This window comes from Mauremys reevesii, linkage group 4, assembly GCF_016161935.1.
Source record: "Mauremys reevesii isolate NIE-2019 linkage group 4, ASM1616193v1, whole genome shotgun sequence".
NCBI classification, from domain to species: domain Eukaryota; kingdom Metazoa; phylum Chordata; order Testudines; family Geoemydidae; genus Mauremys; species Mauremys reevesii.
This window is the reverse complement of record NC_052626.1, coordinates 5,941,813-6,013,901: the sequence shown is the minus strand read 5'-3', so window position 1 is coordinate 6,013,901 and position 72,089 is coordinate 5,941,813. Positions and strand designations below refer to the sequence as shown.

General features: G+C 46.0%; 1 long non-coding RNA gene across 1 annotated transcript; it reads left to right on the top strand.

Annotated features, from left to right (window-relative positions):
- The first annotated feature begins 26,085 nt into the window (after positions 1 to 26,085).
- Positions 26,086 to 60,719, top strand: LOC120405327. The gene is made up of 2 exons (XR_005598503.1): positions 26,086 to 26,777; positions 56,602 to 60,719. It is a non-coding gene; the product is annotated as an uncharacterized LOC120405327 (long non-coding RNA).
- The last annotated feature ends 11,370 nt before the right edge of the window (positions 60,720 to 72,089 follow it).

The window sequence follows — 72,089 nt, the reverse complement described above, 5'->3', positions numbered from 1 at the left end:
ACCCTGTTACTGCAAAGTCCTTCTCGCTGGTCACACTCTCCCAGGGGTTAATCGCCCCTTCGTTTTACTGCTCCCCAGTCACTTACTGCAGGAAGCGCCGTCCACGGGGTGCAGTCGATCCCACCGCTGCCACCAGTTGTCACGGAGTGTGGGGGAGTCCAGCCCTGCACCCCTTTTCCTGAACTCACAGTGACTCTCAGCCAGCCAGTAAAACAGAAGGTTTATTGAACAACAGGAACACAGGATACAGCCCAGCTTGTGTTCAGAGCCAGGACCCCTCAATCTGGCCTATCTGGGGGGTTCAGGGTGCTTGGATCCCAGCCTAGGATCCCCTGAAAACCCACCACCCAGCTCCCAAACCGCAGACTGACTTCACTCCACCCCTCCCTTTGTCTAGCCCCAGCCAGAGGTGACGACCTCCCCTCCCCCAGGCCAGGCTCATGTTACAGCTGCATACCTGGCTCTCACCTACCAACCACACAGACAGTCCCTACTCCATCACAGTTAAATCTTCAGCTGGTGTAAACTGAGATCAGTGGGGCAATGCTGATTGGTATCAGCTCAGCTAGGGATCTGGCCTGCAGTTCCAGCGAAGAAGTGAACAATGAAGAAGCCCTTATGGATGAATTTAGTTACTGCCAGGTGAAAGGTCACTCAGCACAATGTCCCTGGCGATTTGCAAAAAGATTCTTGGTTTGACACAGACCTCAGCTCATGAAGGTCAAACAAAAAACAAACGAAACAGCTTCTTGAGTTACTTCTTGCCTTTATGCAACACCCAATCCAGGCTGCGAGCTTCAAAAAGAAAAAAAAAACACTTGATGGCAACATAATTAGGGATCATGCTCCCTGAATATATTAGTGCCTAATCAATTGTATTGATGATATGTAATCATCAACAATTTTTAATCCATTTAGTAGCCAGGCTAACCTGTCTGGGATAGACAGGAACCCTGAACTACATTTCAGACAGCAGAGAGAGCACATTGATAAAAAAGCAGCCGATAAATTATAGCAGTGCACTGCCACTAGTGGTCGTGCACTATTAAGCTGCTAATTCTCATCGGAGTTGATAGCAATATAGTGATGCTGATTGCTGAGTTCCTTGATTTCAAACCAATGTACTTTCCATTAACTAGGATGAGGATATATTGACTTGGACTGAAGGCATAAGTGTCTCTTACACATTTAATTGGCCCTGTAAGATCACCCTATAGTGTGCTACTTTGCTACTGGGAGAGGATTGTTTCTGCTCAGTTCCTTATGCCATTTTACTTGCTAATAAATGCACTGTCACACTAATTGTTATATATATATCTTTATGGACTAGATCCTGTATGCTCCATGCAATACGGCTGGAGTGTGACAGTATTTTGCACTTAGCCTTGTGGCAAGAATCTCTAATTATTGCCATCTGCAGCTGTACAAATGGGTGTTTCGCTTTGTTCCATTGGCGAAAGAACGTAATTACAGAGCCACAAATGTTGTGCTCACTGGTGTCAACACTTGCGACATGACAATAGGAGATCATTAGGAAAGCAATTTTGCCATGTCTCCAATGCAAACCACTTCCCCTTTTCTCTGTCCGTGCATTACGCCATTGAGCAATATAAACGTTAACCTAGTATAAAAATCAGAACTTGGGAATAGACTTCAATTTCATACACATCTAAGGAGGACTAAAAACTCAGAAAAACCAGCTCGGTCTTGGCAGATCTATAATATGATCTGCACTTTTGTCAATTCATTTAACATGGAATTGTGATTATTGGCTCTAATAATAACGACCAAGCATGCAATCAACAAAACAGAGCTGGGCGTGGACTGAGAGCGAAATGCCATACAAATGATCTGAGTCTTGAAAATGGACAACTTGTTTTGCCTCAGCTCATTACTCTTCAGGAGCTGGTACAGCAGTTCCCCTGCAATTCTGAAAAGTGTGTTTCAATGAGACATTAAGCAACTGGAATGGTACCGGTGCCTCCAAGACTTCTGAAATCCGTAAGCATTCACTGGAACTGAGAACTGGGGGAAACTGGCAACAGGTTGACAAGAACCTCTTTAAGGGCCAGATCGTCCACTGATGCAAATTGCTGTAGCTCTGTGGACATCTATAGACCGATGCTGATTTACATCAGATGGGGATCTGGCCCTCAGTGCTTTGGTGTGGAGCTTTTAGCTCTGACTCTGTTTTATCTGTGCTGTGCCTTTAAATATAGGAGGCATGATTCTCATTGCCAATAAGGGCCCATTACATGCCTCCAGCAATGTAGCGGGCCCTTAAAGTGGGAGTACCGTTACACTCACCCTTTGTCCCATTTCCACTGCCAGAGTGGGGTAAATGGAATGTAGCCCCAAAGGGGGAGGGCTTGAGGAGATTCAAGAGAGAGGATTTCTTCCTGTTCCCCGGAGATATGGTTTGTGTTCTTTCATTGTTTTCCTTTTCTAGAAAAGTCATTTTATGTCTGGCAAACATAAGCTCATTACAGTTTGGTACAGCCTGCCCGTCACAGACGGACGGTGGTGTAGCACAGTGTGATTCCTGTCCACACTGGATCATTCCATCAGTCAGGACAGCTGCTCTGTACTGAGCCTGAGATCACATCATGCTGGCCTTTTATCCCTGAAAGACTGCTCCAGCGTGTGCAGTCTGACAGCGGCTAGTGAGGTGTGACTCTCAGATTAGGGGGTCAGTCGAGATAAACGTGCAAAAGTGTGGCTGATTAGTGAAGACTCTCGAGCCTGGAAGGTAGGCATTTAGCTCTTGCAAGAAGAGACTTTCCAACGCTTGTTGCTTCAGCTTAGGCCAAAAATCTGACAAAATCCATCCAGGCTCTTTCCTGTTTCAGCCTTTCCAGTTTCAGTCCTAGCCAGCGACTGGCAGTGCAGATGTAACATGCTGGCAGAATGTGTGTTGCCTTCTTTTCTACTGGCTGGTGTATTAGAGGCTGCTGCTGCCACCTAAGGCAGTCGACTCCTTTCGTGGTCTGTGTCACTGACCTGCCATGTAGCACTAGGGGAGGGAAGGCATAAACAGGCAAATAAACATAAGCAATAACGCAAAGACGTTAACCGAGCTGAGCGGTTCATTGCTGGCTCAGTCCTTGAAACAAGCGAAGGGTGGGGAGTGAAATGGCATTCGGATTTTTTTGGACCAAGGCTCCAGCAGCAAGGCCAGGCTGTATAACAACAGCAGTGGATCAATTTGTTGTAGAATCATGTCAGCTTTGCATTATGCCAATATTGGAACATGTCAGCATTTAACACAGAGAAAAATGCAGTTGGGACCATCAGGCCTATCAGCGTCTGCAGCCATCCTTTGCTGTTATTACCTCCCACCTTATTATGATTTTTTAAAGAAGATCTTTTAAAATAATATTTGTAATACCTAGGATGTGTTCCTGCCACACCAGCCCCTGCTGGGGAGTAATACATCCCTCCGACAATGGTGTTCTGATGATATACTCCACTAATCCATCATCCCGAAATGACACTCCCTTGATATATTACATGAATACATCATCCGAAAAGCAGCTTGCTGGTCGCTGGAGCTCTGATGATGTATTTGTGTAAACTGTAATCAAAAGGGCATCCCTCTGCTGATGTATTACTTAATAATGTACCCAGCCCTGCTTGGCAAGAGTTCATGTGGCTGAGCAAAGATGCGGGATTGCTGGAAACGGTTTTAAGGCAGGAGCAGCAGTCTGGGTTAATGTACTTACGTACAGTGGTTGAAGCAGGCGGCCTGAGACAGCAAAGACTCCAAAGCACATAAGACTATTTCTTCCCCTGTATTTTATTTTGTTTACTGGTGATGGATAAAGGAGATGGGAATAAAACTTTTTTAGAGGCATAAAGGACTGAAAACCAGCCAGGAGAACCTAGTTAATCCTTTATTTATGTGCTGAATGCACCTCTAGCCAGGTGTTCAGTGCAAAAATTCACTGTCAACTGATTGTTTTAAAAGTGTTTCTCCTCCGTGTAAAATCTACTGATATTTCCTGATTTTAAGCCACTGAGGTTACAGCAAATGTTTCATTTGTTTCTACAGCTCCCAGCAAAATGGGGACATGGTCCCAATGGAAGACATTGGTGCAACCAGAATATTAATGTTAAATAATAGTAACGATTCCCCAAAGATCTTCCAGCATGCGTCATTCTCTGACATGAATTGGTTGAACAAAATTGTTGGTTTCAGTGATGTCACCGAATGATGCATTTTGGGACACCTTTAGCGAAGCTTTAAGGTCCCTCTGTCAGCTCACAGCCATTCCGTGACTGAATAGGAATGTCAGTCAAAGGAACGCCGACACCAGAAATGGATTACTCGTGGGACAGTGGCTGCATCTAGAAATGTTCTGTTCTTGGTGGTTTCTAGGAGTCTTAGTCTTGATAAAATAGCAGATGGATTTCCCCTCAAATAGCATTTCAGAGATGCTAAGCTCCTGTCATATGTCCAGGGCATTACATGCATTGCTGAGGATCCAGGAAACCTCTCTGAGTCACCAGTGGATGATATAAAGGATAGTGCAGTGTCTTGAGAGGAAGTGTGTCAGAACTGGATCATTCTGCCCTATTCTGGTCAGGTTCTTGAATGGTGCCTCTCACCATCGTATTCAAAACCAAACCTGGGCTTCTGGGCATTTCACCTCAGTCTTTGGTAGATAGGATGAACCAGCGTTGGCTCTTATGATGTACGGGTCGTGCTGGGTGACCTGCTCAGATGTTACAGACTACACAAGGTGATAATTCTTTTAGGATTTAACACCTACCTGTAGGCGGTAATAGCTCCATCCCAATAGGATGAGGAATGTGGTACCTGGGTATAATGGAGTGCAGTTTTACTATGGCTGGTTGGAGCTGCACTATTTAAAGGAGCAGAGGGATTGACAGTGTCTGATCATCTGACACGGACACTGAAAATATTTGCATGTTCAGACCATTGAACACTGATACCTCGAGCCAGTCTGGGTTCTTTTTTTTGAAACTGGAGTGAGTTTTCTCCATATTCAGCCATCTTGCATCCCAGAATTTCCATTTGAAAAGTAGCTCTGAGGGGAAAAAGACCTCTCATAAACAGGGGTTTCCCCCAACCACTTTAAATCTGCAGGGAAGCTTTTCCTTTTAGGGTTCATTAGCTTAACTATACACTACAGGGGAGCTAACCAGCGGGGGGCGGGGATGGGATATGAAGGCAGCAGGCCAGGTAGTAAAGCCACTGTAAAACAGCAGCAGCAGCAGAAGCAGCAGCGTGAAATCTTTCTTCTTTGATTCTGACTGAGTGCTCTGTTGGTGAGGCACCACACTGCCTGGAGTCAGATCTATATTTCAAAATTTCTGGGGAGTTCATGCCCTGCCTCACATCGCATGCTGTAAATAACCTAGTTTGGGAGCCATCACATTTCTCATTTGTCATTCCTCACATCTCCCAGCATCGGCAGTGGATAGCTGTGCATGATTGTCTCCACCGAGCTCTCTAGTCTGTGATGAGCTGGAAGAACATGGAGGGGGGTGGAAAGTTTGTGCCGGCAAATGGACTATTTGTTCCATGGCAAATGACACAGAACAGTCATATATAGTGATCACGAAGGCCAATTACATTGGTAACTTGAAACTAGAGTGGGCAAAGGTTGGGGGAATGGCTGTAAACCGGCCAGTCGGATGGCTTCTTTGAGCCATACTTGTGCTGATCTTGATGAGTTGTATAAGAAATGACAGGTTGGTTGCTAACTTAGGTGTGCCCATTCCAAAGCAGTTCCTACTTGACAGCAGAGCTGTAGCATTACAGTCATGTTTTCAGTGGGAGAAGGCAGGTTGATCCTTAAAGGCAGATTGAGGACTCCTAAAAGTAAAATGAAAACAGGCTGTAGTGACTTCAGGCTGCAGTGTGGGTGGTCTGATGAGCGCTGTTGGCAAGGAGCTTCTGCCACTCACAGGAGCATTGAATACGCTGGAATTGAGCCTGGCAAAATGTGGGAAAGTTGGGAAAAAAGAAGGAAGCACCACAATACTCAGGAGTTGGGAGTAGCCTCCAGCAATGTGACTCAGCAACATGCTTGCCAAACAGGTGGAGACTTCTGTGTGGCTATACTTCTCACAGGAGCAGCAGAACATTCCATCCGGAGATAATGTCACAGCATCAGCTGATCCTCATGTGAATTTGGGAAGTACTTTTTGGGTAATACTGCAGAGAACGACATCATCAAGGATTGTGATAGCCATTATTCAGTAGTAGGCTGAATCAACAAAATACCCATAAATGAGGACCCCCGCCCCCCCAAAAAGAGATGCAAAGGGGCCAGCTGGCTTCAAGAGTGAACAGAGAAGGGTTTCAGGCTACCACATCATGCACAGGACCTCTAAAGGGAAGCTTGTGGTGATGGTGGTCTGGAGGCGTAGGGTAGGTGAATGTGGTAGGTGATATTGGGTTGGTGTTTCCTTCAAAGGGATTGTTTGTCATTCATCTCCCATGAATTCAGTTTGTTGAGCCCCATGTCAACTGGATTCTGTCTCATTTGGAACACGATTGAAAACCAGGCAAGATTTGAAGCTGAATGAAGTTGTAAGTGAATTTCCGGCATATGCTTCTTCACTGCTGAGTGGGAGCTAGAGAAGTGATTGATCTAGTCCCTCTTGATTGCTTCTTAAATGTTTCCCCAGAATGCACTGCATCTGTTGAGAGAGCATTAGGGGGAATACACCTTGAGTCATTTGTGTTGTTGATGATGATTAAATATTTCTATTACTGTAGCTCCCACAAGGTCTTTTCAGAATTGCGACCCCATTGTGCCACCAAGTGAACTTGGTAATCAGGGGCGGCTCCAGGCCCCAGCATGCTAAGCATGTGCTTGGGGCGGCATGCCGCGGGGGGTGCTCTGCTGGTCGCTGGGAAGGTGGACGCATGCCTGCGGAGGGTCCGCTGGTCCCGCAGCTTCGGTGGAGCCGCGGGACCAGCGGACCCTCAGCAGGCACGCCTGCGGGAGGTCCACCAGAGCCACGGGACTGGTGACTGGCAGAGCGCCCCCCCGCGGCATGCCGCCGTGCTTGGGGCGGCGAAATGTCTAGAGCGGCCCCTGTTGGTAATGATGAAGAATTTTGCTTCTATTCCCTGTTGTCTGAGGAGAATAACAATCTTCATGTGAAATTTACCTTACATGCAAAGGCCTCTGCACCACTTAGGTCCTATTTAAATGCTCTAAATAGAGTTTAAGCAGGATTTAAGTATGTAGGCCTTGGGCTGGCCATCTGCACAAGGGTGAATTTCACCTATAAAGATCAAATCTCAGATTTCATTATTAACAGCAAAATGATCTTTAAATCATGTGTAGAAATTTGCCCTGTGTTACAATTGTTATGACATCCCAAGCAGACACAAGCAGATTTTCCATAGTATAATAGTAGTAATTAACAATTGAAAAGAACACTTGGTCATAAAGAAAATATTTAATAGCTCAGACACTAATATTTGCTTGTGTTTTTGATGTGCGTACTTGTGATATGCATTCTCACTATAAGGAAGTATAAGTTAGAAAAGTAGCTGTCACACATAATATGTCTTCATCACTGTGGACTTGATGGACAAGAAAATTACGCATCTGAATTGTGAATAGGGAAAACCTCCTGGGAATAAACAAATTTGACACAACTACAGCATTTGAAAAGGAAGCTGCATAAATATTATGTCAATGTTTCTAGGTTTTGTGTCATTGGTAGTGATTGGGAATGGAGCTCAGGACAGCACTGAACCTGCTTCAGTAACCCTGCTGCTTCTTATCAGACTCAATGTCACCTAAATGTCATGAAGATTTAAAGTCTCAGCGAAAAGGGCCGATTGAAAATGCATTTCTGTTATGCATTTATAGCAATGAAATACTACCTGTTAACCAAACAGAACTTAAAACACTTGAGCCATTCTGAGCTGGAATTTTCATGGTCTAATGCTAATTTTCACTGACTGCTTTTATGACACACTCATCTTTTTTGGAAGATTCAGCTTTCACTGCACATTTGATGCCATCATAAGTTGAGGAAATAATACCCCACAAATTATTAATGAGACTTCTTAAAAGAATTCAGATGGGCGATCTTTCCAAAATTCCTTGGAGATGCGCTGTTTATCCAGGATTCTTAGATATACGGAATAGTTGTTGCAATTGGAGTTGGAGCACAAAATATTTCTGGAATCAATGGCTATTAGGTAAGATGTTCAGGGATGCAACCCTATGCTTTGAGTGTCCTTAGCCTCTGAGTGCCAGAAGCTGGGAGTGGACGACAGGGGCTGGATCACTCGAATTGCCCTGTTCTGTTCATTCCCTCCGGGGCACCTGGCATTGATCACTGTCGGAAGACAGGACTCTGGGCTAGATGGACCTTTGGTCTGATCCTGTAAGGCCGTTCTTATAAATCTATGGCGAGGTGAATTGCTTTTCTTGAGCAGTCACAGAGCCAGGGGCAGGCTTCTGAAATGTAAATGGAAGGTGATGTGAACATAGCTTGTATTTGGAAGTGCACTGTATTGCCTCCCTTTAATCTGAATAATAAACAATTGTATCTCAGCTGCTCAAGTCAAAATGGAGGAAAGATCTAAATCCACAAGAGCGGATACACAGGAGTTTTACTGAGACACACACAGGCCAGATGCTCAGCTGGTGTACACTGGTTTAGCTCCATTGGAGTCAGTATCAGTTTATAAGAAAGCAATGTGAGTTCACACCAGGTGACAATCTGGCTCTATCTGTGATTGTTTGTTTTTAAAAACAGAATTCCATGTATCTTAATGGCAGCACCTTTTAATCACTCTTATTTTGAAAGTGTTTTTAAATAAGATTATAGTTGCAGTGATATGAAAATCGAGCTCATTACTGACGATAATATTTTCTTGTAACAAGCTTCAATATTAATACTGAGTGTGTCGCAACCGTTAGTTGTGCTCTTGGTGACAGCTGTAAGGAGATTTGAAAATGCACACATTGAAACCTTTAGCTTGTCACCCTTCAAGGCATAAATGTGTGACGTGAACTTTTACCAGCTGGAATGGATATTCTGGTGATTCGTTATACTTCCTTCCTCTTGTGAATATAGAACAAGATCTCTCTTCTGTCCCCAAGAATAAGTCCCATCCCCTCCCAAATGGTTGTCTGTGGAAAGGTAGCAGGTCAGAGCCTCAGCTGGTGTAAATCAGAGTTACTCCAGTTTGCAGCAGCTGAGGATCCGACCCAAGGTTTTTAGCATCAACATATAAACATAGAGAGAGTTAAGAGGTGAATAATTTTCAAGAAGGCGGCAGAAAAGGAAGCATACAATACATTCATAACAGGGCTTTCTTTTATTAATGCTCCCAGTTGTGCCAGACGGTATAAAATGTAACTCATTCCTGAAGATTAATGAGCACCTACCACCACATTTTCGTCAGTACAAATATACTGCCAAATGAAAACACTACTGAAAGGGACATAGCTTCAAAACAAGTGATACTTACCAAAACCCCACCATTGGTGACATCCAGCTGGGAGGTGGCTGTATTACAATGGCTGTTTTTTAATTAATTGTATATACCTATGTTCTAAACCCTGACACATCTTCACTCATTTGCTGTGCCCATGACGAATTATGCGACTGAGTCTCACACAGCTTTTCATGATAAAGACGTGCAAGACTAAGAAAATGCTCACAGAAGAGATCTTCAGCCACAGGATGGCTACACTCGAGCCTTACAGCTGCATCCGTGCCGCTGTTGGAAGCTGTCTAGTGTAGCTGCTCTAAGCCGATGGGAGAGAGATCTCCTGTCTACTTAATTATGCAGCCTGATAAGCAGCGGTAGCTTTGTCGGTGGGAGAAGCTCTTCTCCCAACGTAGCACTGTCCACTACGGCGCTTAGGTCGGGGGGTGCCAACACTCAGGGGTGTGTGGGGTGGCTAATTCACACCCCCGAGCAACATAACTTCTGTCGACTTAGGCTACGGCTACACGACAGCTTAACTCCTGAAGCTAAGCAAGGGCTCACACAGTTCGGATCTAGAAAAATAACCCCCAGCGATGGTTGCTCTTGCAAGTAGTTATAAGGTCAGGATCCTGCAGCTGGATTTGCCTAGGTGATCCCTTGCATCTGTATAGAATCTCTTTGACTTCAGTGGGCCTCCCCATGGGACCATCAGCAGGATTGGGGGATAGGTGGGTATGCAGGTGTGTCTAATAGAATCCCTGTTACTTATGGTAGTTCTAAGTTTAGATGGTTATTAGTTCCCTTCATCCTCTCTTCCCCACTTCTCTCCTTTTGATTGTCACCCTCACTTTTTGGGTCTTGTGTATTTAGGATCTGAATCTGGAAACACTTACTCCCCTGCTTAACTTTAAGCCCAGGAATAGCCCCATTGACTTCAGTGGGACTACACCTGTGCTTAAAGTTAAACAAATGCGTAAGTGTTTGCAGGCTTGGAGCCTAAATAAACAGTATGTAACTGTTTTCAAGATTAGGAACTTAAGCACACAACTAAGTCCAGCCCTACTCAGGAAAGCACTTAAGCATCCCCCTGAATAGGGATGCTTTCCTGAATTTAAGCTTTAGATCAGGGGTCGGCAACCTTTCAGAAGTGGTGTGCCGAGCCTTCATTTATTCGCTGTAATTTAAGGTTTCGCATGCCGGTAATACATTTTGCATTTACAGTGGCCAGTGGATGGAACCCCAAACTGGCAGTGGGCTGAGGGGGGCCGGTAGCCAGGACCCCAGGCTGGCAGCGGACTGAGCTGCTCAGCCCACTGCCAGTCTGGGGTTCCATCCACCAGCCCCTGCCAGCCGGGGTCCCATCTGCCGACCCAGGGTTCTGTCTATACAGGCCGGCAGCCAGTACCCCAGGCCTGCAGCAGCGTGCCACAGTAAATCAGCTCGCGTGTGCCACCCCTGCTTTAGACTGTAAGTTCTTTGGGACGCTTCCTGTGTCTACCGGTGTGTTTGTAAAGCACAACATTTCATATAAGGATCCATGGCTGGTGTAAACCAGTGTAGCTGAAAAGACCTGCTGATTTATACCATCTGAGGATTTGGCTCTGTGTATGGCATTTCATATAAGGTCTTCCATATGAACAGGACAGGACGATGAGCCTTTGCATTGTCAATTTCTCATTGCAATGGACCCTTTTGGATCCTCGCAGGCTGCAGGATTGGGGCTCATGTTCATGAGTCCAGGTAGTGTATCGTGTTCCAAGAATCAACAGCAGATTCTGAGAGTCAGAAGATTTTTTTTGCGATAGGTGTTCTTGAAAGGATCCTTGTTGCATTTCAATAAGATCGATATATGCAGATTTATTCCTTTAAGGATTCCAGACAGCTAAGAACTGACCCTCCAGCTCCTCTGTGGTCAAAGATCTTTAGAATAATGATGTGAACTAAGGCAGTGCAGGATTTCTATAAAATACAGCCATGGAGGGTATCACCTTTTATGAAAAATCCCAGAAATTAGGATAACCACATTGTTCCAGTGGGGGAAAAAGTAGAATAAGTCTCTAATTAAAATTACTGTGCTCTTAATTTAGAGTGAAGAGCACTGGCTAAGCTTGACTAAATATGCAACAGCAGAAGCATGAAGATGGTGCTTAATGCTTGGAAATATCTTCACTCATGCTTCACTAAGCTGAGCCTATAGAGGAAAAGTGGGGCCTCCTTGAACTGCTCAAAAGAAACAGCTGGCAGCTGTCAAGGACAAGGCCAAAGAAACAGGATCATTAGGAATCAAAGCAAAGTTGCTATTCATATAAACAATACTAATTTCTGTTTAAAGTCAAACATTTAAATATGTTAGGATCCTATTAAATGATGTATTATTTGCTGCACATGAAGAGAGAATGTTGACAGCCTCTCTGGAATCTTCGTTTTCATTCTCCTATATTTTGCAGAGTCGAAATTCAGCCGTTGAAATGTGAATTTCTCTGCCTGTTATCACATTTACTCTGTTAAGATGTCTTTCTCTTGATAGGTTTGTACTCTAATGAGTTTGGGGGAAATGGCGGGAGATGGTGCAAGTCAATTCTATGTTGCAGATAGGGCGCGTGTCAGGTGTGACTTCAACATTGTGTAAAAATTGGGCTATTATTGTTTTATCTTTAACTAGGAGTTTTGGCTGTGTTGTGAACATGGGATAATCCTGGGAGTTCATGTATACTAGGAATTTAGCAGATGAGACAGGGAAATGATTCCTACTCTGTCACACCTGTGCTTTGCACCAATTACAGGGCCAGAGCCAAGCCCATTGATATCTGTGGCAAGATTCCCTTTGATCTCAGTGAGCTGTGGGTCGGGCCCACAGTGAATCAGAGTCAAAACCTCTCTTGTGCGTTGTCAGTTTATGGAATCTAGCCATTGTTAGGCAATCAAACCCCACAGGCCTGATGCCCAAATCAGAAAAGATCATCCTCTCAGTGTGCACAAGCGGCTGGTGAGGGCAGGGCAAGGTATTCTGCAGTGTCGAAGGTGAGCTGCTGTGCAATTGGCAAAGGTGCAGAAAGAGATAACGAGGATGATCAGTAGCCTCCGTGTCCCTGGGAAATAAGGGGTTTAGCCATTAGAAAAAAGGAGATTAAAAAGGGACATGGTACGTGACTGTGAGAGGCACAGGCAAACCAGGTGAAGAGAGTTAAAGGCTCAAAATCCAGAGACTTCAAATTATAGCTCAAATAAAACTAGGCACCGGGGCCTGATTCAAAGCCCATTGGAGTCAATGTGAAGATTCCCATTGACTTCAAGGGGCAATGCATTGGACCCTAAGTTCCCAATTCAGCAAAGCCCTGCAGTTTATAGGACTTAAACACATGCTTACAGGCAAGCACTGGTTTAAGTGCTTTGCTGAATTGGGGCTATAAGAGTGTGATGGTGCCACCCATAAGGCTTTACGGAAATATGCTTATGAATGTATAGATATAGATAATAGATATAACATAACTAGAATGTGTTTTATGCTACATATGCCATGTAACATATCTCTGTAAAGCTCATGATCTACTGAATCTATTAATCCTATTTGTAGGCATGGATTATTTTTGTATTTGAAGTTATGAATATTGGCTGTGGACTTGTTTGATTCTAAGTAGGCTGTAGTGAAGGAGTTGGTCGGGTTCCTGAGAAAAGACTATTCGCAGTAAGTGCCCCATCAAGATACACTTAAGCCAACAATGAACTTGGAGACACCAGTCCACGTTGGAGCTTTCTCAGGAATGTGGCTTGGCTGGTAAGGGACTCAGTCATGCCTGGACATGGGACTTGACCAGGTGACTCCAAAACTCCATTTTATAGCTGGACTTTGCATAGGAGAGAGAAGGGGGTCTCCCCCACAAGAGAGAGTCTATTTAAGCCTGTGGGAGACATCCCTCCATTTGGTTTTCAGCTGGCTAAAGGGAGGGCCACCTGAAAGAAACTGGAACAAAGGACAGTGACTGCAAGGGGCGTGAGTGATTGCTGGACCCAGGCTAAAAGGAGATTAGTCTGTAACAGGAAGCATTCTGGAACTGGTGAGGATCTTATCTGTATTCAGTTTCTTACCATATTAGACATAGACTTGCATGTTCTATTTTATTTTACTTGGTAATTCACTTTGTTCTGTCTGTTACTACTTGGAACCACTTAAATCCTATTTTCTGTATTTCATATAATCACTTTTTAATTATTAATTAACCCAGAGTGTGTATTAATACCTGTGTGTGGGGGCGGGGGGAGGAGGCTGTCTATCAGTGTTATAGAGGGCAAATAATTTATGAGTTTACCCTGTATAAGTTTTATCCAGAGTAAAATGGATTTATTTGGGTTTAGTCCCCATTGGGAGTTGGGCATCTGAGTGTTATAGATAAGAACACGTCTGTGAGCTGCTTTCAGTTAAGTCTGCAGCTTTGGGGCAAGTAATTCAGACCCTGGGTCTGTGTTGGAGCAGACGGGCGTGTCTAGCTCAAAAAGACAGGCTGCTGGGGTCCCAGGCTGGCAGGGAAAACAGGGGCAGAAGTAGTCTTGGCACATCAGGTGGCAGCTCCCAGGGGGTTTCTTTGATCCAACCTGTTACAAAGAGGTTTGCAGGAAGTTCTTTATGCAGAGAGTAATCTTTGGAATGGAGTACAAGAGGCAGCAAGAGCAGCTGTTTTTCGGAATAATTGGATGCCTGCATGCAGAACAGCATGACTGGGAAATCTCCCCTGGACTTCAGTGGAAATTCTGCTATATCAGAGAGAGGAAAGACTCACAGGGGACTAGGTGACTGGGTGGATCCAGATGGGCCATAACAGTTTCCCTCTATCCTAAAAGGCTGCACAGTGAATGCGAAGCTTGGTGGGAGGTATCAGATTGATAGCACAGAAGCCAGAGCAGATACACTGTAACCAAGGCAGGCCATTCTCTGCACTGCCCCAACTCAGGGGCGGCTCCAGGCGCCAGTGCACCAAGCACGTGCCTGGGGCAGCAAGCCGTGGGAGGCGGGCTGCGGTCGCCATGAGGGCAGCAGTCAGGCTGCCTTTGGTGGATGCCTGCGGGAGGTCCGCCGGTCCCGCAGTTTCGGCGGCAGGTACGCCGAAGGCGCGGGAACGGCAGACCTCCCACAGGCGCGCCACTGAATCCGTGTTACCAGCGGACCTCCCACAGGCGCTCCGCCGAAAGCCGCCTGCCTGTTGTGCTTGGGGCGGCAAAATACGTAGAAGCAGCAAGGAGTCCTGTGGCACCTTATAGACTAACCCACGAAAGCTCATGCTCCAAAACGTCTGTTAGTCTATAAGGTGCCACAGGACTCCTTGCTGCTCTTACAGATCCAGACTAATACGGCTACCCCTCTGATGTAAAATACGTAGAGCCACCCCTGCCCCAAATGCGTCCCTTTCCTCTAACCTGGGAGTCTACCTCCAGAAGGGATGCCCCTCTCTGCTGAGAATGGCGATCAGTGTTAATTACAATGGGAGATTTTATGAAGTTACTATGAAGCTGTGTCATTTGTACCATCAGACTTCTCATTCCATCACTTCCCGAGTGCGCAAAACAGTCTCAGGAAGAATAATGTCGCCGAGCATTTTCATACATCATAACGTTACATTATCATTCAAAGACACCCGATGCAAATAAAATACAGTGAATCTCCAGGAGCTGACAGCTTTATTCATTGACTCGTGTTAAATACACATTTTCTATACTGAGCTGTTATTTGTGTAGTACTGTGGGTGACACACTGAACATACCAACACAATCTGGCTTTTGAATGCCCTTACAGGTGGCATTAAAGCTCACAGAGAAATATGTTACATTCATCTGGGTATAATTTCCACAAGAGGGCATTAATTTCCAGCCTGGCTTTTAAATATTGCCCTATTATATCACGCTTGCATGCCCTTTGGAGACTTAACTTTTATATGAAACGATGGCAAATGACATGGTGTATTAAGAATATCAATGCACAAAAGAGACCTGAATGATAGTGTAGCGGGGTGGTCACCCGCTCCCAGCCTGAAAGGGTTAAAGCTAGCCCTTGGAGAGGGTTGTGGCAGGGGAAAAGCTGGGCTGATTGGGGGACGCAGCCTCAACTGTGGGAGCCCTGCTCCTTTTCTCACTCTTCTTGGGGTGATTTTATCCGCTCACCTGGTTTAACTATCACCTTTATGCTGATGGCATGCAGAGCTGACTTTTTACTTTCACTACAATTGAAATTGTCTAGTGTCCTCAGACAAATTTACGCTAACACATCAGCCTGCATCTTAATGACCAAAACTGTAGTGAGGTAGATGAAGCAGATTCTTAAGGAATTTAATTTGGCATCCTTCATTTCGCTTTACAAAAAACAGGGAGCCATGGTTTTTGACTTTTAACAAGGTGTTTGGCGTTACAAAGGTATAAAGGACAAACTCTTAATGGACAATAGATTATCTGCAGAGAGATTCTGTCATGAAATCAAACTTTAAACAGCTTTAAATGCACATGAAGATTAATGGCTCTGTGCTGCCACGAGAAACACGAGCCCAAACATCATCTTTAGGAGGTTGCAAAGACTCATTATGAAATGCAGTGCCGTAGGCCAAAACCACTGAAATTCCTCCAGGAACCAGTTCAGGAAATAGAAGAGAGCCTAATGACTGACCAAACCTCTGTCCAAACTTTAACCAAACCTTTGCTTTAGGTTAAAACAAAATTCAGATAAGAACAACACTCCCTCGTCCCCAGCCCCAGCGGGGACTTGGAAACATGAGTCCACAAGCCTGGGTCCTTAGTGTGCAAAGTAGACATACCCTAAGGCCTGGTCTACACTGTGGGGGGGGTCGAACTAAGGTACGTGACTTCAGCTACGTGAATAGCGTAGCTGAAGTCGAACTACCTTAGTTCAACTGACTTACCCGTCCTGACGCCGCGGGATCGAAGTCCGCGGCTCCCCCGTCGACTCCGCCACCGCCACTCGCTCCGGTGGAGTTCCGGAGTCGACGGGAGCGCGTCCGGAGTTCGAACTATCGCGTCTAGATTAGACGCGATAGTTCGAACTCCGAGAAGTCGAACTCTCCGCGTCGACCCGACGGGTAAGTATGGACCTACCCTAAGAGGCCTCCTGTCTTGTCTGGGGTAGATTGTAGGGTCTCAGCAGATCTGCCACAGGATGCATATTGAACAGGAAGAGGGAGCTGGGGTGAGGAAAACTGTCTTTATTTGGTACAGTAGAATCCAGAGGTCCCAGCTGCAATTGTGGCCTCACTGTACAGAGTAAGAGACAGTCTAAGTAGAGAAGACAAAGTGGGGGAGGGGAAATAGAGGTACAGAAACTTGCCCAAGGTCAATGGCACAGCTAAGAATAGAAGATGGGTCTCCTGGCGCCCAGTTCAGTGTTGACTCCGCTAGCAAACACCACTTCTCCGAAATGAAGCGGCAATGGCAGGGCCTGAGTGTCTTTGCGGCTCGAAAAGGGCAGGCTGGTGACAGACGGGTGGGGTGGATTGGAAGTGATATGCCTGGCTGTGCTGGGAGGAAGGGAGCCCTTGAGACAATTGGGGTGAAAGCTGGATACTTCTCCAGAACAGAAGAGCTATCCATGTGCACCTTGTGCGACGCATCACTGGCTGTTGCTAAGGTCTCAGGACTGTGCCTGCGTGTCTGAAGCACTCAGCGGGGCAGGCAGTGTGAGCTTCAGAATGGCTGAGCGTGAGCCACTTATATTTTATGAGTGGTCAAACAGCACATTTGCTTTAATATGGTAGGCTGGCTTTGATGCCTTCCTGTAAAAGCCATATATGTGATGGCTTGATATAAATTCCTAGAAGCCAGTGCCTGGGACGTTCCTTGTGCTTACCTGCATAAAGAGTTCAGAGCCCTACGGTAGGAACGATATACTTTGGCTAAACATTGTGCTAGTAAAAGAGGGCCTAGAAACACACAGGGCAAACCCTGCCATGCCCACTCATGCAACAATCCCTTCAAAGTCACCGAGCCAGTTGCATGAGTGAGGTGAGCAGGAGTTGGTGCAGGCAGCATGGAACTCAGGGTGGAGGTCTCCTGAGGGTCCAGAATTTTGTGCTTAGTGAGACATTTGGGATGGGACCAAAATTAGACTCCAGTGGTAAATTCACCTGAAAGCTAAGGTAGTCTGAGGACCCTTTGATTTTTGTGTAGAGCCTTCTGTAGACTGTCGATTCGTCATGGACGGGGAGGTCCAGGGGAGATTTGCTGGTGGGGTGGAAAGCTGTTGGAGCCAGGCCGCTTGGGTGCTGGTTGGAGGGGCATTGGGGACCCCAGTGCTGGAGCAGAGATAGAGGGCCCTGTTGCCGATGGCCTTTGTGCCGGTTGTAGATAGCAGGCGGGATCCACTCCCATCTTGTGGGTTTCATAGGGCTTGGGATGAACTGCTGCTCATCCCAGGGGGAGAGGGGTGAAGGCCCCAATGGAATAATTTGGGGAAAATTCTTTGTCCTCCCCAGTAAAACCTCTTGAGTGCCCTTCTCAGGGCTTTTCTCTGGGCAGCCCTGAACCTCTCTGGCTTCTGCAAACCCTCCCAATCTGGAAAAGAGCCAAAAAGGCAGGACCAATCCCTGTGACTATCAGTGGTGGAGAGAATATCTAGGTAATGTTAGTTGAGAGGATTTTAGGTAACACGCACCTCCTTTCTACTCTAAAGACAGGAATACATTCAGATAGGGTCCCAATGAGAGAGCTCTAAATGACTGGCTGGCAGATCATGGACCTTCACTTTAACCATGGGCTGTGCTTGGCTTTTCAACTAGCAATCACAGAAATGTAGGGCTGAAAGGGCCCTCAAAAGGCCATCTAGTCCACCTCTTCCCCCCTCTGCAGTGAGAATGGGTGAAGTGAACCTAGACCATCCATAACCATAATGGTTTGACTCAGGGATGAGATGTAAAGTGGCCAACATTTTCAAACATAGATGTCTGAAATCCAGCACTTAAATCTAATCTCATAGAGCTAGAAGGGACCCTGAAGGGTTACTGAGTCCAGCCCCTGCCTTTGCTAGCAGGACCAAGTACTGATTTTGCTCCAGCTCCCTAAGTGGCCCCTCAAGGTTTGAGCTCATAACTCTGGGTTTAGCAGGCCAATGCTCAAACCACTGAGCTATCCCTCTCTCCTCAATATTTGGCTCACTAACTATGTGGCTTGATCCAAGTGCCTTACTGTTTCTGGCCGGGATTACTCACATGCTTTGCAGAATTGGAGGGCGAGGTGGTGGAGATTTGGGTTCAATTTGTATATGATGGGGCTTTGTCAACAGTAAACATTTCCTCTAGAATATCAGAGTGCCTGTGGCCTTTCTCATTTGTATAGCAGTCTGGGGAGACTTTTCAGACCATCTAGACTACTCCATTTTCAAACGTATTCACTGCCCTGCTGTTCTATAGTGAGTGGTAATAAGCAGAAGCCCTCTACCCTGCCAGCTAGGCCAGGCTTTGGGACTGGAGTTCCTGAGAGTTCAGTTTTCGAGAGGAGAAAGTGGAAAAAGCCAAACTTTTGTCACTGAAATTCAAGAGTGAAAGGCCCACAAGTCTGCTGTTCCTTCACTGTACAGGTCACTAATCTGAAGCTCCCTGAGAAAAATCGACTGCCTCTGGATCCCAGGCCTCTCAAATTCCATTGCACACAAACGTACCCAACAAAATATTTGCCCCATGAGAACGCCTCAGAGAGGGAGGGAGCCTGGGTTGTGGTTTTGTACTTTGAATAAGCCACAGTTTAGATTAGATTTAGACCTATTAAGGTATCTGTGGAAAAATAATATGTGACCGTGTCATTAAAGACTGTATCATAATTAAAGCTAGCTGAAGATTTTTTCACCAGCAGGCTTTCTGGTGATGGAGATCGCCTTAGTGGTTAGGAAACTCACCTAAGATGTAGAAGACCCAGCTTCAAATCCTCCTCTGCCTGTTTTAGGCCAGGAACTTATAGAAATTGTAAGGAACCTTGAAAGGTCCTCAAGTCCAGTCCCCTGCATTGAGGCAGAATCACAGACACCTAGACCGTCCCTGACAGATGTTTGTCTAGCTTGTTCTTCAAAACTTGAAACTGGGTTTCCCGTATCCCAGACACGAGCCCTAACTACCAGGCTACAGAGTCTTTAGGAAGTGGAGAAGAGGTGAAATATCATAGCTGAGCTGTTTTGTAAATGGCCTAAACTACTGAGGCCTACTTAGAATAATATGTTATCGGATGACCTTGTCCAACTCAATTCCTGGCAGGTCAATAGTTTTAGCACTATTGAGCCAGAAAGCCAGAGTCCTGTAGGCTGTTTTTGGCCCTGCCCTGCCAGAGGCCAAGGCCCTAGAGACTGTGGCTGTGCCCTGCCAGGAGACCAGAGCCTCATAAACTGCTTACTGCTCTGCCTTGCCCAGAGGGTCAGAGCTTTGAGAGTGCTAGTTCCCCCTTAAGCTTGGTTGAATAGATACGCAGTACAGAGGGGGCATGGCCTTTCTCTGAGACTGCACGGAGGATTGGCCATGGACCCTGACAGTCCCGTTCATAGAACAGTGGGGCTGTTGGGTATTTAAATGCTACTGTGATACAAATAATTAATAATGAAATATTCTTTTAAGGCTCCCACAGTCTTTTGCCCCTCCACTCTTGTTTTCATACACTTGATAAAGGATTAACACTCAAATGCCATTTTCATCTTTCACCTCACGATCCCTGCCAGAGAGGACTGTGGCACAAATGACGCTATGTATGGAATCTGTAGTGAATAGCAATAGCAACCCTCTCACCAGGAAGCTAGACCATGGCAAAAATTCACCGTTTGAAGGATCTGTGGTGTCCACCTGCATAATATCTGCCTGGAAAATGAATCAAACCTTCAGATGAAAGCTACCTATGAGGGGTTGCCTGCGACAACAGGGGTTGGGACTTGATGGCCCAGGAGGTTCCTTTCCAATCCTGTGTTCTAACACATCCTTCAGGGGATGCATTACTTTGAATTCTCAGTCCCTGTTCTTCTCACTGGTGGTTTCATCCCATTGAGGAGGGGTTCTGCATTAGTGCTGAGGTGAAGAGAAAGTGGCGACAACTTCCTGTTTCTCTAAGATGCTGCCAAGACCTCTTTCTGAAATCTCTTAAAGGCCAAGTAGTCCTGAAATCATTATGTTCCAGGTCTGACCTGGGTTGTGAGCAAAAGCCTCTTAGCCCAGTTTAAGGACTTGTTGCTAAAAGGTTATTGCCCAGTTTAGTAAATATCTTGACTGTAGGATAAAAATAAATTCCTTTCAGACTGATTTAAATACACGGCAGGTACAAAAACCTAGTCATCCATTACCTTGCAGTGCAGCAACTGCTACTGCCATTTGCTTCAAGCACAGAATCCCTCTCAGAAACACAGTCCATCATCCCTGCTTGTTGGCACGAAGCTCAAGGATTGAGCTCTATGGCCTGTTAACATTTTCTTAGCGAAGGTAATTAAAGAAGTTCCAAGAATAAAACCAAACAAGCCAGTTAACTTTTAGAGTGGACAGACAGCTCTGTCAGCCCTTCCGCTGCTTGACAAATTGACAGCTGGACAAGTCTAGCAGCAATGACGGCTATGGACAACTGTTAGAGAGGGGCTTGTTTTGAACCATAGATTTCCTGGAGAAGCAAAAATAGAAATCACCCAAAGCTACAAGTTTATAAAGTTCCGTGTTTTCTACCTCTTGGACAGGGAATAGAAAATCTTCTTCAGCATCTTCTCTGGGGGGGAAAAAAAAGTTAGGGCCAGATAATCCCCTGGTGTAAATCAGTATAACTCCACTGGAGCTATGTTGATTTATACCAGCTGAGGATCTGTCCCTTAGATCTACTTTTATACAGTCAATAGCTCTAATTAAATTGCCCTCATACACCTGTACGTGGTTTTCACAGGAGTTATTGGCTTGCAGATTATGACGTACAAAATGTTATGTCACCTGAAGGAGAGCTCTGTGTGGCTCAAAAGCTGGTCTCTCTCACCAACAGAAGTTGGTCCAATAGAAGATATTACCTCGCCCACCATGACTCTAACATCCTGGGACCAACAAGGCTACAACTACACTGCATACAACTTGCATTGGGTCAGTTTCCAAGACTTTATAAAGGAGAAAAACATCATATAGTTCCCCATACTGCAAGCACTCCACCAGGAGCTTAACTTTGCTCATGTGAGTAGACGATGGGACTACTCATGTGTAAAGTTACTTACATGCAGAAGTATTTACAAGATCAGGGTAACGGGTTACTAGTCGTAATTTATATCGGGTTCCATGCTAGCTTGAAAGGGAAAGTGCCTCTGTAAAAATGTGTTGTTTTAGATTCTGTCCCTCTCTCATTTGCTCACTTTACAAGCTAAGTGACATTTTCCCAAACACCAGCAGGTCACAGACACCCTGGTGCAGTGTGGGACAGTCAAACCTCGTTCTCTGTGCTTTGTGCATTGCCATCAAAATGGAAGGATCCGGGATCAAGATGTAGCTAGATAATTTGCTCATAGTGAATAGGGTAGATGAGACTGCCACATGCCATCTCCAGCAGCTGCAGTAGAGCTGAAATGCTGGCAGTGGCAAAAGACCTGTTCATCAGTAAACTGAGAGGTGGAGACTTGGCAGGTGTGTAGGACATTGATTGTAACAAAGTGCCATTTTTCCAGTCATTTCCCTGAGGGTAATTATACTTTTAAGAGACTTAGTGGGGGGTATATGAGGTGTAGTATAATAAGTGAGAACTCTAGTTCTAAATTAATAAGGGTCTGGTTTTCAGCTCAGGATTTAGTCAGGTTCCCAGCTGAAGTGAATGGAGCTACGCTGATTTACGCCAGCGGGGGATCAAGACTGGTGAAAATGTTTCCACAGTTTCCATGATTGCCGGCATGAACTGGGCGTGTGCAGGTGGCCAGCTGGATCCATAACCAGCCTTTTGTGTCCATCCCCCAAATAAAAACCCAATTTGCTTGTGAATTTAATCTGAGAAATATTTACAGCTGGTTGGGGAAGGAGATTATTTCCCCCCCTTTGTGAAAAACTTCGTTGAAAACAAACTTTTTTAGTTGGCACAGAATTTTTTGGGTTCTCATCAAAATAACAACAACATGAAACCAACTCATTTTTGGTTCTTCAACAGAAACCTGAAACCTTTGGACGGAAATGGACTTTTTTGTTTTTGCAAAATTGAAAAGCCATTTTTTTATTTAAACAAAAATTAAATGAAAATGTTTCGACTAGTTCTGGAAGTATTGTTGCAAAGCAATATTTGGCATCCTTCCCTGAAGCAGAAGCAATTTCGGTCAGTGATTATCACCACGATCACAGGACAACTCTACTGGGTGATCTTGGGCAAGTCATGGCCTCAATCTGCCTCAGTTTCCTCATCTGTAAAATGGGGATAATTATATTGACTTCTTTTGTAAAGCACTTTGAGATCTACTGACGAAAAGAGCTATATGAGAGCTAGGGATTATTGTTATTATATACACGTACAGTCAAAGGATTCTGTAAGTGTGGCTGTATGGAGGATAGGTCCATCAATGACTATTAGCCAGGATGGGCAGGGATGGTGTCCCTAGCCTCTGTTTGCCAGAAGCTCGGAATGGGCGACAGGGGATGGATCACTTGATGATTACCTGTTCTGTTCATTCCCTCTGAAGCACCTGCATTTGGCCACTTTTGGAAGACAGGATACTGAGCTAGATGGACCATAGGGCTGACCCACAATGGCTGTTCTTATGTTCTTTTGTGAGTGTGTGTGTGTGTGTGTGTGTTTGGGGGGGTGTCAGTGAGATAATTCTTTGGGACACAAACCAAACGTAACTAACTCAATTTGCAGAAAGGAGGTATATGTCCTTAGGGGTGTCTCCTCCTGCTGCAGAAGTGGAACATGATGGCATGTTCCATTCAGCCTTATCAGTTGGTGCCCATGGGAGTACACCAATTTACATGTTGAAGGCTATCTTCCCAAGTCAAAGGGCTACTTTTTTAAATATACGAGCATTCAGCTTTTCCTTTACAATAGCACAAACCAGCTCATCAGTTGGGGGCATGTTTTTCAATAAATAATTATCTTCTGTGCAAGTTCTTCAGTGTCCTGCCATTTTGTATGCTGTGCAGTATCACTCTTTTTTGGCTTTACACGTTGTCTCTCCTTCATCAGTTAACACATCACTGTTTAATTGGAGAGGGCCGTCTTCAGAGAAGGAAGCTTTCTGATCTTGTTGAAGCAACTTTTGAAGCTTTCAGAACTGAATTCCTTGTGGTTCCCAATACATCAGTATGAATTTATTACTAGCTGACCATGATTGGCACTGGTGACTGTTTGCTGCATGTTGGAAGTTGCTTTGCAGTGGAGCACGTAGTCGTCTCAAAGATTTTAACCATAGTCATGCAGTCAGCAACAGTCTCCTTTTGAATTATTATTACACAAGTTTTAATTCTCACTGTATAATAGTATTAATACTATATACAGTACATAATCATCATGCGTAGCATTTTTTGCTACAACCTGCTGATACCATTCTCACTGAAGCCAATCAAAAGAGCTACCACTGACTTCAGGAGGGACAGTTTTTGGCCCTGAATCCTTTACAGGGACTATAATCTTTACAAAACACAAATGGTAATGGAAGTTGTAGTTTTCAAAGGAGCCCAAAGGAGTCTATTGGCTTTCAGTGGGATCTATCTATGTATCTATAAGTTATTTACTTATTCCCATAATACAAGAACTAGGGGTCACCAAATGAAATTAATAGGCAGCAGGTTTAAAACAAATAAAAGGAAGTTCTTCTTCACGCAGCGCACAGTCAACTTGTGGAACTCCTTACCTGAGGAGGTTGTGAAGGCTGGGACTATAACAATGTTTAAAAGGGGACTGGATAAATTCATGGTGGCTAAGTCCATAAATGGCTATTAGCCAGGATGGGTAAGAATGGTGTCCCTAGCCTCTGTTCGTCAGAGGATGGAGATGGATGGCAGGAGAGAGATCACTTGATCATTGCCTGTTAGGTTCACTCCCTCAGGGGCACCTGGCATTGGCCACTGTCGGTAGACAGATACTGGGCTAGATGGACCTTTGGTCTGACCCGGTACGGCCGTTCTTATGTTCTTATCTAAGGTACTTGTATTGCCCCCTATGTTTGTGATGGTACCCTACACAGGTGATGAAAGAGTTAAGTGGAAACTGAGATAAATTAGGGTGCCTGGCTGCATCTGGAGGGTGGGTGAGGCACAACTAAGGAGGAAGTCTAGGGATGAGCTGGGTGGGAGCAGGAAGGGCTGCAGGGAGAGGGGAAGAACTCTGCAGTCCCTCTCTGGTTGCTAGAGAGTGGAGGAAAGGCCTCGAGGGAGGCAGATGTGCAGTCAGCTCAGGGATGGCTGTGGGAAAGGGCCTGGAGGAAGGCCAAGATAGGAAGGAGTCCAGGGAGGCAGCGAGGAGGCTCAGGGAGCAGAGCTTAGCTGTTCACCGCAGGGCCCCTGGACTGGAACCCAGAGGACAGCTTGGGTTCCCCGAGCAGCCACCGGAAAAGGTGATGGAGAAACACCCTGACACAAGGAGGAGAAAGACTATTGCATTTCGAACCAGGCCTCCAGGGAGAAAGCCCTGGGAGGTGTCACTCCACACAAGAGCAGGAGAATAATCCTGCAGACCATGGGACGGGGTGTAGGGTCTGTGGAGCAGTGAGCCAGGTAGGGGTGAAGAGGTATGTTTGCGTTTAGTTTATTAGATTCTTTGTTTCCTCCGGAAGTGGTTGGTCGAAATGTAACCTGCCTGGAGGATGCAAGGATATGTTCAGATGCACAGGTTACCTTATGAACCTACCAAAGCAGACAGCCATCGCTTGCAGTAGCAGACAAAACCCACTGCTAACTCCAGAGTTCAGAGCCAAGGAACAAGTTTATTTCAGCGCAGGCACAGAATGGCAAACCCCAGTGATCAGTCAAGGGTGACCGGCCAATGACCTGGCTGAGTATATACAGGCAAGGCTGTCTGCAGACAAAGGCAGAGGCTAAAGTCTCAGTTCACTCTTCTGTACCCAAGATGACAACCTGCTTTTAGCAACAACCCTCCTCTGATTCGTCACATGATAACAGTTAATAAGGTTTTACGACCAAATATAAGATTCTGCATTACATGCTAGATTATATAACTTATTTAATTACTTATTAACAAGTAATTAACAGCTGTTACCCCCAGCTGAGACAGGGATACTAAAGCCCAGCTCTAATGGGAGTTAGGTGCCTAAATAACTTTGAGGATCTGGGCCCCAATGACTTACCCAAAGTCACACAGGAAGTCTGTGGCAGACTGGGGAATTGAACCTGGATCTCTCAAATCTCTATAGGAGATGGGCATTTTATGCTCCTTACCAGCCTAAAAGCAGTGGGAGAGAAGTTAGGCGCTGCAGCCAGTAGGAACACAGCCATTTGGTGATGTGATTTGAAAACAGGTGGGGGAGTATGAGTGATGGGGTGTGCTTGCCTCTTCAAGGCCCCCTGCTGGAGACCCCCTGATCCTAGCACACCCTGTCCCAGGAAAGGAATAGCGAAGGTGAGTCCTCCATGCCTGCCTAGAGAGGCTGCATAGAAGCAGCCAATCAGAGCCCAGCAGGCTGAGATAAAAGGCACTGCAGGCCCTGAGCAGGTCAGTTCCTGGCTGGGGCCTGAAGGGCAAGGAAGGGAAGGGTGCTTTGCTCTGGCTGCAGGGAGCTCGATGGGCTGCATTTGCTAGCTCTGGGAGCTAAAGGACCTGAGAGCTCTAGACCTAAGGGAATGAACGGAGGTGAAGCAGCCCAGGGACTGTAACAGCTGCCAAGTAAAGGAAGCAGCAGGTGGCTGCTGTCTGTAGGGTTGCTGGGTTGGGATCTGCAGTAGTGGGAGGGCCTAGGTCTCCCCACCAACTAGTGCTGGAGTGGCCCAAGCCCTGGAAAGGGGACTTGGCTAGTTTAAAAGCCCAAGAAATGGGTCTAGATTTAAAGGGTCCCAGAGACAGGGCTGAAGGCCCTGGGTAAGGTAGACAAACAGTTTTGTCAGGACTCCTTTGTAAACCACAAAGAGGGGATAAGTTTCCTTTCGAAGCCCTAGCAAAGGGCTGGGAGCCCAAGAGGGGCTGGAGAGAGAAGATCTCCTCAGGAAGAAAGGGCTGAGTCCAGCTTGAGCCAGGGATCGGAAGACTTTTGTTTGGTTTTTTTTCTGGACTTGAATGCCCTGCAAGGATTTCATCCATATTGACTGTGAGATTTGGCTGGAGGGCTGAGCCAGTGAAGACCCGCTTAAGGGCGTTGACAAACCTACATGGGTTGTGGGGAGAAAAAAAGATTGCAGCACCACACCCAGCTGACAGGAGGCACTCATGAGAGGTGAGTGACCTTCGTTACAAGGGGAGATAAAGTGCAGCTGATTGAATGAAATCATTAACTGTCCTCAGTAAATAATCAGCCTTTCTGCAGGGTTTAAAACTACTTAGCTGTTTAGACTCATAACACTGGGAAACTGAAGCCTGGAACACAGGAGAGGAAATAAACACTAGTTTGTTGCAATGTTCTGAGCTCACATTTACATGGATCCGTATTTCCAGTTAAGTCTTCCTGAACGTCCCCAAAGACAACAGAGTAGCCAACTGGAGCGAGAGAATCAGCAGCAAGCCAGAGCTGGGGAAGGACGTGTTGCTGCCTTCACCCAAGGGGAAAACCTTGTTGGTTCACCCGGCTCTGCACTGCTGTCCAGATGGAATTTTCAGAAGAACCCTGTACTGGTCTTACTCTGCTCCAGTTGAAGGTTTCTAATTTGAGGTAGAAGTTAAGCTCCAGGGATTGCACTGTTGAATCCTGGGTGTTGGGCAAGAGGAGCTGCAGCAGCCAGAAGGAGTGAAGTTTAAGTTCAAAGAGGAAAAATCAAAATTTTAGAATAACAACAAAAATCAGTCCCTAGCTGACATTGATACCTTTTTATTTTCACTCCCATTGGAAGACAAGGGGAGTTAGGGAGTTGCCTACCACTGGCCTAGACACAGCTAGGTGAGGGGGGTGGTAGATGAGATGTGCTCAGTAGCTGTTTCCGGAGATGTACAGAAAGTTTCTACTAAGGGGAATCAGTCCTCTTTTTAGGGGGGGAGGGATAGCTCAGTGGTTTGAGCATTGGCCTGCTAAACCCAGGGTTGTGAGTTCAATCCTTGAGGAGGCCAGTTAGGGATCTGGGGCAAAAATTGGTCCTGCTAGTAAAGGCAGGGGGCTGGACTCAATGACCTTTCAAGGTCCCTTCCAGTTCTAGGTGATTGGTATATCTCCAATTATTACCTTTGCCGTTTGTGTCTTTGATACTTACCCCTGAAATGTATGTTTCCCTTGTGGAGAGCAGCTTTTGGAACTAGGGCTGGCCTGGGTAGCCATCACCGAGATCACTCATTCAAATGCTGTGCACATCAGAAGAGGACAAAAGGTCTCCATTACTGCGTAGACTGGGCATGCTGGAGCCGAACTGCAGCCAGTCTGCCTGACTTCTGTGTCTCATTAGTGCTGGGCTGTGCGGCAAGCTGAGATTCTGTGGCAGCATGAAATGGAGGGAGAAGCCTTTAAACACAGAAGTGTCTATTATCGAATCAGAGCCTTTGACCTGAACTATCTTCAATGTTGATGATTTAGCTGAAAGGAAACCTGGATGTGACCCAATCATAGTTTAATGGGACAAGTCACGTGTATAAAGTTGCTTGTATGGAATTACTTATGGGATTGGGGCTTTAGGGGGACCAGCATCTGCAAAACCTTGATGGGGAATTTTTTCTGCTTGTTTGGAGTTGAATTCCCATTGAGCTGCACATCTGTACCACAGAGAACGTGCTTAGTACATTTCACTTAAGCAAAACCATGACACCCTAGCAAGTCACCACATTGCATCTCACCCCAAATTAAATAGCACTGGCTGTGTGCTTGGGCAGGGCAGTACAATCTACCCTGTCTTTCAGACTCATGCTTCAAGGTTTGCAATAAATGTGCAGGGCAGGGACCTTTGCCCTGTGAAATATTAGCAAATTGCTGGCTATAAATGAATGGCAGCTGTAATCAATTTGCAGTGTATTTCCTGAAACCTGACAGCTCTTGTAGGATGATAATGGTCAGATGCACTCAGAAAACACAGCTATGGTGTCTCTTGCCTTTGCCAAGTGATCCATCTGACATTCTTTATTCATTTACAATCCAATGGCCAAACATTCCGGCTCCTCCAGATGTGTAACTTGTACCTCATTTCATGCAGCAAGCCTCAGGTGTAGCTTCCTGGGGAACCAACCAGCTAAACAGAAATGTGGTAACAGACATCCAGTTCAGTCTATTTCTTCCCAGCCAGGTGGGCCCAGCTCTGCATCATTGTTAGAAGAGCAGATGAGAGGAGGACTTTTGACTGTCTCAACCCTCCTTGTGGCTCATCAACAGGGCAGGATCCAGGACCTCCAACACTAAACTAGAGTTTCCCCCACTTGAGCTAAAGGAGGATCTCCATTAGTTGGTAGCAGTAGCAGGCTCTTATCCTCTGTTTTATCTGGCTGTTAGAGATATAATAAGCCAGTGTGTTCTCTCTTGTGCCCCACCAGCTCCACTGTCTCCCAAACTCCTTGTTCCTCCTCTCTCTGGGGGAAGCGAACACTGAGCATGGTGCTAGCACAGAACACCTGCCGATGGCACTAGCCTAGAACTGGCCTCGCACAACCTGCTTGTCCTCTCCTTCAGACCTTGCCCTCCCATGCACAGTTAGCTCTAATTCCAGCTAAGAATGTCTATAAAGTGGAGTCCATCTAACACAATCATCAGTGCTGCATGTGCAGGGGTGGGAGATTGCGGGGTGTGTGTGTGCATGTTGGGGTGTTGTGCCCCCCCAACTGAATCTTTCCACTCCCCTGCTGAGCTTGGCCCTTCACTGCAGCTCTAGGGCCTGCAGCCCTGCCCACTAGTCCTGCATGACAGAGCCAGTGTGGAGAGCATGTGTGGGGGGAGGGCCTGGAAGAGAGGGATTTTTTGGACGGGGAAGCTGGGGTCGGGGGAGCAGCAGAGGCACAGCCGGAAGGTTTCCTCCTCCTGTCCTCAGCTTCTGGCTTGCAGGGAGGGGGGTGTATAGAGGACTCGCCCACCCCTTGCACTGAGCTATCTCCTCCATCCCATTTGCTGGCAACGGGGTGGGGGTGTGCTGTTTTGTGTGGGGGGAGGAGTCTTGGGGGCAATGACCTGTCCCCTCCTTCCTCTGCTGTCTGTGCCAGGAGCCACCCTCCCTCCCTTTCATTGCAGGCTGCGCATGGTGGCCTCCCCAGCCAGCCACCCCTCACCAGGGTGGAGCACAAAGCTGCCGGCAGAAACATCCTCAGCAGGGGCAGCTCCAGGCCCCAGCACGCCAAGCGCGTGCTTGGGGCGGCATGCCGCAGGGGGCGCTCTGCCGGTCGCTGGGAGGGCGGCAGGCAGGCTGCCTTTGGAGGCTTGCCTGAGGAGGGTCCGCTGGTCCCGCGGCTCCGGTGGACCTCCCCCAGGTGTGCCTGCAGAGGGTCTGCTGGTCCCACGGCTGCACCGAAGCCGTGGGACCAGTGGACCCTCCGCAGGCATGCCAGCAACCGGCAGAGCGCCCCCTGTAGCATGCCACCGTGCTTGGGGCGGTGAAATGTCTAGAGCCGCCCCTGATCCTCAGCCTGTCCCCGGCAGCCGGGTTCGCTCAGCTGTTTCGCCGAGTGGGGGCTCTCCTGCCCCATTTCCTCCCCACACACGATGTGGCTGCTCCACCCCTTCAGAGACACCCTTAACCCTGTGTATGCCCACCCCACCTCCCCATGAGCCATCTGTCATCAGCGCCCTCCATCTGGGACCAAACTGGTCTCGGTGTCGCTCCCCTCACCGAGGGTTGTCAGGCAGCCGGTTTTCGAAAAGGGATCCTGGCGGCTCTGGTCAGCACCGCAGAATGGGCCGTTAGAAGTGACCACAAGACCCAGCTCCTGGCCAATGAGAGCTGGGCTGGGGGATGGTGCCTGCAGGCTCCTGGGGCACAGCGCGGTGCCAGGGCAGGCTGGCAGCTGCCTTAGCCCTGCTGGCTGGGAGCCGCCCGAGGTAAACCTGAGCCCCAGTCCCCTGCCCCAGCCCTGAGCTCCCCCCAAACCCAGAGCCCCCCCCCTGCACCCAAAACCCCTCATCCCCAGCCACACCCAGAGCCTGCCCCCCCAGTCAGAGCCCTGCCCCAGCCTTGAGCTCCCTCCCACACCCTGAACCCCTCATCCCCATCCCAGAGCCCTCACCCCCCGGCCTCAATCCGCAGCCCCCTCCAGCACTCCGAATTCCTCAGCTCCAGCCTGGAGCCCCCTCCTGCACCCCAAAGCTCCCAGCCCCACCCCAGAGCCCTCACCTCCCCCTGCATCCCAACTCCCACCCCGAGTGAGGGAGAACGAGCCACTGAGGGAGGGGGAATGTAGTGAACGAGGGGGTGGGGACTTGGGGAAGGGGCGGGGCTGTTTCCTTTCTCTCCCCCCGCTCTCCCCAGCGGGAGGGGGCACGCTCCCACCTGCTGCGGGGGAGCCGGGCCCTGCCGGCCGAGCCCATGCTGTGTCAGGCCCAGCACTGAGCAGAATGTGCTGTGCCTGCCACCAGTGATGGGCAACACCAAGGGACCTCAGTCACCCCCCACCAGCACGTCCAGGGGGCAGAGGCAGGGGGACCTTGCTTATGGTAAGGGTGTGGGGACATGGAGCTTTGGCGTGCTTTGCGGGGTGAGGTCAGGGTTTGTGCCCTTATCTCTGCAAGAGAAGGGGTGCTGGGCATCAATGGGGCGCACGGCCTTTGTGGAGGAGGGGTGGCACCTGCCCTCAGGCTGCAGCACTGAAGAGCCAGGGTCGGGAGGGGAGTGGAAAGATGCACCCTGGGAGTACTGGCCCCCCGCTGTCTCCAGCCCTTGAGCGTGGCCCCGTCTGCTTTCCCTGCACAGGCTCTGTCAGGCAGGGCAAGTGGACAGGGCTGTGTGAAGGGCCAGGGTTGGGAGGGGAGTGGAAAGATGCACCCTGGGAGTACTGGTCCCCTGGCCCCCACCCTTCAAATACACAAGTGAAATACACCTATGTGCACATGTGACTGTAAACCAGGAATTTCCAAGCACAAAATGCCATTTTCTTGCTTACTAGAGGAGTTGAAGCTCTTACAGAAGCAGAGTCTATAGGAATCTCTACTGATGTTCTGCCAGCGCATATGTTAAGTCAGCAGATTGTTCTTAAGGGATATAAAGGTCCTGAGGGGAAGGATGCCTCAGGCATTCATTTTTAAGCCCTATGGCTTTGGAGACGTGGCTTTTGGGAAATATTGGTAACTAAGGGATATTGCATTTGGGGCTAATCCGTGGGCATACAGGCCTGGTTGACTTCAGTGAAGGTTTCACCCCTGTTGGGACTGCAGAAAAGGCTCCTCAGCTTTCCTAGTCCGGCCTGCTCTGCCTGCTGGAAAGTATTCCAATCTGAGGCCAAGATTTTCAAGCCAAAGTGATGCTCCTAAATCTGTAACTAGGCACCTACATGCCGGAGACTTGGTTTTCGGAAGTGCGGCTGAGCACTCTCAGCTCCCAGGGACTTCGGAGGGGATGGGGGGAAGAGCGCCTCAGCGGTTCTGACAACCAAGCCACTTGAAGTTAGGAGCCCAAATACGAATGCTAGGCAGCCCCATTTGAGAACGTTGGCTGAAGTTCCTGGGGTGACGGAAACGTAGAAGTAAGCAGAGCGGTGAGGAGGCCAGAACTACTCAGTCAGCCGTTAGTGAAGCCTTGAAACGTTCTGGCCTGCTGCTGTGAAACTTGCTGCTCTTGTCACCTGCTACCCGGAGCCTTTGGACTCCCTCTTGAAAAGCTGTTCAGGTGAATGCAGTCTGGACTACGCCGCACTGAGCACATCCAGCGGGGAAGTGCCTGAGGCGCTATATCCCAGCAGCACGGCTAATATTTCCCTGCCAAAGCTGAGCGGAAGGTAAAAATAAATTCGGCCTCACCCATGCAGAGCGGGGCTCTATAAAGAGGGCTCATCAATCATTTTCACGCTGGAAACGAGACCTATTCTGTTGCAAAGCCTGACAGCCGTACTTTATGCGGCAGGAGTGGCACAAACACATCATTTACCATTGGCTTAACGAAAACCTGGTTGGAAAAGAGAGGGTGACAGTGTAATTGATTAGGGAGATGAGAAAATATTTTTCTATGTCATGCCTAGTGCTATCAATTTAAACAATGAACTCCAAGCAGAGAATCCAGCAGCTGGAGGCACTTCAGGGTACATTTACCCACCCAAAGACTCAGCCGGGTGTAGAAGACAATAGAAGCCGTTCGTCAAGGGAATGCTGCATTTTGGTGGTGGTTGGGGGAGGGGGGGAGTTATCAATTGCATTTGTCTGACAAGAGATTAAAAGATCCAATGTCAGTAAAATAGGCACCAGGGAAGTTAGCTGAGAAGTACAAAGGGAGGGACTTCAGGCTTTTTCCTCCTCTGGCACAGGAAATAAGTGTGGCAGGGCATTTGGGGTAGGGCAGATGGGGACTGCAAACCCTCTGGCTGGCATCTACTTAACAGTGATGTTAGATAGAGGGTGGCCCACTGTCCAATAATATTGAGGTTCCAGGGTATAATGGTGGTGCTGGGGTGATCCTGAAGGAGTTCTCGCTAAGTGAGTACAGAGACCGAGACAGCCGTGGGGGGAAGAGCGAGACTAGCAGGCATGTGGGAGTGGGGGAAGGTACAAAACCCAAGGAGAAGAGAGAGACAAACACCAGACAAGAAGAGAGTAAGAAAACCTGCACAATCACACTTTGTATCCGCCCCCCTGCTACCTCTAGGTGAAAATGTGGAGGGAAGATCCCTGCACTCCCCAGAATCAAATGCATGGGGGGAAAGCCCGGTAAATCTCACTAAGGCAGATTCACACACAGACCGGGAGCACTGTCTGGTCTAGCTGGGTAGCTAGATCTGTACAGCTGTGCTCTGTCTCTGCCCTCCAGGGGCTCTCAGACTCAAAGGGCATCAACGTCCTGACATTCTGAGCTCTTCCTTAGACCTTGCCACCTCCTCCTTCTGTTGTCCTAGGCCTCTCCTGGTTAATTCTCTGCCATTCTTTGGCACTTGCTGCTTTTCAGATGTTGTTCAGGCCTAGTAGCCTACGTACATTGGTTCTTCAATTTGACCCTGATTCAGCAAGATATATGACTTTAAGCACAGGAATGGTGCCATTGGCTTCAATGCATGTGCTTCAAGTTATGCATGTACCTAACTACCCCACTGGCTCAGGGCCTGTGTAGCTAAATCTAATCATACACATGTGTCTAATATACATGAGATAGGTATTGGATGGTTTATTTTGCCACACCCTATTTTCTGGTGTAATCCCAAATCCCTGAGCTGGCTAGCTGTCTGTGGGATTCTGCAGTGGCCTATTGGCCACCCCAGATTATCCAAAGTTCTGTATCAGGAAGAAGTCTCACCCCTATTCCTCTAACTAAAGCTTTGGTAGAATTTAGGCTGACCCATTTCCATTGTGGTCCTGAGCAAATGTAAGAGAGCATGAGAGAGGAAAGCTTAATGCACATCAAAGCGAAAAGTGAGCGGGAGAGGTGTGAAGAAGCCAGCTGGTCAAGAAGCACTGGAGAATATGTGGAGGGCCAGGGGAGCTTCAGAGAGAGAGCAGAGCTTTATAAAACTATTATTTATTACAGTGGTTAGAGATGAACTTTCTGACTCTGCCACTGACTTGCTGTCTGACCTTAGCCAAGTTAGTTAACACCTCTGTGCCCGAGCATACCAGGGCAATGATGCTCCACCCCCTTTTTCCAAACACTTTCTGATCCCCTGAGGACACGCTCTGGAAGTGCAAAGGTAGGATCAGAGCTATCTGGGGGCCTCTCTAGTCTATTTGAGCTCCCTAGTCTAATCTTTAATATCTTCCAAAACGGGTGAGAGATGCTTTTAATGAAGCCTTCATTTTCTGGGATCAGAAGCCAGGCACAGGATGCTGAAAAGTACGGCAGCTGGCCATTTTCAAAGCAAATGTCCCAGCTGTTCTGAGACTCTATTTGATCAGCAATAAGCTTTTTCTTTACAAACGATCTGTCATCTTTTTATTTTCTTCTTACAAAGAACAGATTTTTGGGAAAGATGTCCTGGCTGATTAAGAGCAGGGTGAGTTGAAAGCTCTGGGGTATAGATGCAGTGCTTGACCAGGGAATGCATCTCTATTTCCCCACCCCCCTCCTGCTTTGCAGTTTTTTGAATGCTTGTGGGGTACAATATTTTGATCAATTATGATGATGATGACAGAAGAGTGGAATTATGAGCATAATTATAATTACCATTTTTATGCAGAGTTAATTAATCATAAAAATACTGCTTTGTATAATTTTTCTGTTTAATGAAATTCATTATAGAGGCCCCTGAAGCCCTAAATATATCATTAAACAAATTAAACCTCTGGCTGGGGTTAGGGCTATTAAACAAGCGCAGCCTGGATTAGTGACCAGAAAGGACTGAGTGAGACATTAGCCAAATTAAGGGAGGTGCCACAGCTGCCTTTTCTTTGTGGAGGAGAGTGCACAGGTGAGTGGGTTTTGGCAGGCTGATGTCTGACATCAGTGGTTGGTCTCACATTGATGCCATTGTGCATCTGGAGTGGCCCCTTAGAGGTGAAATCAGACTCCTTCTTCCACAGGTGTAGAAGGCAGGTCGGCATTGGAGCCTGGGTCTGGCAGGGCTGGGGCCATGCAGGGCAGGCCTTACAGGGTATGTGGTCCTCAGGAGCTCCCTGCATTGCATTACGCTAGTCAGGAGGACTCGGGGTGGTGTGTGGGTGGGAAGGAGAAAAGCAGGACTGGATGATCTGATGCTGCATGGAACCTTCCATCCTATGCATTGCAGGGAGCTGTCATAGGCCCTGTGGAGCCGACTCCAGCCATTGGATTGCTCCACAGAGCAGTATCCGTAGCTCCTGTCTGGTCCCCCCCAGGGCATCTGTTGATTTCCTCATCCGGCGAGTCAGGCGGGATGAAAGTTGCATGAAGGTGGTGTGTGTGTGGGGGGAGCTATTAATCCATTTTATGGAAAGCTTTGCAAAGCTGCCTGTTGAAGACTAGCATTGTTGCGTATTGAGGACCCACAAAGCATCTATTCAGATTTTCTAAACAAGTGGGTGTAGGGCCCAAGATTCACTACCTGGTCTCCTGCCCCTCAAAGAGGGGAGATTTAGGATCTACAGGATGAGGGACAGCAGGGATTGTGTCCAGAACCCATGAGACTATTGAGCTCTGCCAGTTTAAAGGAACTTGTGTCTCACACCGGGGGCACTGCAGCACTGGAGGTAAATGTTCCGCTGCCATTTCATCCCGTTCCGGGGACCCCCAGGAGCTGAGGGGCTTCCCGTGGCTATAGGCTTGACTGCAAAATCCAGGCAATGAAAGTCTTCTATCCATGGACAGGCTGGTCACATATGATGATGATGCCAGCTTGCCAACATTGCTCTACAAATGTGCCCAAAGCTTGAGCTGAAGGAAGAATAGCATGTAGATGGTTCAGTCTTGTCCTCCCCACTGAGATGGCTTTTGGTAGTGGTGGATTTGTGTGATGTGGACACTTGAGCACTGGCAACTAGGCCATTGTACAGCCATTGTGTGGGATCAGCTTTCTGTCATAGCAAATGGCCTGATTCAGATGGATAATATAGAGCAAAATGCTCGGTGGACCCAATTTCCTCTTCATTTACCCCAATATATGTCTATTGATTTCAGTGTAGTTACTCCTGATCTACACCCGTGTCACCTGTATGGGTGTGGGAATGCCAACTCTGCTATAGAATTCTATACGGTGGCTCAACGAGGATCTCATTCTCCATCAAGTTCAGACAGGTTCTGGAGGAACATCTGTAGAACTCTAATGGTTTCCTAATTACTGACTTCCATAGGTGTCGCCATAGGGAAAGAGAGATCGGAATCAAGCCTTTATTCTCTTTGCCAATCCCCTTTCATGTGGATCATTCGCATTCTTTGCGGAAAACTTCAGCAGCCCATGCGCTTGGAGATGTCTTGTTTTATTTCTTACCAGTGTCTGTGTAATGGAAAGAGAACTCTTGGAGGTATTAAATTATCAATTTCTCACAGGTACCCGGTGTGGTGATTGTTACGGTTGTTGTTATTGATGTCTGATCTGAAAGCAGAGCGCAGTGTTTGTTGTTTTTAATATAATGTGACATGTCTCAGCACGCAGGCTGAGTAATGGAATACAGAAAGAAAAAGGCCTGTTCTGAAGCGACTTGCAGTGGTTAATACCCTTCGGCTAGAAAAATACCTTTCTATCTTTTTAAAATTTCTTTTGCTTTTCTGTCCTCACCCAATGAAGGTCTAAATCAAACCTTTGGCCAAATTTTTTGTTATAACCCCAGTGAATGTAAAAATTAACATTTCTAAATCCCCCAAATTTACATAGACCAAGTCATCCCTTGGCAGAAATCATAGACACCATAAAGAATACTTAAAAATAAAAAGGGTCCCCAATACATTTTATTTAGGGAGCTGAAAAACACCTCAGAATAAATCCAACGTCCACAATTGCTAACCATGTTTAATAAGAAATACTTTGCTTTGACTGTAATGGAGAGGACCCATTATCATTTATATTAGGACAGAATGGGTGTAACTACCACTCTAGGCCTCTGGAATTGTCTGCCTTGGTGATCAGAGACTTAGAATCATAGAACTGGAAGGGACCTTGAGAGGTCATCTAGTCCAGTCCCCTGCACTCAAGGCAGGGCTAAGTATTATTTATACCATCCCTGACAGGTGTTTGTCTGACCTGCTCTTAAAAATCTCCAATGATGGAGATTCCACAACCTCCCTAGGCAATTTATTCCAGTGCTGAACCACTCTGACAGGAAGTTTTTCCTAATGTCCAACCTAAACTGCCCTTGCTTCAATTTAAGCCCATTGCTTCTTGTCCTTTCCTCAGAGGTTAAGAAGAATAATTTTTCTCCCTCCTCCTTGTAATAACCTTTTTATGTCTGTGAAAACTGTTAGCATGTCCCCTCTCAGTCATCTCTTCTCCAGACTAAACAAACCCAATTTTTTCAATTTTCCCTCATCGGTCATGATTTCTAGACCTGTAATCATTTTTGTTGCTCTTCTCTGGACTTTCTCCAATTTGTCCATCTTTCCTGAAATGTGGCGCTCAGATCTGGACACAATACTCTAGTTGAGGCCTAATCAGCATGGAGTAGAGCGGAAGAATTACTTCTTGTGTCTTGCTTATAGTACACTTGCTAATACATCCCAGAATGACACTTGCTTTTTTTTTTTTTGCAACAGTGTTACACTGCTGACTCATATTTAGCTTGAGATCCACTATGACCCCCAGATCCCATTCACATTACTCCTTCCTAGGCAGTCATTTCCCATTTTGTATGTGTGCAACTGATTGTTCCTTCCTAAGTGGAGCACTTTGCATTTGTGCTTATTGAATTTCATCCTACTTATTTCAGACCATTTTTCCAGTTTGTCCAGATCATTTTGAATTTTAATCCTATCTTCCAAAGCACTTGCAACCCCTCCCAGCTTGGTATCGTCTGCAAACTTTATAAGTGTACTCTCTATGCCATTATCTAAATCATTGATGAAGATATTGAACAGAACTGGACCCAGAACCGATCCCTGCAGGACCCCACTCATTATGCCCTTCCAGCATGACTGTGAACCACTGATAACTATTCTCTTAGAATGATTTTCCAACCAGTTATGCACCCACTGTATAATTGCTCCATCTAGGTTGTATTTCCCTAGTTTGTTTATGAGAAGGTCAGGCAAGACAGAATCAAAAGCTTTACTTAAGTAAAGATACCACATCTACCGCTTCCCCACATCCACAAGACTTGTTACCCTGTCAAAGAAAGCTATCGGGTTGGTTTTACATGATTTGTTCTTGACAAATCCATTCTGACTGTTTATCACCTTATTATCTTCCAGGTTCAAATTGATTGCTTAATTATTTGCTCTATTATCTTTCCGGGTATAGAAGTTAAGCTGACTGGTCTGTAATTCCTCGGGTTGTCCTTATTTCCCTTTTTATACATGGGCACTATATTTGCACGTTTCTACTCTTCTGGAATGTCTCCCATCTTCCATGACTTTTCAAAGATTATTGCTAATGGCACAGATATTTCCTCAGTCAGCTCCTTGAGTATTCTAGGATGCACGTCATCAGGCCCTGGTGATTTGAAGACATCTAACTTATCTAAATAATTTTTAACTTGTTCTTTCCCTATTTTAGACTCTGATCCTACCTCATTAGACTTGCTATGGACTAGAGCTGATTGTAAAATGGAAATATTTAAAAAAAAAAAGATTCATGACAAATATGCTTATTTTTTTTAGTCAAAACATTTTGAATGTTGCCATTTTTCCCCCCAACAGCTCTACGATGAGCTTAATCTCTCTCAAACAAGTTGGACTTTGTTTTATTCACCAGAGATTTTGGCACTATGGTAATTAATTTAGTAATTTCATTCTTTCTTCATTTTCTTGGGTTTTGTTTAAGGTGCTCAGAGTAGAACGCTTTGCTAGGCTGACAACAACAAAATAAAATGATCTAACAGACCCTATGCAGTGTCGTAGCCATTTTGGTCCCAGAATATTAGAGACAAGGTAATGAGGTAATATCATAAGAATGGCCATACTGGGTCAGACCAAAGGTCCATCTAGCCCAGTATCTTCCGACAATGGCCAATATTTTATTGGACCAATTTCTGTTGGTGAGAGAGACAAGCTTTTGAGTTGACACAGAGCTCTTCTTCAGGTCTGGGAAGTTGGTCCATGAAGAGATATTACCTCACCCACCTTGTCTCTCTAACCGACCCTGCCAGGCAAAACTAGAGAATCTACACATTCTAACGCAGGTCATCTAATGGACAGGGATGTGGAACCAGTAGCACTAGTGTCATTGGAGGTCTTCACAGGGTATAGTGGGACTAGAATTAGGTGTCAAGCAAATTTAGATTTGGGCCCGGGTCCTTCAAGGTATTGAGGTGCCTAACTCCAATTGATTTCAATGAGCGTTTGACACCTTAAGACTTTTGAGGCTCTTGGCTTTGGAGACTAATGGGAATAAACAATGCAAACAACCTACTTTTGTTGACCTAGTAGTGGACTATAATCCTCTTCCTCAATATTACTGCTCTGGCATATGAAGCAAAGATGTCCATTATTATCCTTACTACGAATGTTTACTTTAAAGTTGGGAGGAGTATTGATAATTTCCCTTTCCCGTAGGCTCATTTCATCCCCAGAAAGGGGCTCAGAGAGGGGGAGATCACTGAAAGGATTGCAAATTGACTTTTATCAGGGATCTTCTGACAATTTTGGGTGGGGGGAAACGTAGTTTTGATAGATAAATCCTCTAGCGAATAACCAAGGACAAGGAATGGTTGGACAAGAGTTTGTAACAGGATGGTGTAGCCTGATTTGGGGAGGGTTAGTAGGGACAGTGGGAATTATCACTTTATTTTTTTTTTTTAATTAATTTTAAATTTAATTAATTATTAATATTAATAATTATATATATAAAATAATATGGTATGGCTGTATATAGTGATCAGAAGAAGAAGTTAAAGTTTGAATCAGGCTTCACAGAATTTAATACAACAAGGAGATTGGGGTATAACATAGAAACACTTACTTGACAGAATTAGTCAAAAAAAGACTTTTTATTTAAAATCAATGATAATATAATAAAATAAAAAAAAAAAAAAGTTTTTGAGATTACAGTTACAAAATATCATACAGTTATAAGAGATATATATGTGATATATATAGGTCTAAATGCACAATAATAGCAAATAATAATAGTTTTGACACACACTGAGAAAGAAGGAGTTTAAAAAAGAAATGGTTTAGTAGATACTTTTTTTAGATAGATACTTTAGTAGAAATAAGTTACTTTCTACTTTTTGAAAAAAAAATACTAGGACTTAGTACTTTAAGCTTAGTAGAGAAAAGAGAAGAGAGAGTGAGAGACCTGGAGGGTTGGGAGAGAGAGTGTATCGCCCTAATAGAGGAGGATGAGTCTAGGATTTTATTTTGAGAAATCCTTCCTCCTATGCCCCTCCCAATTTTTTCCCTCCCCCCCCATGGAAAGGTAGGTTTTTTTTTTTTTGACCTTTTATGTATGTATGATGGATGACTATCTCGTATCTTGTGGTGTATGTTGGGGTGTGGATTGAAATACAGAAACTCTTACCCCCCTTTTGGTGGTTGGTTAGTAGACAAAAAAAAAAAGACAAAGTCCCTATGAGTTTGTATATATATTTATTTTTGTATTTAGGTCTTAAAGGCTGCTTTCAGGCTTTCAGAAAGAATTGAGGGACCAGGATGTGGCCTAGAAGCTTCTAGGTATCTTGCATTACATTGCATTATTTATTAATCTATGCAGCCCTACACATTTTATCAAAAGACATTTTAGACATTAAAACATTTTTAACAGAGGGCTACAGGGCTAATGGATAAGGAATGTATATGGTGCAGTAAGTTGTAGTAAATCAGAGGTTCTCAAACTGGGAGTCGGGACCCCTCAGGGGGTCCTGAGGTTAATACATGGGGGGTTGTGAGCTGTCAGCCTACACCCCCAAACCTCTTTGACTCCAGCATTTATAATGGTGTTAAATATATAGATAAGTGTTTTGAATTTATAAGGGAGGTCGCACTCAGGCTTGCTGTGTGAAAGGGGTCACCAGGACAAGAGTTTGAGAACCACTGTAGTAAATTAAAGCATGTTAAACACTTTGCATTCATTGGTGGGAAAAGAAGAAACAATCTGAACTATGAAGTAAGCTCTCAACCTCCAGGGTCGTTATCACTATGAACATTTGACCAGGGAAATCCAAAGTGAAGCCAGTCACTGCCAATATGCTGTACAGTACACAGCTGCAGGACATTACATAGTCAAATAGCTTAGTCAGATTCGCAAAAGGATCAGATGACATGAATGCTAGGAATAATATTATTAGCTTGTAAAGGTAAGCATTAAGTCTCATGCTTCAGGGAAGAAGCTGCTCTTTATCTGGGTCAGGAAGAAAGCGCCTTCATAGATGTGATATTTAACAAGTTGCCAGGTATAAGAAAGGTTTTGCTTTCTTTGACCGGGGTGCCCATCCCTTGCCTACTTTGAGTAGCACCTTCCTCCAGGAATGGTCCCATTGACTTCAATGAATTACTCATGGGATCCTGTATTATTCAGTGTGATTAAGTGTAAAGGGTCAAATTCTGCCCCCCCAATCATACTGATAGAAGTTCCACAAATTACCTAACTGAAATCAGTGGAGCTAGCTGTCCAGTGAGGGACTACTCAGTGAGTAATTATGTAAATAAAAGTGCAAGGGGAATTCTCTAGTAAGACCGAGGCTCCTAGCACCTCATTGCTGCTATGATAAGGGAAGTGGATAGAGGAAAGGGCCTATACCATGGTCACTATAACATTACTTGTAGTATAGTATTCATCCACTAGATGTCTCTGTGTGCTGAGTGCCAGACAGGATCTGGAACCTGGTAAACAAGGGAGTCCAAGCTGGGACTCAAACTGTGTGCATGTTTGTGTGTAGTAGGCTGTTTTCTTTAATAACACCTTCTGTTTAAGAGAGTCCATGATTCCATAGATCATGACAGCTAGGATGCCATGTGCTTCACCAATCCCTGGATGTCATTTCAGCACTTGTGTCAGTTAGCAGCTGACATAAATTAGAGCAGCCCTTAGGCTCCACACAACAGCCCCAGAAATGGGAGAGTTAATAGGTGAGTTTTACACCACCTCTTTGAGACCATTTCTCGATCCCTCCTAGGTGCAGTTTGGCTGGAGCCTAGCATATGGCCATACATCTATAGCAAGTTTGAAGCTTTAAAAAATAAGCCATTTTTGAGTTAATTACCAAAACAAAAATCTGAAAAATGTTTTGATAGAAATTCTCATTCTTAGGTAACTCTCAGAGTTGCCAGGGTCAGACAGAGCTTTCATAAAAATCTATTGTTGCACTGAAGACAAACACAAACAACTTCGATGTACAAGGTATTTTTCTGAAAAATGATTAGCACCTGCGAAGAGGCACTTATTATGGCAGTGTCTTCTCAGGCATAACTAGCATCTAGCACAACACTGTAATATTTATGTTATTGGCTAGTTGGAAACTTTGAAATCATGAAAGATTTACATGAATGATGCAGGGCTGAAAATGTTTTATGACATGTTCATTCACACTAAATCAGACTTTGCCGCTTTAGTCTTCTTTCTAGACAGTTATGCAAATCCAAAAAGACAGGGATGGCTTTAAAATGACTTTCAGCATCAGAAGATTAGCAGAGAATGACAGACTCCTAAGAAATACGGCGCTGCTTCTGTGACTGAAAACTTCCAGCCCTTGAGGGGAAGTACAGGCAGAAGTGAGACTAGGAAGAAACAGATTAAAGCTCTTCATTTGATCTTCTTTATTAAAGCCTTTGTATTCTTTGGTATGATTGTGGCTCTTTATTTTATGAGGTGGACGATATGAAATTATACTTAAAACTCATAAGGAATCTATTGTAGTGTTAGTTTGAATCTACTATATGTCCACTTCCCCACCCTTAGTCTTATGAGCAGTCGAACTAAAAATTAACCAGGAAACTCTGCGCGTAAGTAATGCCCAGCTGATCCTGCAAAGCCTTGTTGCTATGATTATCCCTGCCCAGGTTAATAGACTCCTTCACTTCAATGGGCCATGTGGGTAAGCATAGACTGGGTTAGGCTCAAATGTGTGCCATATATGGGCCATCGTGCACCTCTAGTGCTGCCTTCTGTACCCAGTATGTCTCCTTTGAAGTGCTGGCCTTGAATTAGAACACGGCTTGGGGAAGAATGGCTCTGAACATTGATACTCAGGGGCTGCTCTCTCATTGAGCGCTACAGGGATTAACGCTGCCCTTTGTGCCTGTGCTATTTCTGATGGTATTTCCTTTCGCGTTCGGCTCGCGGCGGCGGCTGCAATTCCTACGGTATGAACAGTCGGATGAATAATCAGATGCTGTACCTTGCATGTGTAATAGTAAAGACTGAAATCAGCAGGTGCCAACCCCCCCATCATAGACCTTTGACTCCATGACCCAGGTCACGTACCAAGGGTCACCTACACCTTTTCTTTGGCATTGCCTAACTTTTGAGTACCTGACTGTGCAACCTTTTTGTCCTTTAAGGGCTGGATCCAAAGCCCACAGCGGTCGCCCCATGGAGATGTCCTTCAGTCTCAAGCTGTGCAGCGTGCACAGGTCAGATTCACAGAGCTTTGGCTGCACACTTACAACCCTGTCAACCCCCGAGTTCAAAAGTCACGAGTCAGGCCCTCAACATCACGATATTTAAAACTAACAATCATGTCTCTATCATTTCCTTTTGGTCTTTGAGCCTTCAGGGTGCACTTAGGTCACATTTCCAAGGGTTTCTCAGCAGCCCTGAGGACTAGGATGGTACTTTTCCAAAAGGAAAGCTGGGATGGTCCCACCATGAAATGATTCCAGGAGCTGGGGCTTCAAGGAAAGCACCAAATGTCATGAGATGCACAATCAAATCATGAGAGTTGGCAACACTGCTTTGACAAGGGGGCTGTAAGCATTGGCATGTACCTGGCACAGTTCATGAACTCTCCTGACACCTGTTCTTTCTGCAGCCAGCGGGAGACCCTGGTGCACGTCTATGTAGGGTGCATCAGGTTGCAGCCTCTATTCAGACTCCTCCAGAGCCTCCTGTTGAGGTTCTGGCTTCACTTGTTGCACCTCCAAATTCACACACACCCCATCCAGGGCACCACAAAGTCATGATACCCCTTTGCCAACCTCCTCCTGGCACTGGCCAAGGTGGTCATCCATCATACCAGGAGGAGGAAGCTGCATGTGGGGATGCTCTATTTCCAGTACGCATCCAGACAGTGTTCCTCTGGGCAGTGTCCTCTGACTCCTTAGTGCCCATTGCTCCTCAAAGGTCTCTATCTGGGGTTCCCTGATCAGTGTTGCCCTCTGGATTCCTAATTGTTAACCTTTAATCTTCACTCCCATTCTTGTTTTTCCATCTGTCGTCCCTGGTACTTATGGCCTGGGCCCAGTGGCTCCTCCCACTTGGTGGAGTGGGCGGGCCTCTAGGTTTGAGTGGGTCTAGACCCACCTGTCCCAGTGTCCGCAAATAGTACTGCATCTACAATAATGGAAGGGATCCTGCTTGGGGACAGTGTTATGAGCACTGCACCTTTGCTGGTGCTCCTGCTTTAGTAGTTTGTGCTTTTCACAGATCGTCAGTCGAGTGCTGACCTGGGTGCAGCTGAGTAGTCAAACTTCTCAGGAATGCACTGGGTGGCCATGCGTAATGTGAGCAAGCGTATGCCTATTAGTTATAGTGCTGCAGTGTCGAGGATCCCCAGTTATGGACTGTTGTGCTAGGTGCTGTACAAACAAAAGGCAATCCCTGCTCCAAAGAGCTGCTGCTGGAGAGGCCGTTTGTGCATCCTCTTCCTCCTCTCCACTCTGCTTTCTCTTTTGAGCCTGCTGCTTTGGCTGTTTGCTGCCGATAAATTCTAATCCCTGATTCCTACCCTGCTGCGCTAAATCTCTTCGTAGATGTATTGCCATTCTCATTTGCTAACTGGAGAGCTGCATGAGTAAAGCAATTCACCTCTGGACGTATGAACGAGCGGTTAGACGAGCTACAGCAGGAATGGGTAGGTTTATGCGTGTGGCGGTGTGTACCGTACAGACACCGTGCACCCGGTTAGCATGGGTACATAGAGCGGTGCAGTGAGTGGGGCCCGGCTTAGGCAGGTAGAGTGGAGTGCTTTTGCATCCCTGAACCCCCAGGGGACATATTCTACACGGCACTCTGCACACCCAAGCAGTGGCTCCCACGGCTATTTTTAGCAATGTAGCGTCCTGCTGCCAACCCTCTGCTGGATTCTTTCCCCCGCTACCTCCCCCTGCTGGAGCCTTTCACTGCGGTGTGTTGCTGCACGTGTAGTACCTGTCGGCTACACACTGCTGTAAGTGTAGCCATCACCTATGGGAATGCCTGTTGCAGCAGCATTAGGGAACAAACAGAGAGGCTGAGGGGGTCATAGCAGCAGCTAGCAGCACGAGGGACTTTCTCCCTCCCTGTCTCCTTGCCTAGAAAGCTGCCACCTTGGATCTTGTTCTTTCTTGCTTCTGCTCAGAGTTCCTTGGGCACAAAACAGTCCTCTTGTCACTGCTCCGATGGCATGTATCCATTGACTTCAGCAGAATGCAGCCCGCAGAACAATTTGACCAACAATATGTTATTGAATAAGATTGCGGCGCTGGCAGATTGTAGTCAAACATACACAGTTGTTTCTCAACTCTGGTGCACTGAACAAAAGCCCAGTACATCTTGCTAATCCATCTTGTCCACTAGTGATCAGAACCAGGTGAATCATGGGTTTTTCGGTGGCTGGCAATTCTAAATATACGTGTGTGTGTATATAGATGTGTGTGTTTCGGGCTGAAGTGAAAATGAATATTTTTATAATTTTCAGAGACTTGAGAAAAAAATGTTTCAGGTTGAATGAAACCCGGTTTTGATTTTGAGCATTTTTAAACATTTAAAAAAAAAATTAAAGGGAATTTTGAACCAAAAAATATTTCAAATGAAAAATTGAAACAGTTGATTTTAAAAATGTCAAAGCAGAACCCTTTTTTTTTTAAAGTTGTGTAGCTTTTCTTTGACTGCACCAATTCAGCAAAGCATGTCCGTGTTGCCGAATTTGCATTTTGAACCAAAAAAAGTTTTGTGCAGAAAAAATTCACCGAACTCTAGTGCCAGCTGGTTTCAGGCTTAACTCAGTTCTCTGCACTGCGTTGTGTAAAGCAGTTTGTAACATTAGCTTCCCTACACATCTACATACCTACCCTCAGAAGTGAACTTGGAGTTTCAGAGCTCATGTAGTTACATCTGAGGTCAGAAAAGCCCCCCCGTCCCCCAAGAGAACAAGCAATGATTATTTACCCAGTGACCAGAGATGCCATGTATGGAGATCTACAGCTCATTTCCAGCTAGAATTCTCCTTCCCCATCTCAAACTTTGACTGAAATATGCATTAACACGCACAAGCAATGAACAAGGAATGGCACAATGTGAATTACATATAATATTCCATGCTTTCCATTGGTGTGCACCTGTGATGGGAGGGGAGTCTTGAGTTTGTACTGAAATTCAGCTTGTACAATTTCCTATGTGCTACTGTCTATATATATATATAATTGCCCTTGACTCTTGGGAACTCATCAAAAGTTATTGTTTGAGAATAATCTCTTGGATGATTCCATTATACAATCTGGAGCCTATTCATGGTAAAGAAGCAAACCTCGCAGGTGAAGTTTATCAGCAAAGATTATTAAACAAATCTTTATAAACAAAGATTTATTTGTTGCCGTTAGAGCCACCTCCATAGTCTGCACTAAAAATGTGTTAAGAGAAGTAAAGCCTCACCTTAGGGTATAGAATACCGATCAGCACAGTCTTCAAGCTGTTATTTCGTAAACGGTGACTCCTTCTGGTGTATTGTTGGGTTCCTACGTTGATGTATAAAAATGTGCTTTCAGCAGATGTTACCTGTAATGGGTCATAGTATAAACATGTCTTATCCTGCTCTATTTGGGAATTTTAACTTCTACTATGTCCTTTGAACTTGCTTATTTTTTTAACAATTATTTGCATTTCTGTTAACACAAATGAACTCTAAAAGTTTAAGGAAGTTGTTATGGGGAAAACCTGGGTGAATTTGGGGTATGTGGGTGAAGTTTAATAAGAATATAAGAATGGCCATACTGGGTTAGACCAAAGGTCCATCTAGCCCAGTATCCTGTCTCCCGACGGTAGCTAATGCCAGGTGCCACAGAAGGAATGAACAGAACAGGTTATCATCAAGTGATCCATTCCTTCTCGCCCATTCCCAGCTTCTGGCAAACAAAAGCTAGGGACACCATCCCTGCCTAATAGCCATTGATGGACCTATCCTCCATTAACTTATCTAGTTCTTTTTGGAACCCTGTTGTAGTCTTGGCCTTCACAACATCTTCTGGCAAGGAGTTCCACAGGTTGACTGTGCGTTGTGTGGAAAAAATACTTCCTTTTGTTCGTTTTAAACCTGCTGCCTATTAATTTCATTTGGTGGCCCCTAGTTCTTGTGTTATGAGAGAGTAAATAACACTTCCTTATTTACTTTCTCCACACCAGTCATGTTTTTATAGACCTCGATCATATCCCCCCTTTCTCGTCTCTTTTCCAAACTGAAAAGTCCCAGTCTTATTAATCTCTCCTCATACGGCAGCCGTTCCATACCTCTAGTCATTTTTGTTCCCCTTTTCTGTACCTTTTCCAATTCCAATATATCTTTTTTGAGATGGGGCGACCATGTCTGCCCACAATATTCAAGAGGTATAGAGCGGCAATATATTTTCTGTCTTATTAGTGGGCTTTCTCCCCGCCCTGCCCCACTCTCTCAGTTCTTGTCTGTCCTCAGTTTGTGTTCTCTCACACCCAGCCCACCTTCCCAAGGAAGCTCCTGGGTGGGTTCACACACACCTTTTGTCTTAGGTGGAGGTGTTTACAGTTATATTAAACTGAAAGGGTGAGTTCTCACCTACCAACCTCAATGGGGTTTTAACCCAACCCATTACAAGGTTTCACCCAGCTCATAACAGATCCTAGAGGTAGACTATTAAGCAATAGGGAGAGAGTTAAATGAGTGAACTGCTCATGTACGTAGCTGGAGGGGATAGAATATTGGAAAGGGAAGATGTGCAGAGAGGGAAATTGAAGCTGGGATTATTGTGGTGGAAGAATGAGGGGGTGTGTCAGGGGAAGGGAATTCAGCTTGTGTAGACAGAAAACCCTGTGTAATTAAGAAGCTGTGTTTCTGTCATCACTGATCACAAGCTGGGCACTACTGCAATGTAAATAATACATCATAAATCATGGAATTTATCTTAAAGACCAGGATAAATGGCATTCTAGTGACAATCAAATAGGAATCAGTTCTGTGGCCCTGATTCAGGGAGGCCCTTAATTTCTCTCTCTCTCTTTCTCCCTCCCCTCCCCCCGGGTTTGTTCCAAGAGCTTTCTTCCTACATTGACTTAAGACGCTTCCAATTGTTAAAGAAGTGTATGCAAATAGCACTCCTACAACATCAGAGAGGGGAACAGGTGAGGTCAGAATAGGGCATAGAATCATAGAATATCAGGGTTGGAAGGGACCTCAGGAGGTCATCTAGTCCAACCCCCTGCTCAAAGCAGGACCAATCCCCAACTAAATCATCCCAGCCAGGGCTTTGTCAAGCCTGACCTTAAAAACCTCTAAGGAAGGAGATTCCACCACCTCCCTAGGGAACCCATTCCAGTGCTTCACCACCATCCTAATGAAAAAGTTTTTCCTAATATCCAACCTAAACCTCCCCCACTGCAACTTGAGACCATTACTCCTTGTTCTGTCATCTGCCACCACTGAGAACAGTCTAGATCCATCCTCTTTGGAACCCCCTTTCAGGTAGTTGAAAGCAGCTATCAAATCTGCCCTCATTCTTCTCTTCTGCAGACTAAACAATCCCAGGGCACCCAGAACAGGGCTGAGAACCAGAGATTCCCCTAAATAATCTATAGGGGAGCTTCTCCCAGGGGGGCCAGTGGAGGGCTCAAGAACCCGGCTGGACTCACAACTGGCCATTTACCCCCAAGAGTGCTATGCCAAATAATATCTCCACCCTGCAGCTGGTTACTGGGAAGAAGGTATGTTCCCTTCAGGATCATGCTGCTGCTGTTGCCCTAAGAGCGATGGGTCATTCTAGCAGAACAGACATGGGTTTCCTAGCGCAACACACCGGACCAGTAAGTGTTGCCAGAGGGGTGTTATCAGAGGCTCTTCTTTTGGCTCAAGGAAGCAAGTCAACCCATCTGGAGGGGTCTGGTTATAATGTACCCTAATATAGAGCAGACTGCTCTTTGTCACACAATGCTTTGCACAACCCCCCTCCTCCCCCCAGAGTCAAGCTCTGTGATCACAGGGACTCTGTACATCGGGGCCCCTTCGCCCTTAATTCCTTGCAGAACAGGTGTCATTTCGTATGACTTCAAACGGGACCATTCATAGGCTTAAAGTCACACCCACGAGTGCCTTCCGGATCAGGGCTTCTTGGTAGCTGTAGTTGCCAAACTACTTGGCGCTATCAAGATTTAAAGCTTTCCCTTTTTGGTCTTCAAACACAGGCATTGCCCCAATTTGCACCTGTGGGTGTTTGTATTATCTACTCATTGTTAGATATGCAAATAAGCCCTGATCTAAAACCAATTAACTCCATGGCAAGAATCTCATGCACTTCCCTGGGCTTTGCATCAGCTCTATTGGGGATCGATGTGTCGTGTCTAGATGTGATATATCGATCCCCGAACGCGCTCCCCGTCGACTCCAGAACTCCACCAGGGCAAGAGGCAGGAGCGGCGGCCATCGATCCTGTGCCGCAGGGACATGAAGTAAGTCAATCTAAGATATGTCGACTTCAGCTACACTATTCTCAGAACTGAAGTTGCCTATCTTAGATCGGTTCTTCCCCACCCCCCAGTGTAGACCAGGCCTTAGAACGCAGAGTTGGCGCCGCTGCACAATTAGCAAAGAAATTTCTACGCCAAAGGAGAAGAGCTCTCCCCTCAGTGCAGTTAATCCATCTCCCTGTGAGGCAGCAGCTGTGTCGGTAGAAGACGCTCTCCCATCGGCACAGCGCTGTCTACGTGTGGGGGTTAGGTCGGTACAATTATGTCGCTCAGGGGTGTAGATTTTTCACATCCCTGAGCAACTCCGCTATAGGTCTGTAACGTAGACCTGGCCTGAGCAAATTCTCTTGCATTGTCCAAATTGGTTTCTTTACATTCATTCATTGTTGCAGTGTGTGTTTGATTTCTTTTTAAAGCAATAGCTACGCAGCGGCGGCCTTCTAATAAATGCTGACACGATGCCAAGTGTCAGACTGTCCAAATCAGCAGGGTCAGGAAAATGCATTAAAGAAATTAAATCTGATGAAAGTTCATTACAAGGGACAATTAGTGGGAGAAACAGCATCATCCTTATCCGATGACAACTACATCGTCAAAATACAGGGGAGCGCTGCCCTTGGGGTGGTCAGAGCACAGACTGTAGCTCAGGGAGTATGCAATTAATTTATTTTGGAGCTTGCATCAGTATGTTAGGTGACAGTGCATTAGAATCCCTGTAATTACAAGAGTATCGTTTACAGCGCATTGACACAAGGAAAAAGTCTATTTTTATGGAGCGATCAACCTTTAGCTGTGCTAAGATTATACAGTGCAACTATGGCAGAGAGGAACTGAATCAAGAAATGTCCTTACGTACCTTCACTCCAGGGAGAACATTCCCCTTCCACGGGGCTCTCCTCTAACCTCCTTAGGAACCTGGGACTAGCATGTCATCATGCAGGCCAGCTACAGGTATAGAACCAGATGTTTTGATGGACTTGAATGGAGCTACACTGGTTTGCAATAGCTGATGATCTGGCTCACAATATCACAAAAGGCCTGGAGAGGCAGCACTAATGCCACCATCAGATTCAAGCAATCCATTATTAACTAGACACAAGTAATTAATTCCATGCCAATGCCTGTGCAAAAGATAAAGAGTAGATTATTGGTTCTACCTCGATGTTCTACTTCCAACCTATATCCTTGTTATGCAGGGTTACCCAAGACTGACAAATGCTGCTCATGCAGGAATAACTAGAGAGGGTTCAAGACATAACCTGAGCCAGAGTACACGTGTTTGCAAAGCAAGCACGGCAGGAGCCACTTGGTTATTTTGTCGAGAAAGCGTACATTTTTGTTGGGCTGTTGGCTGGATTTATTAAACAACACTTGCAACCTTAGCTCTTCAAGAAAGATTTTTGTTGGTTATTAAACTTAGATGTAACAGGTGGATCATTCCCAGCTGTCCGAGGAGGGCACAGCAGCACCTCTGTTACAGCTGCGCGGCTAATGTATTTTTCTGGTTTGCAGGCAATTCCTTTTTGCCTTTTTTTTTTTTTTTTAAAAGCAGTTTGGGTCAACCTGAAAAATAGTTTTTTTTAAATGATGCAAGAGGTTAAAAAAATCTCTCTGTAGGTCAAACAGGACATTTTTGTTTTATTTTCATACATTTTTAAATGTTTAGGGGTTTTCTTTATATATATATATTTTTAAATTAAGTCCTTTAGAACCAAAAAACGGAAACACTTTATTTAGAAAATGTCAAAACATTTCATCGTGATCATTTTCAGAATTTATTCCCACTACTGAAACAGTTCAGCAAAACTGACACAAACTTACAAAAAGTTTTGGTGTCTGCATTTCCCCCGAACCCTCAGGTTTTTTTTGCCCAGCTCTATCCACTATATCCAGATGAGTTCTTTTTCTAGCTCAATCCTGAGATTTTAATACATCCTTTTTGAGGGACCCCAAATCCCTCATAGTTTTTTAATTCCTCATATTTCCACCTTCTTCATATTGATGTTTCTGGGTGACGGCTAGCTGTCACTGTGCAGCATATGGGACAATCAGATTTCACTGTATGCCAGCCAGAGATTTGCTTCTCAGTGTTTCAGTGCCTTCTAAGGGACAGATCTTGGCCATTTCTGTGCACTGGTGCAAGGGGAGGCAAGGTTTTCCTTCACTCCCTTGCATTGGTGAGCCATACCACTCGTTGCAGAGTTTGGGGTGTAGATGGCACTGTAGCACTATGGAGTAACAGAGGCTCATCAGGGCCGCCCAGAGGGGGGGGGGGGAAGTGGGGCAATTTGCCCTGGGCCCTGCAGGGGACCCCACAGGAATGGCCGGCCCTGGCCTCGCCTTCCCCCATCCCCCAGCGCCTCAGCGCGCCGCGTCCAGGATCAGCCCTGGACAGAGCTAAAGCGGCCTGGCTCGGGTGGGGCCTGAGCTCCTCCCCGCTCACAGCCGCGTGGTAAGGGAGCGGGGCTGCGAGCTCCGGTCCCGCCGGAGTCACGCTGCTGCAGCGCTGTCCAGGGGCCAGGGCCGCTCCTGGACACGGCGCGCTGAGGCTCCGAGAGAGGGGAGAGGCGGCAGCAACCCAGGAGCGGCCCTGGCCACAGCTACAGTGGCGTGACTCGGGCGGGGCCTGAGGGGGTCAGAGCACCACACCAAGCAGGGTTACACATACGCCGGCTACGTTATAAAGAAAATCTTTATTTTGCCACAACGAGGTTCATGCAGTGAACAATACACCTCCAAAAGGGGCTTGTAACATGGGCAGCCACCTCCGGAGGGCCCCTAGGGCCTGAGGTCAAGCTGCAGCGCCCTGTTTCTGTTTCCCCCTCTTCAGGGCCCCTTGAGAGCACTAACTACACTGACGTAAGCCCTGTGCCTCTCGAGGTGGTTTTCTGATGTCGGCATAGCAGGGGAGTTACATCGGCGGGAGTGTAGACAAGGCCTAAGAGACCCCCAGCATTACAAAGGGATGCTGTAGGGCAGCCAGAACATGAATCCAGATCTCCTGGGCCCTAGGCCAGTGCCTTAACCGCAAGCCAAGCCTTCCTCTAAGGTTTATTGACATGAGATTGTGAGGTGATCTAGCTTAAGAAAGAGACGTTGGAGGGGTGACTTGATCACAGTCTCTAAGTACCTCCGTGGGGAACAAACATTTAATAATGGGTAAGGCTGCGTGTCTCTCGCGGAAGTCACAGATTCTGTGACTTTCCACGACCTCTGTCACTTCTGCGGTGGCCAGTGTGGCTGACCCCAGGACCGCCCAAGCAGCTGGCTCTGGGGACAGTCACACAGGCTGCTGCTGGAGCGGCCCCACAGCCATCCTCTTGGGCGACCTCACAGTCAGCATTCTCTGACTTTCTACTCAGGCCTGGATTGATGCTGCCCTACTGCTGTCTGATATTTAATGAGGCGGCTTCTGGAGCGGCCCTACCGCCAGGCCCTGGGGTGGTCCCCGGTACAGCTGGCTGTGGGGTCACTCAGCCAGTCTCTGGTCTCCAGCTGCCCAGCTCTGAAGGCAGCACCATCATCATCATCAGCAGCAGCAGCACAGAAGTAAGCATGGCAGTACTGCAACCCGCCCCCCCTCACACACACAATAACCTTGCGGCCCCCCACAACTCCTTTTTGGGTCAGGACCCCTACAATTACAATTTTTAAAATCTTATGACCATGAAATTGACCCAAATGGCCTGTGAATTTGGTAGGACCCCAGCTATACAGGAGGTCAGACTAGATGATCACAGTGGCTCCCTTCTGGCCTTGGAATCTCTGGGTCCGTTCCTTGTGAGTGGCAAAGCCACGGGTGTGCTGTGCAGGTGCTTCTCAATGAACAACAGATAGATTATTTTGTTTATTTTTTTTCTTCCCATACTGCCTAGGAGTCCTACGCATGGAGCAGGACCCACTGTGCTAGGTGCTGTACAGACACACACAAAAAGTCCATTCGGGCAAGAGTCACAAAAGGACTTGGCACCATCAGCCACTGTAGGCACCTAACTCCCAGAATCAGGCCCCACGGGGATTCACAAAATCCCCCGTTCAACTGCCACCAAACCCTGTAGGTTCCTAAATTCACTTGATGCCTAACATTTTGCAGTAAGCGTTCCCTAGGCCCCATGTTTCTACCTCTCTGCATGCACCCTGCAGCCCCAGGACAGGCATCCAGATACCTGAGGCCCCGAGTGGTACACAAACCAGGTGAAGATAGGTGTTCCTCTCCCCACTCACCTGCACGGCCCTGATCCAGGAAGTGAGCTTGGAATCAACTCCATGCATCAGGCCCCTATAGGCGGGCTTACACAAAATGGCGGAGGCTGGGGGAAGGAGTTCCCTTGTACCTCTTAGCCCAGTGGTTAGGGTACTCACCTGGGAGGTGGCAGATCCCTGTTTCCAGTCTCTTCTCCCCCTCAGTCAGACAGAGGGCTTGAACTGGGGTTTCCTGTCTCCAAGGTGAGTTCCCTAGCCACTGGGCTAAAAGTTACAAGGGAGGTCAACTGCCTCCTCCACCCGCCCTTGTTAAAATGCATAGGCACCTAATCTCAAGAGAGGGTTTTGCAGGCGAGAATACCAAGCAGCGGGAGGTGCCTCCCCGTAGCCCGGACTTAGGTGCCGAACCTCCTGAGAGGGGCAGGGCTTAGCATGCACCTCTCTCCCACTGGTTACTGTCCATTGTTCCCCAGGTAGCATGCTAGCTTTCGTGAATCCCATTCTAAGGCATCTCTCGTCGTACAGGGAACCTAGGCCTCCAACCCAGGCTTTGTGAACCCTAGGTGCCTGAAAGCTAGCTGCGGTGACCCTCAGACTCATCAGTTTCTTTGGGAAAAGAGCCCTTCCTGCCTCAAAGAGCTTACAATCAAACTGTCAGACAAGAGACGACAGGCGGAGACAGAGGGCTGGGGCATGGGGGAGTAGAAGGAGACAATGAGACAATGTTGTCTACATGGATAGGACAGGCACAGGCTGATGGAAGGGGTAGAACGCACATGCACAGTGAACATGTGATGGCAGCAATTGTCGTGTTAGTTTCACAAGTTTTCTTTTCTTTTTTTGTGGGTTTGGTCTGGAGGGGATGAGTGAAGAGGAAAGGAAAGGAGGATAGGAAGGAGAGGGAAAGGATAGGAGGGCCTGTGTGTGTGTGTGGCGGGGGGACGGGAGGGCGGGTTTTATCTTAATGCTCCCAGATTAGCATGCAGGAGTCTACCCTGCCCAGTGCTGGATCCAGGAGGTTCTGGGGGAGACAGGTGGTCCTGATGGGACCCCATCTTGTATTCTGTGCACAGCACAAATGTCAGAGAAAAACTATTTTAGGAGTGTATTACAGCAGGGTGTGACTAGTGTTAGTATTATGCAAAATGCTGACTAATGGGCTCGGCTTGAGTATCGAAAAGAAAACTTAATCAAAGAGAAATTTGTTTAAGATACCGTTGTTAATGGAAGTGCTGGCACAGGTTATATTAGCTGGGTTCATGGACACTTTAGAGCTTGAGAAAACATTTTATTTTTAAAGAGATCATTGGGCTAGTTTTGAATTTTTCAAATTAAAAAAAAGCGTTCTTTATTTCAGACTTTTTATGCCTCAAACAGTCAGATCAACTTTGCAAGTGATTAGTTCCTATGAATAAATACTTTTGGAATTAGAAATAATAATGGCATAGTTAGGTTTAAATAGCCACAGCGAGATGGTATATATACATAAGAATATTTCCTCTGGGCCCAATCAGATGTCCATTGGAATGAATGGGCATCCTTCCATTGACTTCAGTGGGCATTGAGTCAACTGCGCAATGTGCAGATTCATTAGGTAACCGTAAAATGGAGCAGGGTAGCTCCAAGGATCTCTCATGCACTTAATATTTCTTATCATTCTGCTCCTTGAGATACATTTTAGCTTTTCACATAAATAGCTTTGGGTCGCTCTCTGGGGACTTTCTTGAGACCCCATGCTTCAACAATGGCCTGGAGTTAGGAAGAAACTTCTTCTATGCCCAGATTACTCTATAATTGTCAATTATGGTCTTTCTTTCACCGTCCTCTGGAAGCATCTGGAATTGGCCACTACTGGAAACAAGATACTGGACTAGATAACTAGGTAGTATCTGGTATGGAAATCCCTGTGACTTTCTGAGTCTTAAACAATTTCAGAGGAGCTTTGCCCACCACCCTAGAAAAATAATGCTTATTCTATGAAACTGTTTAAAAGTATCACTGAGATTCTGACTACAATAGTGAACAGTAGTCAGACACACAGGAACCTGACAAATATCTAATATTTAAGTCTCACTCTTGTGCCATTTTCAGTTCACAACAGGATGAGTCACAGGCAGAGTTGTAAGGCTTGAGAGAATACAACTCTTCCAACGCGATTCTGAATTCTCCATGTAGAAATACAAGTACAATTAGGTTAAAAGCATGGAACAAATGTCTCTAAAAGAAAAGATGACTTGTGCTGTTTGTTCTCATACAACACATGTTTATTTCCCCCTATATGGTAGAAATGTCAAAAATATGAATCATTTTTGTCTTAGGAAAAAGCCAAGCTTGAGAGAGACCTGTAGAATACTTACAGTCATGTCAAAATGAATCATCATCTTTGCATTGTCTTTGCCATCTTATAGGCGTTATACTCCTGAGTCTGATGTATTCACCCACGATCAACATGAATATTCAATCAAGATTAGAAAACACTTACCAACCTTTGTGAGGAAGAAGTTCAGCTGTGGTACTTCCTCTTGTGCTGAAAAAGATCTTTCCATTGTGTGTACATGGCTATGATAGGATATGCTAGTTATATTAATGTAAATGAAGGACCGTAACAGGGTTGTATAACGAAGCTTATATAACACATAAGAATAGAATTCTGAACAAAGCTTTGTACTTTTATGCCACCTTTTTGCAAGGAGTTCTCAATTTTACAAAGCATAAAAAAGCCAGGATTCTTGTTGGAGTAGCACAACCACCTTTTTCAGATGGATTAATTGAGTCACAGAGCAAGGTTATGTTTAGCAGAAGTGTTGAACACCTGCTACTCCCTCGGAGATCAATGGGAGATGTGGGTTTTCAGAAAATCAGGTCTAAATGACTTGTTCAGGACAAGTCACGGCACATTTCTGCCAGAGCTGGAAATAGAACCCAGGAGTCCTGACCTCCAGTTCTTGATGTGAACAAATAGGCCATTTTTCTCTCACTGTCAGCAGTAGAATGACCTTCTGCCAAAGAAAGACAAACTTAATCTAGTTCTTAGGAAAACTGTAAAAATAATGAATTCTGTTAATAACTGGGACAATTTGCTGAAAAAGGCTATTGAAGCATCATCAATAGAATGGACTAGATACAACACTTCAGGTCTGATTCACCTCCACATACACTGAGGCAAACCAGGAGTCACTCTGTCCAGCTGGTGTAAATGAGAGAAGATTGAGGCCCATAGAGGTTTAGGAGAGGAGAGTCCCTCACATGAGATAAACAGAGCGGCCCTTCCAAGCCCTGCCGAGAATGTGTTTTGCTCAGCTGAATCACCACAAAGGGCTTTTCTCCTTCAGCATGACTGGCGCACAGTACATACGTTCTCATCCAGTGGGTAACACAGACATTGTCCTTCCTCTTGTGCCGAAGAAGGGTCCCTGCGGGTGCAACTGGTTGCTGGAAAAGAAACTAGTCTCTTTGAAGAGAGTCAGCGCAAGAATCGCATAACTGTGTGTGTATGTCAGAAATCACTGCACTGCTCTTTATGAAGATATCAACACACTTACATTGTAAATTGGCACATTATATGCTTCATTAGGATACAATATCAGAATGGCAAACTGAACCAGCAGCAATATGGTCTGAGCATCTGTGCAGCAGCTAGAAAATGGCTGACGACGGGCATATGCAGTTTGTGTCAGCAGCTCCTTCTGGTCCGTGGCTGGAAATTTTATAAACCACTCTGGCAGCTTTACCTTTGGAAAGGGGTCACGGGTAATAGCAACCCTCAGACCCTTCCCTAGGTGTGTGTCATAATCCCAGGTCTTCTACAATCCAGTCTTGGCTACTTGCTGTTGCCACCAAGTTTCTCCTTCTGCTCCCTTGTTACAATGACCCTGCCCACAGGAGCGGGGGTGCCCTGGGAGGTAGGGTAGGTGTTCTTTGAAGGCTGTTGCAGAAATCCCCATTCACCACAGCTCTACTCCAGACTGGCATCATCTGGCAGTGCCTCCCCTGCCTCTATAAGGCCTGGAAAGTCTTATTTCATATCCCAATTCAGGCTTCCTTTTCATAAGCCATGGAGACTGATGTTCTCCCAGTCTAGTCTTACCCCTACCCTGGCAGCAGCCTGGCCCGCTGCTATCCCTGATGGACCAGTCTCTGGGGGCTGAAGAGACCTTTTTTTAGCAACTTCTGCAATCCCAGACCAAACCACTTCCAGCTAGCCGATCTCCACACTCCACCCCCTAATGGTGCACCGCTAACTTTCCAACACACGTTCCGGAGGGGGTGAGGGTGGGGCTCATACCAATCCCAAGGACCCTCCGAGAGTCCCTAGGTTTCAAACCACTACCTCAGGTCCACATATCTTACCTCCCACATACCTCATGTTTAAAAGAATATTAATGCAACACCTAGCCTACTGTTCTTCACAGTGTGTGATACCTGTGGATGTTTGTCTAATAGAATTTTCAATACTGTATTGAGATATCAGCCAGCATCAGGCCTAGGCAAATTCCCGCCCGGGTGGATAGGAGTGTAGGTGGGGACATCTGGGAGAGGGATAGAGACAAAGCTGTCTTAATTCTGAGGCAGAGATCCCTTCATTTCCACAGTGGGATTCCCTTCACAGCAGGTGCATTTTAAACCAGAGTATGAGCTGTGAGTTGGATTGTATGAACTAAGATTATCCCAAACTGACACACATTAGAACCTGAATCAGAAGGGCCCGAAGTTCTGCAGGGTCACCATGGTTCTGATTCTTCACCCTTAGTCACAATGAATAGTGCCTACTCACACAAGCCATCCCATTGCATACTGGGGGATCATTTGTATAGATGCAAGTCGAGTGATTGTTGCAGCAGCAGACCGAAGCCTTAGGAGACAGTCCCCTTTTCTTTTCAAAACGAACGTCCAATCCTGTAACTTTATCTGATTCTTATTCACCAGGAACAAATAGTGCAAATGCCATCAGCTGGCACAAACCTACAATAATTCATTCATTGGCTCCAGGGAGTGGGGGCTGACTACTGTGATGGTTTTCAGGATTGTGGCCTCAGACAGTAAATGAAGCAGAGACATTAAGTTATAGTGTAGTTACCCACACTGGAATTTGCTTAGGATATTGAGTCTAACAAGCCTACTGTTGGGAAAACTTAGGATCTTTAATACCACCAGTGTGAGGGACCCATCACTGGTCCTGTCCCTGTGTCCTGTGGACAACTTCTCCATAGGATAGGAGGTTAGCAATCCACTGGAAAAAAAAATCTTCAGACTCTTAGAATGGGGCGTCAGAACTTGTGCTCATTTATCCCTGTTCCTGGCTTTCACACTGAGGAGCAAGCTAAAGTGTTTGCACATTATTACGACTGCTATTGAAACTCAATTACTTTATATTGCTTTTGAATGGCAGGAAGACTTTGCACTGTGTTAGGTCCTTCATAGCATTAAGTGGCAGGTATTGTCAAGGCAATGCTGCATGTCCTAAAAGGGATAAATCAAAATTACAATTATTGAGATAAAGGATAACTCTCAGCAACTGCAATAGGTTTGAGGAAAGCAAAAAAGAAATGAAAGGTATAAATTAAATCTCCGTAATGATGAGGAATTTGCATGATATCAAACAGTGAGATACCCTATTAGCCAGTAAATAACCCTGTTGCTGGTTACCTTAGGGAGCCATGTTTGCATTTTATGGCAATTATTTCTTGTCTCGGGGCATCTACTGAGAGAGAAAAATAATCACAAATAGAAAGTTAACAATAAATTTTTATAATTAAATTTCAAGATGAATTGAGACTTTGTAGACATAAACCCTTTGATTTGTGCTAGAGCCATAACATTTTGCTAGCATGATACCACCTAATTTATGGAAATGTTGCTAATTATGGACATTTTCGTACAAATGATACAAACAAAACTGACAAAGTAGCAAGGAGTGTTTTGATACTCTACAGATGTGGTCATATTGTTCCTGATGACCTCTGAGGTTAGTCTGAAAAATGCCACTATCATTTTTAAGAAGGGGAAAAATACCTGGGAAATAGAAAATAAAAACATGAACGTAATATGAAGTTTTAAAGGTTTTTTATTATTATTGTAGTAAGGCCTACAAGACTCAATCAAGATCAGACCCCATGGTGCTAAATGTACACTTAGTAAGAGACAGCATCTACCCTGAAGAGATTACAATTTCAGGAGACAAGACAAACCAAGCATAGGAGAAAAGTCCATTTTAGGGTTGGGAACTCAGGAACATTGAAGTTCCATCTCTTGTCCTGTGTAACACGAGAAGTCTGTGGTTGAGCAGTAGATTGAAGCCAGATCTCAGTCCAGTGCCTTAACTTGAAAGTGTAGTAAACCACGCCACACTTGGGGACTTTTACTGTGCTCTAGCAGTGTCCAGATGGGATGGTAATGAGCAGCAGACTGCCGCACTGCAGATTCACGCTCTGACTTGCTGTGTGGTCATGGTCCATTAGACAGACCATTACACTGTAAACCCCTGGAACAAGGACTGTCTTTTTGTGCTGTGTTTGTACAGTGCCTAGGGGTGTATGGGGTGTTCAGGGAGGGGTAGCACCTCTGGTGTAGGGGCATGTCGTGTCCTTTCAGGGCAGCTCGTCCACCTTTGGTCCCCACCTGTCACTCAGCTCTCACCTGTGGCTCCTAGTAGCTGTAGCATGCGCAGCGGCCACACCCCGGGCAACAGCTTCGACAGGCTGGCTAAACCAGGTTGAGGGTAGCCGTCGGGCATAGACCTTCGGTGAGATAGGGCTTTGTCTATCCCGAGCATGTGAAGACAACCTCCGGCGGATTGAGCGGATGAGACCTTTTGGAATAGGACCAACGGTCATGAAGGCGGTTTCTGCAAGCGACGTGGTATGCTAAAAGCACGGCAAGACGCGAAAGACGCCCTGGTCAACCACTGCGCCCAGCCCATCTCCAACCGTCTCGACTTTTGTCCTGCCATTGGAGCAAGATGGAATCTGGGAAGAGAGAGTGAGGCTGACTATGCGCACCTCTCCCTCACTTTAATCCAATTCACGCGCAAGTCTTGACATCCCTTCAATTCCTGTAAATTTTAAAGTCCTGTGGCGATGGGCGAGCGACGAAGCAGCAGGTGTGGATACACTGGGAGCTGTAGCCGCGGACCTGCACACAGGCGGCTCAGGTCTAATGGTCGTCTTCTTGCTGACTGAAGCAACAGCTGGATTCGGCGTCTACCTGAGTGACTGAGCAGCCCTCTTTAGGACTGCACTGCTCACCTCCGTAGTAAGAGGAAGGGGCTAGAAAAGGTGCCCTAAACATTGTTTGCTTCATAGAACCCTGGCCAGCTTACCGCGGCTGGAGGGGATCCCATCTTATGCGGTCGAATAACAAAATTTCAAACAACAAAACGCAAGGTGACACCACTCATTATTGGTACATGGAATGTACGCATGCTTCAAGACAACCCCTCAGCAGATCGACCAGAAAGAAGAACAGCTCTGGTCGCCAGAGAGCTCGCAAGATTTAACATCGATATTGCGGCCCTGTGTGAAACTCGTCTAGCCAACGAAGGTCAGCTCACAGAAACAGGAGGTGGTTACACATTCTTCTGGTGTGGATGTAGCAGTGATGAACGTCGTGAATCTGGAGTTGGCTTTGCAGTTAAGAATCATCTTGTCCGCAAACTTGCCAGTCTTCCCAAGGGCGTGAACGATCGACTCATGACACTGCATCTTCCACTACCGAGAGGAAAGCGAGTTATACTAATCAGCGCTTACGCACCCACAATGACGAATCCCGATGAAGTAAAGGACAAGTTTTATGAAGATCTCGATGCCCTACTTTCATCCGTGAAGCGCACCGACAGGCTGATTCTACTTGGCGATTTTAACGCGAGAGTAGGATCCGATCACTCTGCCTGGGATGGCGTCATTGGAAAAAATGGAATCGGCAAATGCAACAGCAATGGCCTACTACTATTGAAGACATGTGCGGCTCATGATCTGATCATCACCAATACCATCTTCCACCTGCCCACTCGCAAAAAGACGTCCTGGATGCACCCACGTTCCAAGCACTGGCATCTCATTGATTATGTCATCGTGCAGAGGAAAGACAGACAGGATATAAGGGTGACTAAGGCCATGCCGAGTGCTGACTGTTGGACTGATCATAGACTTATCATCTCTAAATTAAGCCTTCACATCAAGCCAAAGAGACGTCCGCAGGGAAATAAAGCTGTGATGAAAAAGATCAACGTCAGTAAACTGAGGAACCCCAACACAGCAGCTTCACTAGTAGAAGATCTCGACAACCAACTCTCAGAGCTGCAATTAGAGGAAAACGTTGAGAGGAACTGGGAACGCTTCTGAAATATTGTGCACTTTTCTGCACTAAAGGTTCTTGGACCCTCACACAGGAAACAGCAGGACTGGTTTGATGAAAACGACGAAGAGATCAAGGCTTTACTTGCTGAAAAGCACTGCCTTCACCGTGCTCATCAGAACGACCCGTCGTCAACAGCTAAGAAAAATGCCTTCAACAACATTCGCAGGACCCTACAGAGCAAGCTTCATAAGATGCAGGACTCCTGGTTGAGTGCCAAAGCAGATGAAATCCAGAAGTTTGCTGATAGAAACGATGCCAAACGGTTCTACGAAGCCCTTAGATCCTTGTACGGACCTCGGCCTTCAGGGAGTTCCCCTCTACTGGACTTAGATGGTGTAACTCTCATTACTGAGAAGACTCTGATTCTACAGCATTGGGCTGAGCATTTCCAATCCGTACTGAACCGCCCATCTTCCATCAATAATGAGGCGATTGACAGAATGCCCCAGGCGGATATTAATTACAGCCTGGATGTTCCACCATCAGAGACTGAAACCCTACAGGCCATCAGTCAGCTGTCTAGTGGCAAGGCCTCAGGATCTGATGCGATTCCAGCAGAAATCTATAAGGATGGTGGTGCAATGCTTGTTGACAAACTCACTCAGCTGTTCCAGTCCTTCTGGAATCAAGGGTCCATTCCTCAGGAATTGAAAGATGCATCCATCGTACACCTCTACAAGAGGAAAGGAAATCGAAAAGTCTGTGATAATCATAGAGGAATATCACTGCTTTCTAGCGCAGGTAAGATCCTTGCACGAGTGTTGCTGAATCGCCTGATTGACCACCTGGAACAGGGTTTACTACCCGAGACACAGTGCGGCTTCCGCAAAGAGCGTGGCACTGTGGACATGATCTTCGCAGTTCGGCAGCTCCAAGAGAAGTGTCAAGAGCAGAATCGTGAATTGTATACCATCTTCGTGGATCTTACCAAGGCTCTTGACACTGTCAGTCGTGAAGGTCTGTGGCGCATCATGTCGAAGTTTGGGTGCCCTGACAGATTCATCCTGATGGTACGTCAGTTCCACGACGGCATGACGGCTCATGTTTTGGAGGACGGAGAAGCTTCAGAGGCCTTTCCCGTCACAAACAGCGTCAAGCAGGGGTGTGTTTTGGCACTGACCCTGTTCAGCATAATGTTTTCAGCTATGCTGTCAGACGCCTTTCAGAACAGTTCCTTGGGAATCAGCCTGAGATACAGGACTGATGGGAAACTGTTCAACCTGCGAAGACTCCAGGCTGTCACCAGAATAAAGGAGACTGTGCTAAGAGACCTTCTTTTTGCTGACGATTGTGCCCTGAATGCTGGATCAGAGCAGGAAATGCAAGCTAGCATGGATAAATTCGCAGCAGCATGCAATAACTTCGGCCTCCTCATCAACATAAAGAAAACCAAAGTGATGCACCAGCCAGCTCCGAAAGCCCAACACCAAGAGCCCATCATCATAGTGAAGGGACAAAAGCTGCAAGCAGTGGACCAATTTACATACCTTGGCAGCACCCTTTCTCGCGCAGTGACAATTGAAATCGAGGTCAACTGCAGAATCGCTAAGGCAAGTTCTGCATTTGGCAGACTGCTGACCAACGTGTGGGACCACCGTGGAATAAGCCTTGCTACAAAGCTTAAAGTCTACCGAGCAGTAGTGCTAACTACCCTGATGTATGCCAGTGAGACTTGGACTGTATACAGGAGGCACGCTAGGCAACTGAACCACTTCCACATGACTTGCCTCCGCAGACTTCTGAGGATCCGGTGGCAGGATAAGGTGCCAGATACAGAAGTCCTCTCCAGAGCAGGCCTGCCGTCAGTTTACACTCTGCTTATGAAAGCCCAGACACGCTGGGCAGGCCATGTTGTAAGGATGCCAGACCACCGCATCCCCAAACAGCTCTTTTACGGTGAGCTGTCTCAAGGAAAGCGATCGCACGGGGGACAAAAGAAGCGATACAAAGACAGGCTGAAAGCCTCTCTTAAGTCCCTGGATATTGACATCACCTCCTGGGAAACTCTGGCACAAGACCGATCGACATGGCGTACGCTGATCCACCAAGGCTGCCAGACATCTGAAGCCAGAAGGATAACTGTAGCACAAGAGAAGCAAGCACTCCATAAAGCCAGAGCTGTAAATGTTGTAACAGTGGTGTCCACACATGTCTGCCCAACATGTGGCAGAACATTTCGTGCCCGTATTGGCCTTATCAGCCACCTGAGGATGCACTGTGGACAGCTCACAACCTGCTAGATGGCAAAGTCTTTTTCGAAAACGATGGACGAACATACATACATTGTACAGTGCCTAGTCCTGGGGTCCTGGCCCATGACTGGGACTACTAGGTGCTACGATAATACAAATAAATAATAATGAATAAGCACAAGGCTGGCATCTTTCTCACTGCTCGGTCTCTATGCACATCAGATTAGTAGAGTAAAGTAAAAGTGTGATATGATCCTGCACATCGGTGAGAAGCCTCAGTTCCCATTAACCTCAGTGAGAGTTGAGAGCATGTCGCACCACTCACGAGGTGCTCAGCACCTTGTAGGATGGAGCCACTGTGGATAGATGGAACTAATATTCCTGAGCAAAAGAACATCATTATGCCAGAGTTAAGTATGTAACTAATTGATTTTATTTTTGTAACCTTCATCTGCCCACCTCTTGTTTCACCCACCTGTTGTTGTTCTCACTTCTTGCATTATGTCCACTGTTCATTGTAAGCTCTTTGGGGTGGGGACTGTGACTTTCTGTATATTTAGAAAGTGCCTAGCATATTTTGGGCAAAAGCACGAGACATCTGAGGGCCTCTATATTCAGCAGTGATCTCACATTCTCTCTAGTATGCTCTAAAACCTTGACATTGGAATGAATTCAACACCATCATGTTTACTCAATACCACCCACCTACTGCCAGTTACACTGGAGATTAACCTTCAAAACACTCTCCTTTTGAGGCAGAACCACCACCAGCTTCTCTCTGACGATATTCTTTTGGTTAAATAAATGGACTGGGTTTGGAGACCTGATTTCTATTGTTGGCTGTGTCCACAAATGTCCGTTGATGTTGGGCACTCCAGTTTTGGGAAGCCTAGTTTAAGACATCTAGGGCCTGATTTCCTAAATGTAGATGCTCAGAACAACTGCAGCTGACCTCAGGGAAAGATGCAGGGGTCCAGCGCCTCTGGAAATCATGCCCGGAGTGTCTCCAATTGGAAACCCAAAAACTAATTAATAGGCAGTTCTGAAGATGTTGGCCTAGGTGATTTAGAGAGGAGGGCACTGTGGTCTTGCCATAGTGTAGACCTCACCATAATAGAATCATAGAATATCAGGGTTGGAAGGGACCTCAGGAGGTATCTAGTCCAACCCCCTGCTCAAAGCAGGACCAACCCCAACTAAATCATCCCAGCCAGGGCTTCGCCAAGCCAGGCCTTAAAAACCTTTAATGCTGGAGATTCCACCACTTCCCTAGGTAACCCATTCCAGTGCTTCACCAACCTCCTAGTGAAATAGTGTTTCCTAATATCCAACCTAAACCTCCCACACTGCAACTTGAGACCATTGCTCCTTGTTCTGTCATCTGCCACCACTGAGAACAGCCAAGCTACATGCTCTTTGGAACCCCCCTTCAGGTAGTTGAAGGCTGCTATCAAATCCCCCTCAATCTTCTCTTCTGCAGACTAAATAATCAAAGTTCCGTCAGCCTCTACTCATAAGTTATGTGCTCCAGCCCCCTAATCATTTTTGTTGCCCTCCGCTGGACTCTCCAATTTGTCCACATCCCTTCTGTAGTGGTGGTGGTGGGGAAGAGGGAGGCAAAACTGGACGCAATACTCCAGGTGTGGCCTCATCAGTGCCGAATAGAGGGGAATAATCACTTCCCTCGATCTGCTGGCAACACTCCTACTAATGCAGCTCAATATGCCATTGGCCTTTTTGGCAACAAGGGCACACTGCTGACTCATACTCAGCTTCTCATCCACTGTAATCCCCAGGTCCTTTTCTGCAGAACTGCTGCTTAGCCAGTTGGTCGCCAGCCTGTAGCAGTGCATGGGATTCTTCTTTCCTAAATGCAGGACTCTGCTCTTGACTTTGTTGAACCTCATCAGATTTCTTTTGGCCCAATCCTCCAATTTGTCTAGGTCACTCCAGACCCTATCCCTACCCTCCAGTGTGTTTACCTCTCCCCCCATTTTAGTGTCATCTGCAAACTGGCTGAGGGTGCAATCCATCCCATCATCCAGATCATTAATGAAGATGTTGAATAAAACCGGCCCTAGGACAGACCCTTGGGGCACTCTGCTTGATACCGGCTGCCAGCTAGACATGGAGCCATTGTTCGCTACCGTTGAGCCCGACGATCTAGCCAGCTTTCTATCCTCCTTATAGTCCATTCATCCAGCCCATACTACTTTAACTTTGCTGGCAAGAATACTGTGGGAGACCATATCAAAAGCTTTGCTAAAGTTAAGGAATAACACATCCACTGCTTTCCCCACATCCACAGAGCCAGTTATCCCCTCCTCTTTCCAATCAACGTGTCATACTTCAGTGTCAAGTCCAGTGACTTTTACATGAGAAGCTTTAACTTAAATATGAAGCGTATCTTCATTGGCCTTCAGTGCAAAATAGCATCTGTATCTGAGGGGGAGGGTCAGCACCATGTGTTTATTAGCCAGCCCTTCACCGACATCCAGCATAGCAAATGTGCTGGGGACCTCGGACAGTTTGAGACCCACTAGTGGATTAGTCTTGGAGTCAAGAGATCTGAGTCCTAATGCCAGTTTTTACACTGATTTTCTAGATGATCTCAGGTGGGTTACTTTATCTCTCTGAAATGTAGTTTTCCCACCTGGAAAATAGGGGACACAGAAAATGAAGAAGTAACTATTGAGGGATTTTACATTGATCAGAAAGAAGAGGAGGGGTGGGAAGGTGCATTTTTTCCTTTTAAAAAGAATGCAGCTGGTTATAAACACACTTTCCACAACTGAAAACAAAACAATTAATTTAAAGTCACTGACAAGTACAGGAACATAACCAAAAAACCACAGGCAGAGAAAAGCAAATTGGTCTGTTCCTCAATACGCAGAGATGGCAAGATTAAAGCGAAGACCTGCTGATGATTCTGTATTATAGCATGAGCACTGTACATGCTGAGCCAGATTTTCAGCAGGTGTTATCTGAACATAAGAACATAAGAATGGCCGAACCGGGTCAGACCAAAGGTCCATCTAGCCCAGTATCTGTCTACCGACAGTGGCCAACGCCAGGTGCCCCAGAGGGAGTGAAACAACCAGGCAATGATCAAGTGATCTTTCTCCTGCCATCCATCTCCATCCTCTGACGAACACAGGCTAGGGACACCATTCCTTACCCATCCTGACTAATAGCTATTTATGGACTTAGCCACCATGAATTTATCTGCATCGCTCCATGGCAAGCTCTTCCTAGTTTAAGACCCTGTAGTATCTTGAAGCCGGTAAAATTTGTATGTGCTTATTTTTCATGGTCTTTTTTGATGCTCCTTGGCTTTTGCCTCTGTTCTTCAGTGTTTCATTTGTGGTCACATCACCTCTACTGTGCTCTGTTTATTAACTAAAGCCAAAAGGTCTTAGTTCTCTTGCTATCTATGCTAGCGTTTGTAATAGGAAAGTAGCGACTAGAAAGCAGGAGGTGGGCCAGTCATTTCCCGTGCTGCATGGACATTGGGCAGGCTTTGTCATGAGCAGGGAGCTTTTTAAACTAATGGTCATTGAAGGCAGGATGGAAGGGTCTGAGAAAGGAAGAAGGGGAGTTTTTCCTCTTCTTTGCAGAAATCTACCTTCTGGCCCAAATCCTCAGCTGGTGTAAATCAGTTTCCATTGCCGTCAATGAAGCCACACTGATTTTCACCTTCTGAGGATCTGGCCCTCAGTTCCCATTCTAGTTCCTTGGGCAGAGAGAGCCCTTTCCAGGTATGGTATGAATTCGCCCCACTGTGTGTAAAGGCACCAACCAATGGGCTGTGTTGCACAATCCATTTTTTAGCATCCCTTCCCATTGATTTCACTGGGGGAGTTCTGCGGAAACATGGATGGGAGAAAATGGTGCAATTGAAATCAAACTGGTTCTATTGTGTTCTAAAGACACCAACCTGCTGGGCTGTCAGATTTACCTTGTGTCGAGACAAATAACACTGAATGTGAGACCATAAATAGCAATACTGTAATTAATCACAATCCTGCATGAGTCAGACTCCAACAGGGAACCAATAATGGCATATGTGGTGTTGGACACTTGTCTGGAGTGCAGCCCATTTCTAAATAAGTGAAACCATTTAAAATCTCACGTAGGTAGCAAATGTCCCACTAGTGCAAGAACAGGCACTATGCTGCACAGAGATCTCACCTTGATGGTGCTGAACCCTTCCCACCTCTCTTTATATTCTTCACACCAAATTGAGGTAACAGTTCCAGGGAAATTCATTGCTGCTCTCTGAATTGTGTGTATATGGGCTTTTGTTTTGTTTTTGAACCTCACTTCATGTAATGATTAAACAGTAATAAAAGTTAAGAACATAGAAATGACCATACTGGGTCAGACCACTGGTCCATCTATCTGTTTCCTAATGGTTCCCAACTATTCTGTTCACCTTTTTGACTGCTGCTGCACATTGAGTGGATATTTTCAGAGAACTAGCCACAATGACTCCAAGATCTCCTTCCTGAGAGGTCACGGCTAATTTAGACCCCATCATTTGGTATGTGTATGGTGCTTTATACAGCACCTTTCATCAGACGATCTCAACATATTCCTTAAATGCTAATGATGCAAATCCCTTGTGAGACACACACTACTGTCCATTATACTGATAAGGAAACTGAGGCCTAGAGTGGTTACAACCACATTTTCAATGGTGCGCCCTAATTTTTGGGTGTTCAGCTTACAAGCCTTGGGGTTTGCTTTTCCAGAAGTGCTCAGCACCTGTAGCTCCCAGTGAAGTAATTTGGGGGAGGAGGTTGCTCAGCAGCTCTGAAAATCAGGCCCAACGTGTGTCTAGTTGAGTATCTGAAAGTGGAGGCACACGAAATTCGTGGACACTTCTGAAAATGTTGGCTTCGGTCACTTGCCCCAAGACAGTTAGGGGGGCCCGCACCAAAGTCCACTGAAGTCAATGAGAATCTTTCCATTAACTTCAATGGGATTTGGATTGAGTCCTGAGTCCCTGACAGGTTAGAAAGTGAACCCAAGACTACTGATTTGCACTCCTGGTCTTTAGCCACTAGCCAATGTTCCCCTCCATCTATAAAGACAGTTGCTTCCTCCAAAATAGCAAAACCTTTTATCTGACCAGCCCAGTTTACTCTGAGCCATGCTGGATAAAGCAAAAACAACTTAATTTAGTTTCCTCTTAATCTGGGTATAGTTTTTTTCTCTCTCTATTTTTGTTTTTTACCAAAATAGGCAAATAACCAGGGGATGTCCCAATTCTAGCATTCTGGAACAAGTGACCTCGCATGCAATGGCCTCATGGGGAGAAGTGGAGGTTTCAAAGCCCATAACTAGGACCTCCAGCTTTTGAACATACCCAGTGAACCACTCACTCCTTTATTTGCCTTTTTTTTTTCTCCTTTTTTCTGAGAGACCCTTTCCTGGTGTCTATTCTCCTGTGCAAGAGTCTATTGCTGTGGTTAGAGGAAGAACAGTCTTTGGTCAGGGCACATGACAGGGTTGTAGGGCTGGTTCTTCCACAGACTTGCTGTGTGATCTTTGACAAGTCACCCACCACTTTCAAACGTGCGTCTTTTCACCCCTCTGCAGAGCTCTGCCGTGCTCGCTAGAGGAGGGAAGTGGAACCGATTTGCCGTCTTTGGCTTTAAAAAATCCCTCTTGGTTAGGGGGTTGGACTAGATGACCTCCTGAGGTCCCTTCCAACCCTGATATTCTATGAACTCCACTTTCCTTTAGGCAAATTGCATAGCTATCATCTCTGATGGAGTATCTACAGGATGCGTGAGTTCAAAAGTAAAACCACACCCAAAACAGGAATGAGAAGAAGCACCCAAAGAAAAGAAGCACTTGCTGGCTGTGAATAGTGGGAAGTGATGAAGCCCTTTCTGATTCAGAGCACCCGTTCCAGCCCATATGTTGTTTCATTATTGCTCTCTGCATATATGAAGAATGACCCGCTATTGCTAATGTTAGTCAGTGGTTGTAGCGGTAGGGGCCGATTCTACTGCTATGGAAGTCACAGGCAATCCTCTTATTTAGGTTCTTTAATGGGACTGGGAACAGGCCCTGAAAAAGAGAGCATGAAATAAGACCCACACTAATTAACACCTAGAAGATGCCTTTAAACCCCTGCTTTGTGTTACCTTAGGGATGGGAGCTACCAGAAGTATTGTAATAAAAGAACCTGCAGACTGTCACTGTGGAGTGCGAGAAGGAAAACAACAGGGAAAGAGAGATGTCGAGATGACTGCTGCTTAGGACTTTGGTATGGAAAGAGCTCTGAAGTTGCTGAGTGTCCCTAGCAGGAGGCACACAGCCATAGACACAAAATTAGCTGCTGGATAGGTCTCTGTAGTGATGTGGCGCCAAAAAATCATGTGAAAAGGAGGAGACAAGTCCAGAGCAGGCTAGAAATTTGGGACAAGTGGAGCAAACCTTAACAAGCAAAGAAGATAAAAATGCACTAACTTCTGCAGCGAAAACGACAAATGTAGTTTATGGTGACATAAAAATCGTTTTCCATTTAGCAAAGACCAGCTGTAAAATATCCCATAAAACTAAAGGTTGCCCTGATGCTTGAAGTTGCATTCTAATTGTCCTTCCTATTCTTCTCTGAGTGTTTTAATTAACCTTTTGCACCCTGATCCTCCTTTTAATCCTCATCTTTAGCTGCGCTTGTACAGAATTATGATCCTTAGTACATCGCACAACTAAAAAGTAGAGGTTTCAAGTTAGTTTTTATAGCCAGGCAAGAAGTGAATCTTTTTGTCACACATCTGTTGCTTTTCTTAAGTCTAACTTTTCTGACATAAAGGAGGAAAATAAAAATTTTTGTGACGATTTTTAAAGGGCAACTCAATGTTAATGAAAATATTAGTTGATCTGTGAAATAAAAATAGTTGAGTCCAGTGAAGATAGGGACAAGATTACTGAGTCCAGTAAATGTAAATGGTTAAACGATTCACATTTTACAGGACTTTCTTCAATGCCACTAGCTAAGGAGTGAATCGATTCTGAATTTCAGTTTCAGATGCTAATGGTCAGCAATAACTTCAAGTGAAAATTCTGGCCCCTGGTCACAGATCATCGATAAAGATGCATTAAGTTAAAGGATTCAAAGCGTTGTCAATTTGTGATTATAAATCAGCTGTCAGTCACACAAGTCTATTTTCAAAATGTTGTGCAAGGGTTTACACATGGAACAGAATTTCAAAGGGAATGAAAATCTAGACCTGCAGCGTGGAGTGACACTGTAAACAAGTGGGAAAGTGGATGGAGCTTCAAATCTGGGCAGGCTTCCTAGTAATAAGACAATACGAGGATTTTACTCTTAT